Source organism: Palaemon carinicauda, chromosome 27 (assembly GCF_036898095.1).
Source record: "Palaemon carinicauda isolate YSFRI2023 chromosome 27, ASM3689809v2, whole genome shotgun sequence".
Classification (NCBI taxonomy): Eukaryota; Metazoa; Arthropoda; class Malacostraca; order Decapoda; family Palaemonidae; genus Palaemon; species Palaemon carinicauda.
Genome location: NC_090751.1, coordinates 46109534 through 46167964, shown reverse-complemented (window position 1 = coordinate 46167964; position 58431 = coordinate 46109534). Strand labels below are relative to the sequence as shown.

The 58431-nt window shown below is 43.6% G+C and overlaps 1 protein-coding gene across 2 annotated transcripts; it reads left to right on the top strand.

The window, feature by feature from the left end:
* Positions 1–30648: 30648 nt before the first annotated feature.
* On the top strand, positions 30649–46954 carry LOC137620714 (uridine diphosphate glucose pyrophosphatase NUDT14-like). 2 transcript variants are annotated; one of them, XM_068351073.1, is made up of 6 exons: positions 30649–30772; positions 32393–32495; positions 33366–33474; positions 33811–34021; positions 36422–36498; positions 37414–46954. In XM_068351073.1, exons 2-6 carry the CDS (start codon positions 32415–32417, stop codon positions 37566–37568), a joined length of 633 nt encoding a protein of 210 aa, XP_068207174.1. In that variant the 5' UTR covers positions 30649–30772; positions 32393–32414; the 3' UTR covers positions 37569–46954. The 2 variants fall into 2 exon arrangements, with proteins under 2 accessions (XP_068207174.1, XP_068207175.1); XM_068351074.1 differs by having other exon boundaries at positions 30663–30776.
* Positions 46955–58431: the final 11477 nt, after the last annotated feature.

The window sequence follows — 58431 nt, the reverse complement described above, 5'->3', positions numbered from 1 at the left end:
TACGAGTCTATTTGGCTCATGCCTAACGGACGCTTCCGCCAGAACATACTTCTTGCAGTTTATCCGGGATGTCCAAAAATCGTGCAGGTCGAACTGGAACATTTGGAGGTTGTTCTTAGCAAACACCCGGAATAGAGACTCATCCGGGTATAGGGAGGCTAACATCTCTGCCGAGATCATGGAGTGAAGCGACCTACCTAGTCTGTTTCTAGCGTCGAACTCTGACTTGAGAAGGTGATCCGGTAACTTGGGGAGCTTCTCAGAGAAGAGAGATGAGGCGCAGTCCGGGTCGAACTTTCCCACCGAAAAGGTAGCAGAGGCATCCTTCCAAAGGGCAGAGGAGCCCGGAAGAAGCATCGAGGTGGGGTCCGTCTCCTTGAGGCCAGGCACAGGGGAGCCCTCCTTGGCCGACTGGATGGTCAACTCTGCCCCTTTATCCGTCAGAGGAGACGGAACGGATTGAGGCGTGGTAAAAATTGTATACGAACTTTTATGGGGGGTCAGTTTGGAGTTGACGCAACCCCAGTCGGCAAGAGTCCTAGCCCAGACAGCTTGGGCATGCTCCTTAGGGAAGATGACAGTCTCTTTAAGGACTTTATCCATCCTAACAAGAGCATGTTCCTTCAGCCGGACGAAGCCATTGAAGGGGAACTGAAGCCCCGGAGGGTAAAATTCAAGATCATCTACAGGGTGGGTCCCTAATCCCTCTAGGGTTAATGCACCATCTATGTAGGGTGCATGGTGAGCGAACCTCCATGGGTTGTTCTTCTCAAAAGGAGGCAACTTAGAAGAGTCTGGGGCTAATGGAGGTGCCACCTGATTCCCCGCATGGAGTAGATTGGCCACCATAGCCTTCAGCTCCGTTATGGCCCCAGATTGTCGTTGCATCTGAGTCTTCACTATCTCTTATCATCTCTGTCAACAGGGGTTCCGAGGAACCGACCGCTGACGAAGCCTTGGCCTTAGCGGACTTACCTTTCTTGAAAGGTTGAGGTCTGGATCCCATAGGGATGTCGGGAGTAGTGGAGGGTCCTGGGACCGGAGATACAGAGACTGGCGAAGCTGAAGTACGAGACTTACGTTTGTAATTGCGTAGGGGCTTCACCTTGGGTCGTACAGAGAGAGAGGGATCCAAAGTAGAAGCCTGAGGCTTATCAAAGCCGAGGAAAGAAGAGGCAGGGGAAATAGAGGACGAGAGAAAAGGGTCTGCCAACTCCGCACCACTTGCCTGCTCGTCCATGGGCTCAACGTTAATATTCAGGTCGGCGACGTCTCCTGAGAGTTGATTCTCGTCCTGAGGGATAGTCGCCATGATGGATTCAATTATAGGCTCTGCTAAGATTGAGGGAACCGCAGCTGAGGAGGAGCCCGGAAAGAGACGCTAGGCCATGTCTTCGTCGAGGAGGTAGGGGGATCCGGAGGGAGCAATACGCCCAAAGCCCGAAACCCAGGATCGGAGGCTCGTTCTGGCGGTCCGGAGGACATCCTCGTCGGCCTGGAAGTGATGAGAATATTACAGACTGACGGAGAAAATACCCCGAAAGTACAAAATATCAGTATCACAGAAAGTAACAAATTAATTCAACACAAAATATGTTATAACCTTATCAATTAATATTGAAAAATACTCACCTTGTCATTCCACAGGATTGACGCAAGGTCATAACACAACGTGCATGCCTCTGGGAACCACACCATGTAAGGGGATTGGCCCGGCTCACGGACGAAGGGGATGGCACAATGAGCGTGAGACCGGCAGACATCGTGACCTACCGGATCACTAAAGGAGGCGGAGCAACCCTTGGCAGCACAGCGAACTTTCTGTAATAAAAGGAAGACATAAGTCTGGATGCTCTCGGAAACTCTGATATAACAAGTGAAGTTATAAAGAGTCTGAGAATAATTATGTGAGCTAAGGTTCGTACAAAAGAGAGCCGGAGCTCCGCTGTAAATACTACAATAAATAAAAGAGTGAACCCACTCCGTAGTGCGACGGAGTAATCTATATTAAGTGAGCCAGAGCTCGTAGTAATTACAGAAGAACAGTGACTAGTGATTGGAGGATCTCCGGGGATGCCGGAGATCCGATGAAAGGTCCTTGAAATAATAAATACCCCTATTATATTATATAAAAAGTAGAATGATCTACGCAAGAACTCTGAAGGAAACCTCCGGGGGGAGGGGAAGGTGAATAAGTTGTGTGGGGAGGGCCGAAGCCGGAGTCAAGTGCAAGGGACCACCGAGGGGCCGAAACCCTGCCAGAGGAGTGCACCAGAATAACAGAAAGGTACGTGTTCCCAGCTCATGGTATGGCGGAGTTGGATAGGCGTTCAGACCCAGCTCCCAAGGCCGTAGCGGGGAGAGGATGGAACTAGGGGAACTAATGATGGCTCTGGGCCATCCAAATAACCAATACAAAAGACTCACACACGACAGGACCTATTTAAAACACTAGCCCCAAAATAAACTAAAAGTAACCACAAGATGACCATGTAAATAAAAAATCAATGTGTAATTCCCGCAAGGGGGGGAGAGAGAGAGAGAGAGAGAGAGAGAGAGAGAGAGAGAGAGAGAGAGAGAGAGAGAGAGAGAGAGAGAGAGAGAGAGAACCTGTGATTGTATGAACAGAAAATGGGAACTCCAGCTCTCGTACTAGGTATAACTAATATAAATGAGAGAGAGAGAGAGAGGGAGACACGTGACCGTATGAACAGAAAACGGGAACTCCAGCCTCTCTCTCTCTCGTGGTTACTATAACGAAAACTAAAACGAATCAAATAAAATACACATAATAGTCCATGATCAACAAAAACTATAAATAGAGAAGAACGAAGAATAGCGAAACGAGAACGAACAAGAGTGAAAAATGGCGAAATTATGATAACGCCAAACGGAATAACTCGACTATAATAAAGCCCCGAACGCTATTCTTGGTTCGACTAGACTATGGACTCGTAAGCGATAAAATGTACCAAGACAAATATATATGGTTCAAAATATAACAATATAAATGGCACAAGGCCAAAAGAATATAAAAGATAATGAACCTAAGATGACAGAAGTACCAAACGGGCATAACAAGTTAAACGTAAAAGCGTAAACAATAACAATGGCCGCCAATGCCGTGGAAGGCAAAAGCCGTACGCACTAAAAACACTAAAATGAATTAAGATAACACTAGCCCGGTACTAAAAAGTCTGTCAAAAAATCTATGGTACTTAACATTGGTGCAGGAGCAAGGAGAGCCTCGGTCATGATGAAACTTCACAAAAACAGAAAAAACCAAGCGGCACAAAAGACCAAAACGACGCTTACGAAGTCCAACAGAAGGATGTAGTACAGATGTCGTTAGCGTCAGTAGAGTGGCTCAGGTAAAGTAGCTAGGGCCTCTGTTACGGCCCTTCCCTTTGATGAAGGAATTATCTAAATGGAAGACAGCCTGTGAATAGTGGTTTTCACACGCCCCTGCTTTATACACGACGCCCACTCGGTGCTCGCGCGAGGGTAGTAACCTCTGCATTCCATACTTTAACTTTCTCTGGTATATTTGGAAGTATTTATATCAGAAAAGTGTAAGGAAGGACCCTTTTCCACCGGGCGTCACAGGTCGACCCAGAAAAAATTCTTTGAATACTTATAAGAATAAATGTGTTGCTTGCATTTCCAGCATGTTGATATGCAGATACTTTTCTGCTAGCCATACACCTGACAACTAGACTGCCAAGTGTGCACAATGGCGGACCCCCTCCGAGACATCAGTGAATAGCTGCATGTCCAGAAATAGGCAAGGCTTTTTTCATCCAGCGACCAGTAACATAGTCCCGTACCTCCTGTCCCACTAAAACAGGATGGCTTGGGGGATCCCTAGAGAATGAAGACCGATTCAACCTTTCCTCTTATTTACACTTTCACATCCGTGATGAATCTATCAACTACTGTAATTCAACTGCCATTCCAGTTACGATGAAGGCATTGCCTATTTTAAATGACAAAGGCTTATATAAGCGTAGCAACAAATACTACCCTTAGGCAGTTATTGCACAATCAAGAGACCCAACAGAATTCTCATATCTGCTTGTTAAAACTGTCATAAAATATTCAGGTACTTTAAATAAAATTTAATGAGGCTTTATCAATTTATCCTAACAAAAATTAAGAGAGCTACGACAAACACTCCAGATTAACGCAGACACTGCAGAATTTATATTGGTATAATGTGCTTATGAAAATGTTAATAGCTATTCCTTTGCTCCATATACAATAAGCAAGAAAAAAAATGACTACACCACACCTAACTTTCATATGGCAAATTACAAATGGACAATAGATTACGTATGACATCGTAATATAACCCTTCTATAGTTTCATAATGAAAATACTTATAGTACTTATAGTACCTGAGAAAGTTTGGTTTTGATTTGGTACTTTCATTATTATTATATTATTATTATTATTATTATTACTTGCTAAGCTACAACCCTACTTGGAAAAGCAGGGTGTTATAAGCTCAAGGGCTCTTATAGGAAAAACATCCCCCAGTGAGGACAGGATATAAAGAAATACAGGATATAAAGAAATAAACTACAGTGATACCTCGGTAGTCAAACGACTAAATTCGAACAAATCGGAGTTCGACCAAAAAATTAGAGTAATTTTTGCTGCGGTGTTCGAACAAAAAATCGGAACTCGAACAGCCGAACGCGTGGCCGGGTGAGATGAGCGGCCATCTCGGCTACTCTCGCTTGGTCGGGTAGCATCATTTCAAGAGAGCATCAGTCCGACAACACGTGTTGAGAATTTATTGTGATTTAGTGCGTTTTATTGTCTTCTTTTGCCGATAATAATGAGCCCCAAGAAAGTTAGTGATAAGGGGAAGGATAAGAGGAAAACAGTGAGAACAACGATCGAGTTGAAGAAGGAAATTATTGCGAAATACGAGAATGGTGTACGAGTGTCTGATCTAGCCTTACAGTATGGCATGGCGAAATCCACCATTTCGACCTTTTTGAAAAATAAGGAAGTGATAAAGAAAGCTAATGTTGCACAGGGAGTAACAGCAATTAGTAAGCAAAGGCCACAAGTAATTGAAGAAATGGAAAAGTTGCTCCTTATATTTATTAAAGAAAAGCAGTTGGCCGGGGAAAGTATAAGTGAAGCTTTCATTTGCGAGAAAGCTCTTCATATTTATGAAGAATTGGTGAAGAAAAGTGCTAGTACTAGTGAAAGTGATTCGTCATTTACTTTTAAAGCAAGCAGGGGCTGGTTCGAGATATTCCGGAACAGAACTGGTATTCACCGTGTGACTAGGCATGGGGAGGCAGCCAGTTCGGATCAGGCGGCAGCTGAAAAATACGTTGGCGAATTCGACCGATACATTAAGGAACAAAATTTGATCCCGCAGCAAGTCTTCAATTGCGATGAGACCGGGTTATTTTGGAAGAAAATGCCGGCCAATACCTACATTACCAAGGACGAGACGAAGATGCCAGGTCACAAGCCAATGAAAGATAGACTGACGTTGCTGCTGTGCGCCAATGCTAGTGGCGATTGCAAGATTAAACCCTTGTTAGTGTACCACTCGGACAACCCCCGGGTCTTCAAAAGAAACAATATCTTGAAAAGTGCACTATCAGTTATGTGGCGCACTAACACTAAATCTTGGGTCACAAGACAATTCTTTAGTGAGTGGATCAACGAAGCGTTTGCCCCCCAGGTTAAGGCATACCTGACTGAAAAGAATTTGCCATTGAACTGTCTTCTGGTGATGGACAATGCTCCTGCACACCCTCCAGGTCTAGAGGAAGACTTAAAAGACGAGTACAGTTTTATCAAGATTAAATTCCTGCCCCCCAATACTAATCCCATACTCCAGCCCATGGACCAACTGGTCATTTCAAACTTCAAAAAACTGTATACCAAGGCCCTTTTCCGAAAGTGTTTTGAAGTGACTAGTGATACACAGTTGACCTTAAATGAATTCTGGAAGGATCACTTCAGCATCCTCAACTGTGTGAACATGATTGACCAAGCTTGGCGTGGTGTAACCTATAGGACATTGAACTCTGCCTGGCGAAAGCTGTGGCCATCATGTGTAACAGAGAGGGAATTTGAGGGTTTCCAATCAGAGGCGGTTCAAGCACTGATACTGTTATTTCTGAGGACACTGTTGTCGTTGATGAAATTGTTGGCATGGGCAGGAGTATGGGGCTTGAGGTCAACAGGGAAGACATTGATGAACTTGTTGATAGCCACTCTACCGAGTTGACCGTTGAAGAATTGTTGCACCTGCAACAACAACAGCAGCAGGATTTGATTGGGGAGCTGGAATCCTCAGAAGATGAGGATGTAAGAGAGGAGGTTCAGAGTTCAGTGATAAATGACATGTGTTCGAAGTGGGGAGAGTTGCAGGCTTTTGTGGAAAAATATCACCCAGAAACAGCAGTAGCAAACCGGGCAGTGAACATCTTTAATGATTATGTTATGTCTCACTTTAGAAGAATAGTGCAGAAGAGAAAGAAGCAGCTGACAATTGACATGTTTTTCACAAAAGAAAAGAGCTGCTACATCCCAGCCTGATTCCCCTCCAAAGAAGAGAAACAGAAGAGAAAAAACACCTGAAGGAGATTTGCCCTAACTTTTACTGCAGAGAGAAAAAACCCCTGAAGGAGAACTACCCAGCCACATCATGGAAGGGGACTCTCCTTCCAAGCAGTAACCTCCCCCTTCCATCCTCTCCACATCCATTCCTGTATGCCATCGAACCGCTGCTCAAAGGTATGTACTGTACAGTAAATGGTTTAAAATTGTTTTATATAGTTTTCCGACCAATTTCGTACACATTTAAATAATTATTGTTGTTTAGGTACACGTTTTATTAATATTTTGGACATTATGGAGTGCGTAGGAACGTATAAAAATAAATACCATTATTTCTTATGGGAAAAAAGGTTTCGGTACTCTAACAAATCGGAGGTCGAACACTGATTCCGAACGGATTATGGTCGAGTACCGAGGTATCACTGTACAAAAGTAATGAACTAAAAATATTTCATGAACAGTAACATTAAAATAGATATTTCATATATGAACCATAAAAACTTTAAAAAAAGAAGAGGAATAAGATAGAAAAGTGCCCAAGTGGTAGAGAGGCTATGGCATTATTTAAGTCTAGAGAATAATGGTTTGATTTTGTTGTGTTGTCGACCTAGAAGAGCTGCTTACCACAGCTAGTGTCTCTTCTACCCTCACCAAGAGGAAAATAGCCATTCAACAATCACCCCTTAAGAGAGTACAGAGGAGAATGTGTAAAGAATATGCCGGACTATTCGGTTTTTGTATAGGCAAAGAAAAATTAAGCTGTAACCAGAGAGGGGGATCCAAGGTAATACTGTGACCAGTCAAAGGACCCTATAACAATAATAGTATCGTAATACTGTCTGGCCAGTCAAAGGAGCAGTAGTATCTCAAAGGGTGGCTGGTGCCCTGGCAGTCTAACACCAATTGAATTAAACTTCCACCAGTATACCTATAAGAGGACCCAAAAATACAAATACAGTACATTTTTTGCAAACTTTAATAAATTAAACTGGTGGACACAACTGTACTAATAAATGCTGTAATAATTTAGACATGACTTTAATCAGAATGGATTCTGAAATAAAAGAATCTTATTAATATGGCAAATTCGTAGGTAATTTTGTATTTTTCCTAACTATACAAACCTTAGCTATTTTATATGGGTAATTACTTTCGGCGTAGCTGAAATGACGAGCCATTAGAATTTCAACGAGGGTTTACTACCGCACCGCTAGTTAGCAGGGGGTAGGGAGGGTAGCTTGCTAACCCCCCCCCACACACACCTGTGAGTTCACTTTGCTTAGAGGTAGGACTTCACGGGGGATAGGGCTGGCGGGCAAGTTGGATTGAATAGCTAAGGTTTGAATAGTTAGGAAAAATACAAATTACCTACGAATTTGTCATTTGTTCCGTTCCGTAACTGAAATACAAACCACGCTATTTCAGATGGGGGACTCACCCCTTAGGAAGGGTGGTAAGTCCCGGCCAGTACTGGCTTTTGGCTTTGCCGCGGACTCAGTATTTGAGTGTGTCAGCACTCAACAATAAGGAGTCCCTGCACCTCGCTAGAACCTTGCTGTGCCAGGGCTGCGGCCTACGTAACCTGTGTGTGAAGGTATGAAGTGTGACCCGTCCTAGGTAGTTGACCTGAAGTCCTTTAGATGGAAACTTTAGGCTAGGACTCTCCCAATACCACCTCGTCAGGGTATGGGGACGTGACAGTATTAACTTAATACTATGAGCACAAGGAAACAGGGTTTACCTGCAGTGGTTCGAGGTCAGCTGTGCAGAGAACCCAGGATGCTGCTTTCCCCAAGAAAGGGGAGGATGAAGAAAAGAATAAGGGCCAGACAAACCTTTTCATTCATGCAGACTAAGACTGGGTAACAATGCCCTCAACCTTCTGCTACTTGTCCATTAAGGAGCTTGAGGTTTTAAACCAGCTGTTGTGGAGCCATCACAGGGCCGATAGAGAACGTATCGAGCCCGTGTGTCCCATCTTGCAGGTAGTGGGTTGTGAAGGTCGTCTGACACTTTCACATTCCCGCTTGTAGAACCTGCGTCACTGAAAAAGTTCTTCTTGAAGGCCAGGGACGTAGCTACGCCCGACATCATGTGCTCTAAGGCGACATGACAGAGGAGGGTCAGGATTCAGGGACAGATGGATCACCCTACGAATCCATGCTGAGATGGTATTCTTGGTGACCCCCATCTTTGTTCTCCCAGTGCTCACAAACAAAGCTTGCACTTGGGAACGAACTGCAGCCGTTCTTCTGAGATATAACCTCAGACTCCTCACTGGACACAGTAGGGGATGGTCTGGGTCATCTGTTACAGAACGAAGACTCGAAATCCGGAAAGAGTCGAATCGAGGGTCCGGCACTGCCGGATTCTGTGTCTTAGCAACAAACTCAAGAGACTAATCTGAACGTTACCTTCCCCCATCCCCTTGCATGGGTGATGCATACGAGAGACCATGAAGTTAACCGACTCGCTTGGCCGAGGCCAAAGCTAGTAGGAACACCGCCTTCCAAGATAGGTGGCGATCTGAAGCCTGGCGTAATGGTTCGTAGGAAGGTCTCTTACGAGGCCTGAGAACTCGAACCACGTTCCATGGAGGAGATTTCACTTCCGACTGAGGGCAGGTAAGTTCATAACTTCGTATGAGTAGGGAAAGCTCTAGCGAGGAAGAAATGTCCACTCCTTTGAGCCTGAAGGCTAGACTTAAGGCTGAGCGATAGCCTTTCACCGCCGAGACTGAAAGGCGCATTTCTTCCCGCAATTACACGAGGAACTCTGCTATTGCTGGAATAGTGGCATCGAGTGGAGATATACCCCTTCCACGACACCAACCACAGAAGATTTGCCACTTTGCCTGGTAGACCCCTGCGGATGACCTTCGCAGGTGTCCAGATATCCCGTTCGCAACTTGTTGCGACAATCCTCTCTCAGTGAGGAGATGCTGGATAGTCGCCAGGCATGAAGTCGAAGCGAACCTACGGCTTTGTGAAAGATGTTGGCGTGTGGTTGTTTGAGTAGCTTGTGTCGCAGAGGGAGTTCTCTCGGAAGTTCCGTTAGGAGTTGCAGAAGGTCCGGAAACCATTCCGCGTGATGTCATAGCGTAGCTATAAAGGGTCATCGAGAGATTGACCGATATTCTGGTCTTGTTGAGCACCCTCCTCATCAGACAGAACGGGGGAAGAGTGTACACGTTGGTGCTGTCCCATCGTTGTTGGAAGGCATCTTGCCAGAGTGCCTTGGGATCTGGGACTGGAGGCAATACAGCGGGAACTTCAAGTTCAGCGCTGTAGCGAACAGATCCACAGTCGGGGAACCCAACAAAGTCAGAACTTTGTTGGCTACTGGATGAACCAAGGACCACTCGGTACTCACTACCTGAGACGCTCTGCTCAGATTGTCGGCGAACACATTCCCCTTGTCTGGAATGAAGCGAGCTGATAGTGGAATCGAGTGGACTTCGGTCTATCTCAGTATCTCTACTGAGAGATGGGATAGCTGCTTTGAAAAGGTACCTCCTTGCTTGTTGATATAAGACACTACTGCGGTGTTGTTGCTCATCACACCACAGAGTGATCCGCCAGGTATTGCTGAAACTGTTGAAGGGCCAGGAAGACGGCCTTGATCTCTAGCAGATTTATATGGAGGCACTTTTCCGATTCTGGCCACAGGCCTGAGGTCCTGTGGTACAGAACGTGGCCCCCCCCTCCCCCTTTCCTTTGAGGTGTCCGAAAACAGCATCAAATCCGGGGGAAGGACGAGAAGATCCACTCTTCTTCGTAGGTTCTCGTCTGTCACCCACCACTGCCGTCCATCCGTTCCGCAGGATCCACAGGGATCATGATGTCCGGGGAATCGCAGCCTTGATTCCACCAGGACCTGAGCCGCCACTGGAGAGATCTCATCCTGAGGCGACCGTTGAGAACTAGACGAGTCAAGGATAAAAGGTGACCGAGGAGACGTAACCACGATTGGGTTGGAAGCTCTTTCTGTCTGAGGAAAGGGCTTGAGACTCCTCTCAGCCTTGCTATCCTGTCGTCTGATGGAAAGGCTTTGTGGAGATTGGTGTCTATAATCCTGCCTAGGTGAACCAGTCTTTGATTGGGAAGCAGAGAGGACTTCTCAAGATTTACCATGATCCTCGGATCCTGGCAAATTCCTAGAAGCTTGTCTCTGTGTCGAAGAGGGAATGACTCCAAGTCTGCTAGGATCAGGCAGTCATCCAGATAACGGAGGAGACGGATGCCGATCCTGTGTGTCCACGATGATAATAGGGTGAACACTTTGGTGAAACCCTGTGGTGCTGTGGAGAGACCGAAACACAGCACCTTGAACTGGTACTCCTTGTTGTCTAGGCTGAATCCTAAGTACTTCCTAAGACGGATGGACTGGGATCTGGAAGTACGCGTCCTTCAGATCCAGTATACCCAAGAAGTTTTGCGGTTTTACTGCAAGACTGACCATGTCTGCGGTCTCCATGCTGACCGGAGTTTGCTTTAATCTGGGCCTCTGCCCGAAGGGCTCGCCCCCTTGCTGATCCCATGGCAAGGGGGCTAAATGACACCGGATTCGTCCTCAGGGGAGGTAGAGATGTTGTGAACGGGACGCGATATCCCTGACTGATTACGGAAATCGCCCAGGAATCGGCCCCAAGTTGCTGCAACCTGTCTGCACAACCTTGTAGGCATCCCCCCCACTGGCGGACATTCAGGGAGACTGCCAATCCTATCGTTTGCGGCCTCGGCTGCTCTCTCTAGGATTCTTCACTCCCCTGGGGGATTTCTTGCCTTTCTTGTCCTTGACCGGAAAGGGCTTAGACCCCACTGTCTTCGCTGCCGTTGTCTTGATGGGACGTGGCTGCTGAGCTGCTGGAGGTTTATAGGGCTCGAATGTCAAAGCCCTATGTAGGAGGGAGTCTTGGCGACTTCCTCCACCTCTCAATAGCCTGCTTCACATCCTTAGGCTCAAACAGGTTCGTTCCCATAACGGAAGAACGTCTGAGCTTGTAGATTTCGGTGCTAGGGGACTCCCGGTATTGTATTGGAGTCCTTTGACTCCCTCCCGGGAGGGATACAGGAGTCCAACAACGACGGAGGCAGGCTCCTCTCCACCCTTATTCGAGAAGACTTTACTGCACGAGGTGGGGTTTCCCTCAATGGTGTGATGGGGAAACTTCTCACCTCACGTGACTCTCCTGAGGACGGGAAATCTTCGTCCGAAGGGGAGGGAGAAAAAGTCTGAAGGGGGGGAGGGTGCCTGCTTCGAAGACTTACGAGGAGACAGCTTCGTCCTCTGAGAAGTTACCGCATCCGAAATTCCTCTTTCTTCTTCAGGGGAGTAGATGCAGCCAAGGTTTTGTGGCCCAACTCAAGAGAGAACAGGCTTGGAAGCCTGTGCTACCGCTCTGAATAGAGACCCAAACCAGGGCTGCCGGTTGACGGCTGCGCTGTCAGACACTCCCTCTGGAGGGGAAGTCGCCTATAAGAAGAAAGAAGATAAGGAAGAAATGTCCCTGGACCTTTCTGGAACCTTCCCCCCCTACTGGCAAGCGCTCTGTTCTGTGCTTGCCGGGGGAAGAGGGGGGGGGGGATGCGGTGATGGCACCCTTACTGCGCGTTGTCCGGCAGCCTCGCGCGTGAGAGGGTACTGGCGACTGCCGAAGCGCGCGGGCACGCGGCCGAGACTTCATAGTGTGCAGGAATCAGATTGACGTGCAGGCATCAGAATAAAGAGCCCGTGAGGGCCAGAATGTTGGCGAGCGCGCGCGCGGAAGAGATCGTCGGCGCTTGCGCGCGGAAGAGATCGTCGGCGCTTGCGCGCGGAAGAGATCGTCGGCGCTTGCGCGCGGAAGAGATCGTCGGCGCTTGCGCGCGGAAGAGATCGTCGGCGCTTGCGCGCGGAAGAGATCGTCGGCGCTTGCGCGCGGAAGAGATCGTCGGCGCTTGCGCGCGGAAGAGATCGTCGGCGCTTGCGCGCGGAAGAGATCGTCGGCGCTTGCGCGCGGAAGAGATCGTCGGCGCTTGCGCGCGGAAGAGATCGTCGGCGCTTGCGCGCGGAAGAGATCGTCGGCGCTTGCGCGCGGAAGAGATCGTCGGCGCTTGCGCGCGGAAGAGATCGTCGGCGCTTGCGCGCGGAAGAGATCGTCGGCGCTTGCGCGCGGAAGAGATCGTCGGCGCTTGCGCGCGGAAGAGAGCGTCGGCGCTTGCGCGCGGAAGAGAGCGTCGGCGCTTGCGCGCGGAAGAGAGCGTCGGCGCTTGCGCGCGGAAGAGAGCGTCGGCGCTTGCGCGCGGAAGAGAGCGTCGGCGCTTGCGCGCGGAAGAGAGCGTCGGCGCTTGCGCGCGGAAGAGAGCGTCGGCGCTTGCGCGCGGAAGAGATCGTCGGCGCTTGCGCGCGGAAGAGATCGTCGGCGCTTGCGCGCGGAAGAGAGCGTCGGCGCTTGCGCGCGGAAGAGATCGTCGGCGCTTGCGCGCGGAAGAGATCGTCGGCGCTTGCGCGCGGAAGAGAGCGTCGGCGCTTGCGCGCGGAAGAGATCGTCGGCGCTTGCGCGCGGAAGAGATCGTCGGCGCTTGCGCGCGGAAGAGATCGTCGGCGCTTGCGCGCGGAAGAGATCGTCGGCGCTTGCGCGCGGAAGAGATCGTCGGCGCTTGCGCGCGGAAGAGATCGTCGGCGCTTGCGCGCGGAAGAGATCGTCGGCGCTTGCGCGCGGAAGAGATCGTCGGCGCTTGCGCGCGGAAGAGATCGTCGGCGCTTGCGCGCGGAAGAGATCGTCGGCGCTTGCGCGCGGAAGAGATCGTCGGCGCTTGCGCGCGGAAGAGATCGTCGGCGCTTGCGCGCGGAAGAGATCGTCGGCGCTTGCGCGCGGAAGAGATCGTCGGCGCTTGCGCGCAGAAAAGATCGTCGGCGCTTGCGCGCGTAAGAAGATTGTCAGCCCTTGTGCGAGTAAGAAGATCGTCGGCGCTTGCGCGCGTTAGAAGATCTGCGAGCGCGAGCGTGCGCGTTAAGTGCATGCGTGCGAAACCATCCGTACCTGCGCGCAGAAGAAGATCGTCGGCGCTTGCGCGCGTAAGAAGATCGTCGGCGCTTGCGCACGTAAGAAGATCGGCGGACATCCCCCGATGAGGACCGTAAGCAGGTCTGCTTTAGAGTCCAGAACCGAAGTCCTTTGTTGCAGCGCAAGGTTGCGCTGGTAGATCGGTAGGTCAGCTGGTGAGTGATGGCACGCAGGAGAACGCTGGAGCACCGATGAGCGCATGTGCGCTATCTCGGGAAACTCCAACAATGTGCGCTAGTGCGCAGATGAGCGCTGGCGCGCTATAGCAGGAACATCCCTCCAGCACAGGTGAGTGCTGGCGCGCTAGCAGGAACATCCATCAATCTCCGCTGGTGCGCAGGTGAATGATGGCGCGCAGGAGATCGCTGGAGCACTGGTGAGCGCCTGTGCGCTATCTCAGGAAACTCCAACGATGTGCGCTGGTGTGCAGATGAGCGCTGGCGCGCTATAGCAGGAACATCCCTCCAGCGCAGGTGAACGCGGGCGCGCTTTGTCAGGAATCTCCAACGAAATGTGCTGGCGTGCAGGTGAGCGTTGGCGCACAGGTGAAACATGACAAATTTCGTAGATAATTTGTATTTTTCCTACCATACAAACCTTTGCTATTTCCATGGGGTAACATTTGGCGGAGCTGAATGACGAGCCATTAAAATTAAACGAGGGTTAACTACCCCCTTGCTAATTAGCAGGGGGTAGGGAAGGGGTAGCTAGCTACCCCTTCCCCCCTCACACACTGTGAATAGCTCAATTCACTTAAAGGTAGGACTTGACTTGGGGGTCAGGGCTGGCGGGTAACATTTGCGTAAATAGCAAAGGTTTGTATGGTAGGAAAAATACAAATTATCTACGAAATTTGTCATTTGTTCCGTAACCCAATACAAACCATTGCTATTTCCATGGGGTGACTTACCCTTAGGAAGGGCGGAAAGTCCCCAGCCTTCTGGCTTCGGCTTTACCCGGGGACTCCAATTCCGAGTTGTAGAACTCAAGGAACGGGAGTCCCTAACCCTCGCACGCTGTCATGTTTGACCATCGTGCGGCCTACTAGGATGTGTGTGAAGGAGAATAACGTGACTCGTCCTAGGCAGTTGACCTGGAGTTCTTTATTGTGGAACTCTAGGCTAGGACGTTCCCAATACCACCTCGTCAGGGTATGGGGGACGCGACAGTATTAAGGCTAATACTAGGAGCACAAGGAAGCATGGTTTACCTGCAGAGGTTGAGGTCAGCTGCGCAAAGACCTGGATGCTGCTATCCCAAAGAGAGGAGAGAATGAAGAAAGAAGTATGGGCCAGACATACTCTTTCATTCACGCAGACTAAAACCGGGTAACAATGCCCTCAACCTTCTGCTACTTGTCCAATAAGGAGCCTGAGGTTAGACCAGCTGTTGTGCAGCCACCACAGGACCGATAGAAAACGTATAGAGGTTCCTGTGGGTCACGTCCTGCAGGTAGTGGGCTGTGAACGTCGTCTGACGTTTCCAGACCCCGGCTTGTAGAACCTGCGTCACAGAGAAGTTTCTCTTGAAGGCCAGGGAAGTAGCATCACCCCTGACGTCGTGAGGTCTGGGACGACATGACGGAGGAGAGTCGGGATTCAAGGTGCTGCTTATCACCTTGCGAATCCATGAAGAGATGGAGTTCTTGGTGACCCTCCTCTTTGTCCTCCCTATGCTCACAAACAAAGCTTGCACATGAGGATGGGCTGCAGCTGTCCTTTTGAGGTAGCGCCTCAGACTCCTGACTGGGCACAGTAACAGATGGTCTGGGTCACTTGTTACAGAACGTAGACTCGTTACCTTGAAGGAGTGGAATCTTGGATCCGAAACCCCAGGGTTTTGAGTCTTAGCAATGAACTCAGGGACGAACTTGAACGTTACCTCCCCCCATCCCCTTGAATGGGCAACGTCGTAGGAGAGACCATGAAGTTCACTTACTCGTTTGGCCGCGGCCAACACGAGTAGGAACACCGTCTTCCACGTTAGGAGGCGATCAGACGCCTGGCGTAATGGTTCAAAGGGAGCTCTTTTCAGAGCCCTGAGCACTTGACCCACGTTCCAAGGAGGGGGTCTAACTTCCGACTGGGGCAAGTAAGCTCGTAGTTGCGTATGAGTAGAGAAAGTTCCAACGAAGAGGAAATATCTACTCCTTTCAGCCTGAAGGCTAAGCTTAAGGCTGAGCGATAGCCTTTCACCGCCGAGACCGAAAGGCGCATTTCCTCCCGAAGATATACAAGGAACTCCGCTATTGTTGGAATAGTGGCATCGAGCGGAGAGATACCCCTTCCACGACACCAACCACAAAAGACTTTCCACTTCGCCTGGTAGACGCTAGCAGAGGATTCTCGCAGGTGTCGAGACATCCTGTCTGCAACCTGTTGAGAAAATCCTCTCTCCGTGAGGAGTCGCTGGATAGTCTCCAGGCGTGAAGCCGAAGCGAAGCTACGGCCTTGTGGAAGATGTTGCAATGTGATTGTCTGAGTAGCTCGTGACGTGGAGCGAGTTCTCTTGGGGGTTCCGTTAGGAGTTGCAGAAGGTCCGGGAACCATTCCGCATGATGCCATAGCGGAGCTATGAGAGTCATGGAGAGGTTGACCGATAGGTTGGCCTTGTTGAGCAACCTTCTCATCAGACAAAAAGGTGGGAAGGCATAGACGTCCATATTGTCCCACCTGTGTTGAAATGCATCCTGCCAGAGAGCCTTGGGGTCCGGGACTGGAGAGCAGTAAAGGGGCAGCCTGAAAGTCAAGGCTGTCGCAAACAGGTCTACAGTCGGGGAACCCCACAAAGTCAGGACTTTGTTGGCTATCTGAGGATCCAAAGACCACTCGGTACTCACTATCTGCGTCGCCCTGCTGAGGCTGTCGGCGAGGACATTCCTCTTGCCAGGAATGAAGCAAGTTGACAGTGAGATCGAGCGGGTTTCAGACCATCTCAGAATCTCTACTGCAAGATGGGATAGCTGCTGCGAGAAGGTACCTCCCTGCTTGTTGATATAAGCCACTACTGTGGTGTTGTCGCTCATCACCACCACGGAGTGGCCCGCCAGGATTTGTTGGAACTGTTGAAGAGCCAGAAAAACGGCCTTCAATTCTAGCAGGTTGATGTGGAGGCACCTTTCCAATTCTGACCAAAGGACTGAGGCTCTTTGGTTCGGAATGAGGGCCCCCCACCCTTGATTTGACGCGTCCGTAAACAGAGTCAAATCTGGGGGGAGGACGAGAAGATCTGCTCCTTTCCGTAGGTTCTCATCGTCCAGCCAACATCGAAGATCCGCCCGTTCCGAAGGTCCTATGGGAACTAGGAAGTCCAGGGAATCGTTTCCCTGATTCCATCGTGACTTCAGCCGCCACTGGATGGATCTCATCCTGAGGAGGCCGTTTGGAACAAGACGAACCAAAGACGATAGATGGCCTAAGAGACGTAACCACAGTTGGGCTGGAAGCTCTTCTCGTCTGAGGAAAGGTTCTGCTACCTTCCTCAGCCTTGCTATCCTTCCGTCTGATGGAAAGGCTTTGTGGAGAATCGTGTCTAGTTTCATGCCTAGGTATACCAGTTTCTTCGTAGGGCACAGAGAGGATTTCTCGAGATTTACCAAGATCCCTAGATCTTGGCAAACTTCCAGAAGCCTGTCTCGGTGTCGCAGAAGGGTCGACTCCGAGTCTGCCAGGATTAGCCAGTCGTCCAGATAACGAGGGAGACGGATGCCGTTCCTGTGAGCCCACAACGAGATCAGAGTGAACACCTTGGTGAACACCTGGGGTGCCGTGGAGAGACCGAAACACAGCACTTTGAACTGGTAGGCCTTACCGTCTAGGCTGAATCTTAAGTACTTCCTGGAAGACGGATGGATGGGGATCTGGAAGTACGCGTCCTTCAGATTCAGAGTGCCCATAAAGTCTTGTGGTCTCACTGCAAGTCTGACCGTGTCCGTTGTCTCCATACTGAAACGAGTTTGTATGACAAACTTGTTTAGTGCTGAGAGATCGATGACCGGTCTCCAGCCTCCAGACACCTTCTTTACAAGAAAGAATCGACTGAGGAAGCCTGGGGAGCCGTCGTCGACCTCCTGGAGAGCATCCTTCTTGAGCATGGTCTCGACTTCTGCCGGGAGGGCCAACCCCTTTGGTGGTCCCAAGGCATAGGAGTTCAACGACACTGGATTCGCTGTCAGGGGAGGTAGAGATGTTGTGAACGGGATGCGATACCCTTGACCGATCACAGAGACCGTCCAAGGGTCGGCCCCGAGTTGCTGCCACCTCTGCACGCAACTTTTTTAGGCATCCCCCCACAGGTGGACACGCGGGGGGACTGCCACTCCCAGTGTTTGCGACCTTTGCCGCTTCCTCTAGGAGTTCTACCCCTAGAGGACTTGCCACGTCTTGTCTTTCGGCTGAAAGGACTGCGGCTTAGACACGCTTGTCTTAGCTGCCGGAACCTGCTTAGGTGTCTTGCGAGCCTGCTGTTGACGTTGTTGTTGAGGGGCTGGAGGTTATAGGGCCGAGATGTCAGGGCCCTTTGGAGGAGAGAGTCCTGGTTCGATCTCCTCCACCTCTCAGCCGTCTGCTCAATGTCACGAGGCTCCAGTAACTCCCCTTCAAAATTAGAGGAGTGTCTGAGCCTGCTGACGTCTGCAGTGGGGATCTTCGGATGGCACCTCTCGGACACTGAATCGCGTCTTTTGAGGATCATGTTGGCCCACAGGTTAGTGACCTGGTGGGCTAGAAACTCAATAGAGCGAGAGCCCGAGAAGAGGAAGGTCTCCAAAGCTTTCCTATTGCTCTCCTTGGACAGATCCTCGGATCGCAATAGGATGCCCAGAGACCCAAGCCAGAGATCAAGCCACGAAGTTGCCTGCATGGCACTCTTCGCGACTTTTCCCAGGTTTTGGGTCTCTGACGCTGCAAACGTCACCTGCCGGGTAGAGAGCTTCTCGAAAGAAGTTCCCTTTGCTAGTTCTTCCATGGAATGATGGAGTGGGAGAGACATGCAAGACTCCCCGTCGATCTCGAAATACCTCCTCTGTTGGACTAGAGGAGGTGGGAGAAGTTTGAACCCGGCAGAAGAACGTCCTGAGGAGGCCAGACCGGAGAGTTGAGCTTTGACCTTGTCTCTGGCGCATTTCCCCCCTTTAGACCAGGGCAAAGCCACACTAGTCTTGGGGGGCTTCTGGACACCAAAGACCTCGTCAAGCACAGTGTCTTTCCCCTCGCGAGGGGCTGTCTCCGGGTCCTTGATTTTGTTGAGCTCCCTCATCAATCCAAGGACCTGCCAGAACGCATGTTCTGACTCGCTGTGCTCTCCTCTTGGTGGAATGGCAGCTAAGTTTCCCATCCCCAGGAGGTCTTCTTGGGGACATCTGGCGCGCAGGTGTGCGGGCGTTGGCTGGACAGGAACAGGAGATTCCTTGGGGAGCGTGGGCGCGTAGGAGCACGGACTCAAGAAAGAACATGTGCGCGCATGTGTGAATGCGCGTAGGCACGCAGGAGCACTGGTGCGCGGGCGCTCAGACTCTTGACTAAGTCCAGAAGCGCAGGAGAACGTCGGCCAGAAGAGCGCGTTTAGCGAGCGCCCTTCTTAGGGTCTGCAGGAACCAAGGCATGCGGACGTGAAGGGCGAGCTGCAGAAGATCGTGGGCGCGGTTGCGCCAAAATAAGAAGGCGCTCAGCAATAGAAGGGCACGCAGGCATCAATGGGCGATCAGGAGAGCGCAAGCAAGGCAAAGGAGAACCCTTGCGTTCATCAGGACCAGGCGAGCGTGGGCGCACAGGGCGCGCATCAGGCACAAGCACAAATGAGTGCTTGCGCGCGGGCGAGTGCTTGAGCGCAGGAGAATGATGGTGCGCAGTGCGCGCATCAGGAAGGCGCTGCAACTTCTCTGGAGGATGAGAGCGCCCAGGAGAGAGCTGGCGAGCAGGAGATTACTGGGGCGTTGGAGAGTGCTGCAACTTCTCAAGAAGATGAGAGCGCTGGCAAGCAGGAGATCGCTGGCGCGTTGGAGAGCGCTGGCGAGCAGGAGATCGCTGGCGCGTTGGAGAGCGCTGGCGAGCAGGAGATCGCTGGCGCATTGGAGCGCGCTGCAACTTCTCTGGAAGGTGAGAGTGCCCAGGTGAGCGCTGGCGAGCAGGAGAGCTCCCAGGTGAGCGCTGGCGAGCAGGATGGCGCCCAGGTGAGCGCTGGCGAGCAGGAGAGCGCTGGCGAGAAGGAGAGCACTCAGGTGAGTCCTGGCGAGCAGGAGAGTGCCCAGGTGAGCGTTGGTGAGCAGAAGAGCGCCCAGGTGAGCGCTGGCGAGCAGGAGAGCGCCCAGGTGAGCGCTGGCGAGCAGGAGAGCGCCCAGGTGAGCGCTGGCGAGCAGGAGGGCGCCCAGGTGAGCGCTGGCGAGCAGGAGAGCGCCCAGGTGAGCGCTGGCGAGCAGGAGGGCGCCCAGGTGAGCGCTGGCGGGCAGGAGAGCGCCCAGGTGAGCGCTGGCGAGCAGGAGAGCGCCCAGGTGAGCGCTGGCGAGCAGGAGGGCGCCCAGGTGAGCGCTGGCGAGCAGGAGGGCGCCCAGGTGAGCACTGGCGAGCAGGCGAGCGCCCAGGTGAGCACTGGCGAGCAGGAGAGCGCCCCGGTGAGCGCTGGCGAGCAGGAGAGCGCCCCGGTGAGCGCTGGCGAGCAGGAGAGCGCCCAGGTGAGCGCTGGCGAGCAGGAGATCGCTGGAGCGTTGGAGAGCGCTGTAACTTCTCTGGAAGATAAGAGCGCCCAGGTGAGCGCTGGCGAGCATTGGCGAGCAGGAGAGCTAGAGCTCCATTGCACGCAAGCGAGCAGGTGGCGCGCAGGGGAACCCTGCGTAGGCGCCCAAAGCACGTCAGCAGCCAGGAACGGCGAAGGGAGGTCTGGTAGGTGTAGGGGATCGCGAACGATCCGCAGGAAGTTGCAGTGACGATCCTCTCCAGACGAGACGGATCCTCCACAGGGGAGGAGACGAAGATCCAAAGAGGCGCCTCCTAACTCCCTTGTAGGGAGAAGGAAGACCTCTCTCGCGCAGAGGGCGAAGCGAAGGCGCCCTCTGGGTAGGAAGACGGGTCATCAGTCCTCTGAAGAGGAGTCTCTGTGGTGAAACTTCCCTCACGGGGAAGAAACACTTGCAGGAGAGACCGTAGGACTCCACTGCCCCCCCGAAGGAGACCGAGCCTTCCGCAACAACAGCAACAACAGCAGGAGAAGGCCTCCGAAGAGGAGTCTCTGTGGTGAACTTTCCTCACGGGGAAGAAACACTCGCAGGAGAGACCGGAGGACTCAACTGCCCCCCGAAGGAGACTGAGCCTTCAGCAACAACAGCAACAAGAGGCCTCCGAAGAGGGATCTCTGTGGAGAGCTTCCCCCACGGGGAAGAAACACTCCTGCAGCTGCTCAGCCCCTTGAACGTAGCCGCAGATGCAACCGCTCAGCCCCAAGAGCATAGTTGCACAATATAAATTAAGGTAAGAGAAGTTTCCCCCGAAAGAGAAACAACTCAAAACCTGGGAAAGGAACCTCCCTCGGAAGGGAAGTGTCCCCACCCAAGGAGGCGAGCCTCCTGCGAGTTCTAAGATGAACTGAGGAGCTGTCGATATCACGGGAGGACTTCCAGGAGGAGAGACACGCCCCTGACGAAGATCCAACCCACAAGACAGCTCTGCTTCGTAGACCCATAGGCAAACGAACAGCAAATCATTAACTGTGAAAAAAAATGAACAGTAATTAGTTAACATTCATTCCCCCGGGAAGACTCCGAAGAGGAACCCGAGGGAAAAAACCCAAGAATTACATAACGGGCAAGCGCCCTCCACCTCACCTATACTCATGGGAAGGTGGGGGGTAGGGCGCTGGCGAAAGCTGTAACAAAACAGAATTAAACAGTTACGCTATGCCATTAAAAAAAAAAAGTTCACTAAAAGTAAGAACGAACAACCCCAAAGGGAAACGTTCTACAAACTGAAGTTAACAAAAAACAATTAGATTTATAACAAGTAATAAAAAAATAATTGTAAAGCACAGCGTTGCAACTCCACCCGCATAGAGGAGTTATGTAATAATTATAGTAAATGTAGTGAAGGTGAACGAGCTCCAGGAGATCGAGAACCATGAACTACTACTTAGAGGCCTGACTGCCGGCGGCCACACTGAGATATCGTACATACACACACAAGCGTGAACACTGAAAAGGAAACTTACTGATTTCCATACTAAGATATATACGTAAACATAAAATATGTTACATATATATATGAGTACAAGAAATGTAAGTAGTTAAGTAAAGACAAAACAACAATAATGGCTGGCCAAGCGAGGACAGGAACGGAGACGTCCGATCACTGTCCGAGCCAAAAGTGAATTGGGGTATTCACAGTGTGTGAGGGGGGAAGGGGTAGCTAGCTACCCCTTCCCTACCCCCTGCTAATTAGCAAGGGGGTAGTTAACCCTCGTTTAATTTTAATGGCTCGTCATTCAGCTCCGCCAAATGTTACCCCATGGAAATAGCAATGGTTTGTATTGGGTTACGGAACAACTGCCGCTTAAGAGAAGTATGTGCAGTATTTTGCTCATACACCCTTTTTTGCCCCGAAGGGATCGATGCCTGATTAACAACAGGATGCGTTGGTGCCCACACAGCAGTCAGGAACGGCGACGGCAGGTCTAGGAGATCGCGAACGATCTGCGGAGAGGTTCTGATCAGCAAGCTGACCTTAACAGGAACGATCCTCCAAAGAGGACAATCCTCCGAAGAGGAGTCTCTATGAGTGGCCTCTCTCGCGAAGGAGAGAGGTGAACACTTTGTAGAAGAGACTTGAAGACACTCGTGATGGTGCCCCTCAGGGCCTTGGATCAGCAAGCTGATCTCATCAGGAGCAATCCTTCGAAGAGGAGTCCCTATGAGTGGCCTCTCTCGTGAACGAGAGAGGTGACACTTCGTAGAAAAGACCTGAAGACACTCGTGGTGAAGCCCCGACCTTATCAGGAGCGATCCTCCAAAGAGGAGTCTCTATAAGTGGCCTCTCCCACGAATGAGAGAGGTGAACACTTCGTAGAAGAGACTTGCCAAGACTGTGCTCCACCCCTGAAGGAAGAGAAACTCAGCAAGGGGGGAGAAAAGTCTGGCTGAAGGGCAGCAACAGTAGTCGGGCGATGAATTTATCAAGGTATGGGAAGTTCTCTCTCTGCATGGAGCAGATCTCACACCTGGGGAGGAAACCCCCTCGGAAGGGAAGTTATCCAACCCCTGAAGGCAAACCTCCTTTAGCGTTCTAAGATGATCTGATGTGCTGGCATGTTGTCACGGGAGTACTTCTAAGAGAAGGGATAACGCCCATGACGACGTCCTCTGAGGGACGGCAGCGACAGCAGATTCCCCAAGCATGAACAGGACACTCTGCTTCGTTGGCACTCTCTAGTCGAACGAAGAAAAACTGCATAGTTAACTGGGAAAATAAATTAAATAATTATTTTAACAGAAATTCCTTAGGGAGGAACTCCGAAGAGTAACCCCGAGGGAATAGCATAAAATAAGAATTAAGTATGCGCCCTCCTCCCCCAGCTGACATTTACGGGAGAAGGGGGGGCCAGAGTAACTGTAATAAAAACAGAATTATAACAGAATTATAATTATCTAAATCATCTAAGAATGTTCACTAATAGTGAGAACCACTGACCCCCCGAAGGGGAGTGTTCCCCACGGAGAAAGCTGAAAAGTTAAAATACAATTAGATTTCACTAAAAAAAATAGACAAACAAACGGAATAGCAACTTAACCCGCAACGGGAAAGGAGCTTCCGTAATAGTACGTAGTTGTTGTAAGGGGTGAATGACCTCGAGTAGAGAGAGACCGTAGTCAATCTAAAAACGCCCACATTCCCTTCGCTGAGAAGCGAAGATAATAGATGAATGAAGATAGTCCAGCGAAGACGATTCCCTGCGGCGGCTGACGGATACGCCAAAGGGAAGACCGATGGACCAAGAGGGAGAGGTCGTTCCCCACGAAGTGAAACTGTGGTGGCCTTGCACTACACAAGTGTCGTTGTCGTACATCACACACACAGCACAAACATGAAAAGAAAACTTACTAATTTCTATACACAAATATATACATAAACATAAAGAATGTTTATATATATATTACAAGTATAAGAAAAAGTAAGTAAAAAGACAAAAAGCAATAATGGCTGTCAAAGAGGCGAGGGTGAGAGCGGATACGTCCGACTACCACCCGAGCCGAGAGCAAAGTGGACTTAATCACAGGTGTGTGTGAAGGGGGGATAGCAAGCTACCCTCCCTAACCCCCGCTAACTAGCGGTGGGGTAGTAAACCCTCGTTAAAATTCTAATGGCTAGTCATTTCAGCTACGCCGAAAGTAATTACCCATATTAAAAAGCGTGGTTTGTATTTCAGTTACGGAACAATTAGGAGTAATGGAATTTTGCCAATTGAAAACAATGAAATTTACTATTAACCTTTCCCTAACAAAAGAAAAAATAAAGATCGAAGCCTTTGGATAAGTCTCAACATTTCGTCTTCTCTTCTCTTCTCGTACATCTCATAACCTTACTCTTACCCACATTAACTCAACTTCCTTCTCTCACACACCCTTCCAAATTCTGTCACTAATCGGCCAAGCTTCTCTTCCGCGTCTGCGACCAGTACAGTATCATCCGCAAACAACAACTGATTTACCTCCCATTCATGGTCATTCTCATAAATGCTCTTTTATAACTGTCAGAAAATATTCAGGTAATGTACTTCAAGTACAATTTCATGAGGGTTTATCAATTTAACCTTAAAGATTTCAAAGACGAATGACAAGCTTCGCCCTGGATTAAAAAATCTTGTTGCTCCTATGTTCTGGCAAACAGAACCTGCTTCGCTATGTGCGTTAACCCCATTGGCTAGTATTACAGTGTTAATCATCAATCATACAAATGTATATACCAAGGCACTTCCCCCACTTTTAGGGGGTAGCCGATATCAAACAAATTAAACAAAAAAGGGAACGTCTCCTCTCTATGTTCCTCCCAGCCTGACAAGGGACTCAATCGAGTTTGGCTGGTACTGCTAGGGTGCCACAGCCCACCCTCCCACATTATCCACCACAGATGAAGCTTCGTAATGCTGAATCCCCTACTGCTGCTACTTCAGCGGTCATCCAAGGCACCCGAGGAAGCAGCAGGGCCTACCGGAACTGCGTCACAATTGCTCGCCATTCATTCCTATTTCTAGCACGCTCTCTTGCCTATCTCACATCTATCCTCCTATCACCCAGAGCTTCCTTCACTCCATCCATCCACCCAAACCTTGGCCTTCCTCTTGTACTTCTCCCATCAACTCTTGCATTCATCACCTTCTTTAGCCATTGTCCATTCTCTCAACATGGCCAAACCACCTCAACACATTCATATCCACTCTAGCTGCTAACATTTCTTACACCCGTTCTCACTCTCACCACTTTGTTCCTGACCCTATCTACTCGAGATACACCAGCCATACTCCTTAGACACTTCATCTCAAACACATTCAATTTCTGTCTCTCCATCACTTTCATTCCCCACATCTCCAATCCATACATCACAGTTGGTACAATCACTTTCTCGTACTATCACTTTCTTAAACAGAACTCCCTTTACATGCATGTCCAACCCTCTATTTTTTACTACTCCCTTAACTGCCTCCAACACTTTGCATCCTTCGTTCACTCTCTGACATACATCTGCTTCCACTCCACCATTTGTTGCAACAACAGACCCCAAGTACTTAAAACTGATCCACCTCCTCAAGTAGCTCTCCATTCAACATGACATTCAACCTCGCACCACCTTCTCTTCTCGTACATCTCATAACCTTACTCTTACCCACATTAACTCAACTTCCTTCTCTCACACCCCCTTCCAAATTCTGTCACTAATCGTCCAAGCTTCTCTTCCGCGTCTGCAACCAGTACAGTATCATCCGCAAACAACAACTGATTTACCTCCCATTCATGGTCATTCTCGTCTACCAGTTTCAATTCTCGTCCAAGCACTCAAACATTCACCTCTCTCACCACTCCATCAACATACAAGTTAAACAACCACAGTGACATCACACATCCCTGTCTCAGTCCCACTCTCACCGGAAACCAATCGCTCATTTCATTTCCTATCCTAACACATGCTTTACTACCTTTGTAGAAACTTTTCACTGCTTGCAACAACCTTCCACCAACTCCATATAACCTCATCACATTCCACATTACTTCCCTATCAACTCTACCATACGCTTTCTCCAGATCTATAAAAACAACATACACATCCTTACCTTTTGCTAAATATTTCTCGCATATCTGCCTAACTGTAAAAATCTGATTCATACAACCCCTACCTCTTCTAAAACCAACCTGCACTTCTAAGACTGCATTCTCTGTTTTATCCTTAATCCTATTAATCAGAACTCTACCATACACTTTTCCAACTACACTCACACTAATACCCCTTGAATTACAACACTCATGCACATCTCCCTTACCCTTGTATAGTAGTACTATACACGCACAAACCCAATCTACTGCTACCATTGACAACACAAAACACATATTAAACAATCTCACCAACCATTCAAGCACAGTCACACCCCCTTCCTTCAACATCACTGCTCCCACACCATCCATACCAGATGCTTTTCCTAGTCACATTTCATCTAGTGCTCTCCTCACTTCCTCTCTCGTAATCTCTCTCTCATTCTCATCTCCCATCACTGGCACCTCAACACCTGCAACAGCAATTATATCTGCCTCCCAATTATCCTCAACATTCAGTAAACTTTCAAAATACTCCGCCCACCTTTTCCTTGCCTCCTCTCCTTTTAACAACTTTCCATTTCCATCTTTCACTGTCTCTTCAATTCTTGAACCAAGGAGTAAATAAAAGGGAGAGTGGTAGATTCACGCTCCAGCCTCTGTTCAAACATGAACTTTACTCGTTTCCCATTATCAGACAAAATACAAAACTTTTCAACAATCTTTCATTTATACATAAAAGAGCTATAATTATATTGTATACTATAATAAAAAATTGAAGAAGTTTTAGAATATACAATGTTAGGCCGTTTATTCTGTTCAAACAAGTAACTTACGACAGCAGTACCACCTATCAGCTTTTTTGAACTACCGGATGGAAGGAGCTTCCTATGGTATGTACCAAGATGATAAAAGCGAAACAGGAACTTATTAAAGCCTGTAACTTTGTTAGAAGTTTCCACTAGTCATATATGGGATTCGAAATAGTATTTGCAAAGATCTATTCAATTATTCAAGTTCCAATGTCTTCAATATTGTGCAGTTCTATAGTGGACTCAAGTTCCGATCTATGTTATTAACTACTGCCGACTTTTAGTTTATGGGGTTAAGAGGTGTTACTGAATAGCATAAAGGATCAAAATGGAGCATAGAAAGCATAAAGGAACGTAAAGGAGGACAATATTGCAAGTTTCCCCAACTTTTCCAGACAGTAGCCATATAGCTATTGTTGTTCTTGTGCCTGTAAAAAAGTCTCCGAAATAATGACCCACGAGGTTTGCGAGAGCAGCTCAACATGCACTGCTTGCCAGAACATAACGATTTTTTTTTTTCCTTTTTTGGCAAGCAAAAAGTGCCACAGTGAAGCAAAAACATTAGTAGTTTTAAAATACACCAAAATAATGATCCACAGGCTTTTGCGAGCGCAACCCTACACCTACCACTTGCCAGAACATTGCAGCGATGTAATAATTTTGCGACCGCAGCGAACCGCAGTGCAGCAAAAACCATTTAAGCTGAAGCCGAACTTGAAGCCCAATAATGTTCCTTTTTATACACTCACATTATCACCCACGCTGTAATTTGCCAATAGCCATTGTAGGTGTACTACCAATCCCTTCCTAAGGAGTATAACCTAGTAATAGACATTCTATATCCCTTTACAGTATTTACTTTATATTCCTTTACACTTTTCAGGCACACCCTCAAAATAATGGGGTTGATAAGATCCGATTGTCATTTCTAATGAACTAGCATTATACAGTATTGCACTGTACGCTAATAAAACACATAGCTAGGGACCGAAGGCATGATAACTAACCAATAAAAAACGGTAACTACAATAAACGGATTTTGAGCGAAGCGAAAAATCTATTTTTGGGTGAGGTAGCCATGTCGTAAAATTTTGAAGGATATTCGCTCCAGGAGTTAGAATTCTGGATACCTTTGGTAAATTGTCTGGGATATATCACTGTAGGTCAAATAAACCTAGGAAGCTACCTTCGAAGGAACTTCATCACGACGACATGGCCTAAGCCCAAAAATGCCAAGTGAAGGTACTAAGGGATGGAGGAGCAGTCACAGGTAATGTCAAAAAAGCACCTATGAAGGTATTAAGACTACCATACCCCATCCTAAAGTAAGAACTCCTACTATTTCAATCGCTAATAAACCCAAAATTAACTTACGGTGACCTCACAAGAGTTATTAGCCGAGCCAGAGCGAAAACGTGTTAACCAACTACGAAAAGATCCTCAACTCTAAATGTTTACATCAGATGGTGGCCCAAGTAAATCTCCTAACTTCCAATTATAAAACCTAAAAATCAAAATTTCAAACGAAATTGAAATTATTACATACCAGTGCTTCCAAACAACATCAAAGACATCTTCCAAGGGCGTATAACAAAGGGTTAAATTCGCCAAATACTGCATAATGCCTAAAATGATTAACAGCTTACCGGTAACAGACAGAATTCAAGGATCACAAAATGGAAAAGCTGTGACGTAGATATGACGTAAGAGACTTACGTCATATTACGTCATTTACGATTTCATGTACTGCATATAATTTTGTACCTATAGCCAAAATAATTAATTTATAGATAGTTAAAACTCATGTAGTAGTTTTTTAGACCTTTCTTCTATTTGTTGTTCAAACAATTTCAAATCAAGCAGTTATTTTTTATTCATGAAAAGGAGAAGCGAATGAATAATCTATCATAATTGTAAAAGTAAGCATTTGGTTAAGTATCGTTGGTCATTGCAAATTAATAATTATTAAAAGAGAATACCTTGGTTCCCTTCATCTAAGGCTAGGAACAAGGGAAGGAGAAAATATATATATATATATATATATATATATATATATATATATATATATATATATATATATATATATATATATATGTCAAACTAGAGGAACAGAGAGCAGGATTTGGGACAACTGGGACTTATCAAGGATGCAGATGAATATATATTGCATAGGGAGGAAGACATTAAGAGGAAATTGAGAGTATATTTTGAATAATTGTTGAATAATGAAGATGAGTGGGCATTGATTAAAATAAAAAAAAAATGATAAAACACCAGGTTCATCATAGTTTCAAATTGAAATGGTCAAAATACTATGTTTGTAAACTTTGCTAACTTACTAGCTTTACTTATTCTACGAAGAGACCCAATTATTATCTCACCATCAACAGTTACATCCACTCTAAATTATAAGCTTTCATTCTTACAACATCCATTATTATCAACTGTTTAATCCATTTACAAGCATAAACAATCTCTCTCTCTCTCTCTCTCTCTCTCTCTCTCTCTCTCTCTCTCTCTCTCTCTCTCTCTCTCTCTCTCTCTCTCTCTCTCTCTCTCTCTCAATAGTATCTGTAGTTTCTTTTTATATTCTCCGATAAAAAAATGTGGTATTTTACTTTGAGTTCCCACATCCTTCCATTTACAATTATATTAAATAACCATGGGCATAAAACACATACTGGTTTCTGACCAACTTTAACAACAAACAAGTACAAATACCATAGAAATGCTAACACATGGGTTACTTTTATCATGAAAACCTTTGAGCAATAAGTAAAAAAAAAAATCCTAAATTGCTACACATCTCTCATGGTTTCTGAATTTATTTCCAACTACAATCACACAATTTAAAATTGGAGATCCTAAACTGATTGTCATATATTTATAATTTTTCTATTTTTAATTTCAATGTGATTACACACACACACACACACAGATTACCCGGACCTTATTTCCTTACGGGGGCAAATACAGTCAGTCATAGTCCTCAAAATTGATTAGAAATCACACTATTACTTTCTTCGTAATTTCAGGGAAATACGAAAAAATAAACTTCTGTTACATTTACAACAATTGACTGTTAAAATTGTTTGCAATTGTTGTAATGTTGATTATGGTTAACTGGAATACTGAATTTGCAAACACCAGCTCTCATTCCGAAATTTACTCATAAAAATAATAGCTCTAAGGTCGTATATATCTATTGATCCTGTCCGGGGTGTTTTTGGAAAAAATCTGATTTCTTCTTAATTCTATATCTTTGATTTGATTTTACCCTTTTTCATATTTTTTTCTATTATTTTCTTGCTTTCATCGTGGACCGTGTGGTTTTCTTTCGACCTTGCATAAAACATTAGCACGAAACGTAACCTTAAGGGTAATGAAATGAGTAGATATTAAACCATTACTTTCATACAACATATAAAATTATACTTAATTAAAAAAAAAAAAATTTTACGATAAACGAATGAACTATAATATTAAAACCTGACAAAATGTTGTACTAAACGCAACTGTTTATCAAATCAGCTCGGTAGTAATTGCCTCACAGACGTACTTCACCCAAACGTAATTATTACTTTTATAAAGTTGATGAAACTAGAAACTAATAAATTATTAATTTTATACTGCAAAAAAATATACCCAATCTCAAAATTAGTATTAAGCAAAAGAGTATGGAGCTAAAATAATGAAACGTAATCATAATTTTATACTAAACGCAACTGTTTATCAAACAATAACACGTCTCCGTTACCATGAATCTGGAATATAATAAATAAACAATTTTATGCATTAAATACAATTATATTTAATCTCAAAATTAGCAATAAGCAAAAAAGTATGGAGCTAAAAATAATATTACCTAATCAAATTGTTGTACTAAACGCAACTGTTTATCAAATCAGCTGATTCAATCTTCTTCTTCCGGTGCCGCGTTCCCGTTGTCATGGTAACGGAGACGTGTTATTATTCATTACGGTGAATCCGATTACACATTTTCTCTTGTATCACAAGAACCAAGCTACCTCTGACGTAAGTGAGTTATGAATTTGTTATTCATAACCCTTTATGATGAATTATACCGATAGTTTTTATAAGGGGTTCATAGAGGTAACTCACTCAGACTCAAGGTATAGTTTAAGCCTAACCTAACGTAGGTGGGCTTAAGGGTTGCTATACTTACTCTACTTTAGCCCATATACTGCTTTTGGAGGGTAAATCTAGTTCGTTGGGACAGGCATAAACTTTCTTTTTATTTCTCAAATCGATTTTGTTTGAGTAGATATTGTTTATCTGGTTTAAAATACTGAACCAAAATATCTAAAAGAATGCCTGAACAAACTAGAACTAGAAACTAATGTTAACATAAGACACATGAGTGACAAACATAGGCTATCTGAACCAAGAACAAATAGTAAATTTGGTGAAAGGGCTTTTAGCTACTGTGCGCCTAGACATTATAATAAACTGCCAACTGAAATGAAGGACCTAAAGGTAGCAATTGAATTTAAGAAGAAACTAAATACATTACTTTTCACAAGATCATATGATTTGGAAGATGCTACAATCAGAGAATTATATAAGTTATAATGAAAATGTCTCTTTAGATGATTAAAATGGACCCGCCCGAGAAGTAGTTCACTCGACTGGAGGGTTGGATTTAAACCCAAAACAAGTAACAAGTAAATACGATATGAAGTTAATCGTACGATTTGAGAAATATGAGTTAAAGTTACCTTGGAGTGAAGCTGTTTCGGACGCCAATACGGGGTTGAGACTTTGTTTTAGGGTAAGCTAAGGATATGGTAGCCCAAGGGGGTCGCACGGGGCCCTAGGCCTACCACGGTAGGTAAGGATAATGCTTGTAGGTTAGGCTATGTGGGGAACCTTAGGTTAGATGGTAGTGTTTCCCTTTAAAAGTGTGGTTTTACAGTCAAAACTGTTGCAGAGCATGTTGTCATACACTATACACTATTTATAAATGTTAGTTGTTTTTCATTTTTACCCTCGGTGAAATGTAAAAACAAAACTAAGCTCAGTCCACATACTGTAATAACAATGTCGTAGATCCAGTTGTGTACAAAAACCTATTGACAAAATTAGAAACAAGTATGAGAGGAATTGGCTGGTAATCATTGAAATTTTATCCCTTTTAACAGATTATTTTTAACCTAATATCTTGCTTTAATTCTGAGATGACAATCGAACATATTTGATGTTTATTTCCTCTCTAGCAGGTTCACATATTTTTATGAATATTAATGAGCTTTATGTCCTGCTGAGGTTGACTGCCTAAATTACTAACAGCTATGTGTGACATGGCATCAAGCTAAATATTATGCTTACAATTGTTCATTCAAGAGTTTTAAGTACAGTAGCTTACAGTATAGTATATGGTGTGTCTGTGGGTATCTTAAGTTGTGTAGTATACATTTTCTTATTCAATTCTGTATGAAATTTTACAATACTTTCCTTTCCTGTCCTTGTTTCTTTTTGTTTTAAAATTATAGAAATGTATGAACTGGGAATTTTGCGTAAAACATGTGTCCTCTACATTTATAACTATTAATGACAGCTATTCCTCAATCTTATAGTACTTTACTACCTGTTTTATTTAATAAGGCATAATTATATTTTTTCAATCTTTTCCAGAAAAAAAGATTCAAGAGCAGTCATGGATAAGATTGAAGATGTATCTGTAGAACCTCTTACGGAGTCAAAATTTGTTGTTCCATACCGAATGCATTATAAACAGGTTTGGAATAAGTGTTCACTGTATCTTATGTTCTATACAGGTTTAAATAGTTTCTTTTGATTGGTGACTAAAGATATATGAAAAAATCTGTGTTATATATACCAAGGAAATATTCAGACCTAAATATACAATTCTTGCAATTTGCTGACCAAAACTCTTAGAATATAATATTGTTTTTTAAAATACACACTGACCATGGCACATCCTAGACTTATGAACATCACATTTTCAAGAAGTATGCATACAAAAATTATAAATTTGACTTTGCATATAGAATATTTAAGTTTTTGCTGAAGGAAATAATACTCTTTATTGTTTATTTCAAATTGAATAAAACAAAAAATTAAAATTTTTATACAAAGACAACTTAAAAAACGTAATCCAAAATGTGTATATTATAGTTTTTGCAGTTCTTTGACTTATATAGTTTTTGCAGTTCTTTGACTTGTATAGTTTTTGCAGTTCTTTGACTTGTATAGTTTTTGCAGTTCTTTGACTTATCCCTAGATTCACTAACTCTGGGATTTCTTTGGTCATTACTTCTTACACAAGCTTTGATGATTGGGGTGAAATTACTTGACTGATGTCTCCATAAATGATGGCAAGTGTTTTATTTGCTGATAGCATCTGACATTTATTGCTGGTTTTCCATTAACTTACAGATCAAACCCAAGTTTATCATATACTGAACACAGTACTGTACCTCATTCATTTCTTTTTACTATGCAGTACTGTATGCTCATTCCAATTTGTATTCTGATTGTGTTTTTGTATTAAGGATAATTCATTGTGTCACTTTCATATGTACAATACTGTATTAATAATACGTATAACGTCCAATTACACTAGTTAATCTTATGTTCTTTCCAGGATGGTAAAAAGAAGATATGGGACCTGGTGACACAACATGAAAGTGTTTCAATAATCATCTATAATACTGATAAGAAAGCGCTTGTGTTCGTGCGACAATTTCGCCCTGGTATAGTAGTGTAGTTTACTATTCTGTTATTATTTATAATTTACTAACTTGTATTTTTGATAAAATTTTTCAAAGGAATTTCTCATTTATAATTTTTGTGTTGAATTTATTATTTACTTTTTTATTAGGTGTTTTAATTCTACATTGATATATTTTCCCAGAGTATTTTTACCAATGTCTAATTCATGCTTAAGTAATGTTATCTTATTTAAAATTATCATGGTCTATTCTGTGGTTCCTTGCTGTAATATGTAAAAATTTTAGGGTAATTACATAACAGCTGACCATCTCTATTAACAGTTATGAAAATGTTAAACAATGCATTTTTATTTGCAGCTGTGTACTACAGTATAGTTAGGCAAAAGGAGCCAGACTGCAAGGTTGTCGATACCTCAAAGTTTCGCGGAGAGGATGGAATCACCCTAGAACTCTGTGCAGGAATTCACGACAAAGATCAGTCACTCGTTCAGGATGCAAAAGATGAAGTTCTGGAGGAGTGTGGTTATGATGTGCCACTGGAGAGATTTCAAAAAATCCTAACCTTCAGGTGAGAAATGAAGAATGTTTTATACTTGCTAAAGCTATTAGTTTAGAACATTGTTTTCAACAGCATGATAATTATATTGTCCATCGTAGTAATGGGGGATGTTGAAGAAGGAGAAGACTAATTGGTAAGGGACCTCTGATAGTGGTTTTAACACTCCCCAGTTACTATACCGACACCCTATAAGGGTGAGCGAGCTGGGTATATTCCTGGCATTCCATGCAACTTTTTTCTCTGGTATATTTAGCAGTATTTATACCTTAGAAATGGTGCTATAAGGAGCATTTCACTAGACGACACAGGTCCCTCGCCCAGAAATAGCAACACAATATGAGCCTAATTGTCATTCTTACTTTCAGTCCACTTGTATTGGTGCAAGGAAATAGAGTACAGTAATATTATTGTAGCACACAGTATTTCCCAACCATTTGTACACCCATATAGGTGCAAAGCAAGGCTGGCAATGCACCTGGTCACTTATGAAGCCAGACCTTATGTACAGAACAATCACTCTCTGTGCTCTAAAGCAGTGGTTCTCAAACTTTTCAATAATTTGTAGGCTCTGATCCTTAAGTATTTTGTTGATGATCTGCAATTCCATATAAAATTATTTAATTTAAATAATATTTGGTAAACAATTATTTATTCCAAAGACAATAAATCTTGATTATCAAATTTATAATAGTTCCATGGGATAGGTGCACCTGCTTGGCTTTCAATAATGCTTCTATGTTGGTATATGTTTTAGACAATGCAACTCTCATGTCATAAGTAATATCTAGTCTGTTTTGGGCTTTTGTTTTGATGGCAAGTAAAGTAGAAGATGAAGTCTCATACTCATCAGTAGTTGCAACTGGGAATCGGTACTTTTAGAACCCTCTTTACTACGTCGGGTTAGGATCAGTTCAAAAGTCACTGCAGTACAGTCTATGGAAAACATGATTTCATCATCATCGCCACAAGGATATCGATGTGACATTTGTTTCCTTCAAGTAAAGTGTTTATCTGTAGAAAAGGCCTTGCTATCTAATTCTGAATGTCATAGCGCAAGCTTCATTTTGATGGCAATCACTTTTTCATGAGCATTGAGCACAATGATTTCTTAGTATGAAAATTTTCTTCTATACATTCCCTTTTGAAAGCCATGCGTGTAAGTGCAACAGAAGTTTCAAACTCTGAATTGCATTTTCTTTGCATAACTCAGCAGGCACAGGCGATTTAACTGTGTTCACTTTAATGAAGTTCACAAAAGTTGTCAAGGTTTATATACTCTATCAACACTGTCAAAAATAATTTATTATAATTAGAAAGTGTAAATAAAGCCCAAGGTTGCCGGTTATACAACGTGTCCTAAATACCCAAGAACCACAACTAAAATTTAAAACTGAGAAACTCCTTCACGATCCCCTAGACCACCACTGACCGCAGTTTAAGAGGAACTTCAGTCTAAAGAGTAAAGCCAAAATTGCAGGCCCAAAATTTGGCAACTTTGTAAAAAGGCTCGGGAAACATCCATGTTGTTTTTTGGAGAGGTTTCACAAATGCTTTATTTTTAGTAAAGAAATAACCCATGATAAAATGGGGCTAATATTCAAGGTTCTCAGTGGACAAGGACTCTGGCCATCCACAACCCAATGCCACTGCCTTTATGAGGACCCTGACTGTCTCACCATGGATGTATGGAAGTTTTACATACATAATTGTCCTCAGTGGAGAGGCTGCAGATGTCCTACAGTTAAGACTGAATATTTGTTGGATGTCACTATGTTCTAGGTAGTCCATAACTAAAGCATTCCCCACTAGTAATGCATTAGTCAATAACATCTTGAATGTTAAAAGAGAAGTGGTTAGAAAGTCTTCGTTAACACGATCCTTTAAAACAGCAAGGGGCATAGAGAACACAAAGAAACAGTAGCCAATGACAATTTCAAAGATCTGGATTCCTCTACAGAGGAAGATGAAGTAGCAGGCAGGGCCATCACCTTGGAAACTAAAAACACTTGAAAGTTTTTCAGTAGGCTTAAGTCTGAAAAGGGCTCATCCTTGATTATGATCCCTCAACCTCAAAGGCCATAAAGACTATGAGCCTCACCTTATTTGGTGTCTATTCTCTTAAAAAGAAAGACATCTTGGGGTTACTTTTCATTAGCTACCAGGGAAAGACAAGATTATTAAACTGCTTCTGTTATTAGTTGTCAGTGGTATCTTTTCTGTATCTCGAGTATCTAGTTTGACTGTTCCAATATCTAAGTCTGTTATTCGACCAGAACAAATATTTCCTGGCCATTATTTTGGAACTAACCCATCATTACGGACTTGGTATACAAAGGAGTATAATGTATCACGATAAGCATATTGAAATTTGTGAGAATAGTACTAACATATTCCTTCTTGTGTTAACAGATCTGGCGTTGGAGTTACAGGAGACCTTCAGACAATGTTCTACGTTGAAGTCACCAATGAGATGAAGAAATCTCAAGGTATGAGTTTATCTTTTAGTAAATTTCAAGATATGAAATTCAGTTAATGAACTGACAACTTGTTATAATGCCTAAATTGTATCCAAAATTGTGTGTTTTTGTAGTGCTGTACCACACTACTGTAGCTTAATTTACGTTGCATTAAATTTTACTATACTTTATAACATTCTTTTACCTAAGGAAATGTTGGGCTCTGATAGGAGCACAGTCTTTAATAGGAAATTTTGTATTTTGTATACTTTAACTATTACTGCAATTGGGTCCTCTGTTCCTTCCCTGAATGAGCGTTCAGTAGATACATCTATTCAATAACAAAGCTTATTTGTTTTAGTAGGTGAAAGATTTTGGAGTTTTATATTAAAGGATATCTTTTGATTGAGTAGGGTACCACTACCACCCATTTCTTTTTTTGCGTATACGGCAGTCCATTTCAATTTGTTATTACAGTACTACTACAAAGAACTGTAGTTTCCTTAGACCACGAAATCATATATTTTGCTCCCAGATCTGGTTGCAGGATCTATTTTTAAATGAGGAAGTGAAAACGGAACAAGATAAAATTGACGTTGGTCAGTTGGATGGGAAAAAGCCAAAAGGACAAAGAACCTCTTGTACTACTTATAACATAATGCACAAAGCAAACTGTAGTGACATGCAAACAATGATTTGTGTGAACAGAGCAAAGTAAAATATGTTAAAAACTTAATTTTAGCAATTTTATGATTCTGGTTTATATTATGACTTCTACAATACACAGTAAGAGATCTTTCAGTAATAGAACAGTAAACTACTTGAGATGAAGTACTGTATTCTCGTTTTAAGTTATTCTACAGTACTATTCATAGTCACTGTATGTGAAATTTTATACAATACTATAGTTTTATTTACATTCTGTAAGAATTCTTTCTTTTCTAGGTGGAGGCTTAGAAGCTGAAGGCGAATTAATCGAGGTGGTTGAAATGTCAGTTCCCGAAGTTCGAGCGCTGGTAAGTCAAGATACAGTGAATTCTCCCGGAGGGTTCCTGTTTGCAGTTATGTGGTTCTTGCAAAACAAAGCCCCAAAGGATTGATGCAAACAACCTCTTAAGGAAAACTTGAGCACCATTAAGAACTTCGGGTGCGTATCAACTAAGAATCAAAATTTTTGTGATTAGTTTAATGAACTTTCCACATATAAAAATGACAATGAAATAGAAAGCTTTGATAGAAAATGAAATTAACTCTTGGTACGTCATTTTGCATTGTAATAGTGAGATCAAATATTATGCTATTACTGTATTTATAAGATAGAAAACTCTATTTATGTTCACCAATCTCTAAGCAGCATTTATTCATACACCAAAATTGATGAGGGACTATCAGAAAATGTTTAGCTATAATTACTTTAGAGCTTAAATTTGAGTAGTTAAAGCTTTGTTTGCAGAGGGGGCAGGAGGCTTTAATACAACTACTGTATGACCTTAAAATACAGTAAGTGCTGAAATATTTCATAGGTAAATGATTAAGAGATTATTATTGTGTTTGAACTATTTCCGAGATTAGTATACTAAATTGATATGTCTATACCATATGTGAAGTATTCGTCATCCATTTTTTACATACAATATTTTGTCCCTTGTTATTACAAAGTGACTGATTCTCTCAATGCACTGACACTAGGGTAGTTTCAAAGTTAATGTTTTTTTCTTATCAGGAAGTTGTTATAAAGTTCTGTTGCAAGCGGTAAGGAAAAGAAAATGAAATTAATGTATGTTTTATCGACTGTAATGCCATAAAATTAAAAAAATATTATTACAGTGCTGTTATTAGGGATATCATTGTTGTTGTTGTGGTTGTATTGGTTATAATGCTGATAGTTTAATCCACTGAGTAAGTACTGTACTGCATTTTATTTTCTTCGTGGTGGAAATTTGTCTCTGGTTATTATTTGTAGTGACATATCCATTACCATCATTTTTATCTGGTAACTGACCATTGTATCCTACTGTTTCATAATACCGTGTAAAGTACTGTAATATTATTTACTCAAATATTATTCTTCTCGATGTTGTATGTAGTAAAGAATCTTTTATTTTGTAAGTACTGTACTCCATTCTTTCTTACTCTTGTCAATTGCCTCCATTTCCAGCTAATGACCTTTATTCTTTAGAAGGTAGCAGTCTTATTTTTATTCTTAAATTTCAATAACAAATAAGACTTTTGTTATATGACTTATGGGGATTATTGGAGCTTGCTGATAATGATTGTTGCATTATATTACAAAAAAATTATACAGGAATAGGATTCTATATTCAGTAAAGGAAAACTTAAGAGAAGTGTGAAGATGTATATGCAGAATATGTGTATATCAGGATATGAGACCGTTTAAGTGACAGCCAATCGGAGAGGAAATGGAATATTGATATTTTTCTAAATACGTTCAAAACCCCGTCTACTACAGCTCGCTTCCTTGATTCCAGAACGAAATTCGTGTTGCTTTCCTGCCCAATCTTATTACATATGGCTTTCAAAGAGATGAGCACTCGTAAAAATGTGTGTGATGCTTCTTGTATACAGTACTATACTGCCCTGTTGTTTACATAAAGACAATTGAGTTATATTCTAAGACTTTTATAATGGTTATCTAGAAGATTTACTATTAAGAACTAAATAACTGGAGAAGGGTAAAACAGAACAATCTGGGCTTCTTATTGTCGGAGATCGAAGTTGATGCGTGAAAAGTAAAAGGAAAAATACAGCGTAGCCGTAAGTGGAAGGATTTCCATAAATACCCTCTGGTTATGTCTATAGCATGTTGTGAAAGACACTGAAAGCTGTAATGCCCCCATAGGGATTTGTACCAAAATAAATTGAAGCATTTTGACATTAAATTTTACTGACTATTGCTATGAATTTATATTCCCTCATGGAAGACAGTTTAAAGAGCATCACTTTACCCTATTCTTGACTAGGCATTGATCAAACATCCAATTACCCATTCTTTATAATTCCCTTCTAAGAATAAGTACTTTATACAATATTCTTTCCGTGATATTCAACTAGTAAGCGGCAAAGAGACTTCCAGCAATATAACATTTTCCTGTTTTCCTGTATTTTATTTATGTGAACATCCTGCTTCCTCTCTGTGTACTGTAATCATATTTATGACCTATATCAAATCCTGTTTTAAACTTGCGGGTCCTTTCATTTGTATACAATGCCGGGTACAGTATTTTAATCAGGCAACTAGAAGGATTTTGTCTGAATGCTTAACACTGCCAAAACACAAATGGTACAATGTTCACTGGATGCTAAATTCAACATGGAGATGTATTCTGTGCATCTATAAAGGCTACCTAAACTATTAACCCTTAGGTTTCACCTGTTTGCTAGTTCTTGGATGCCTGTATGTTGAAACTATAGTATAAGCTTGTGCTAATTTTTTAGGGACATACTTTTACTTTACAATGATGTAACACGAAAGCCTAAAATATGAAAACAACACATTGAAGGGAGTTGAAATAGAGAAATAACAGTACAGTATATTGTAATAAAAACAATGTACGGTAGGTGAATGATTATATGTGTACAGTGTCTGTAAAACCTAGAGGGTTATAGGATAACATTGATGTAACTGTACAGTATACTATACAGTATTAGAGCTTAGATTTATTAACATTTCAAAAGGAAGATTAAAGCAGTACTTGTGCTAATGTAGCTGAATACAGTCCTTTTTGGGGTTAATGTGCTGTGTGGTCTTCAAGAGCTTTCCTGTTAAGGCTGGAACAGGGAATCCAATACAACATAAAAATTACCATAAATATCGTCTAACCTGCTCTGGGGCTAGTATATCAATGTGGAAAGTACAGAATCGGTGTGTATAAAGGAGACATACAGGTTTAGGGTGTGTTAAACCTACTACAGCACCTCCACTACTGAATATAATCTGGTAACTGATGACAAGTCATCATCGAGAACTAATGCTAATACTTGAGACAGTGTACTTGTGCACTAACATGTGTCAAGCCGCCATCTTCCATTGTGTCGCCTTGTCGTCAAGATGTTTCCCACTTAGATCTAGGACGTGGAAAGTCTTTATATACTGTTAAGAATAGGCAATAGTGATTCCTATTAAGTAACAGGAACCAAGGTATGATTTAGCTATTCGTTATTCTTAGTGATATTGGTATTGCAATTGAGGGGTTCACTTACTATTCAAGATTGCTTCCAAACTTTGTTTTGTTTGTTTGTGTGATCTACTTCGTACTATCTATGAAGACATTCACTTGCATCTTTCTTAACAGGACGGAGGTGTTTAAGTTATTGTAGCTTATCACCTATTCCATTTTTATGATATTTTACTCCCCTTTTATTTTAATCATTAGTTTTTTTTGTAAGTTTGATCCTTTTGTTATATAATTTTTGGCTAACATAGCCTGCTATATTTCAAGCTCGCCACCATATAACGACTTTCAGCTTTGGCTTTCACGTCAGATTGTGAGAGCGTACAGTACATACAGTAATTGTCATGATTTTATGTTTTTAGTCTAGCTTATGTTGCTGATTCCTTTTAAATAATGTTTATGCCAGCATAGCCTTAAGTTTTAGCATATGCTAGCCAGATATAAGAATGTTTACTCTATTGGTAAATCACTCTCCACAGCTGTTACATTGGTAGCTTTTAGTAGCTCGTTGTCAAAATACATGCCAGTCAACGGGCATTACATCTGAATAGGCTACATTTGAATGTTTTATATATGTATATAGGAATAAATTTTTTTTAGATGAATTGTCTAATCTTAGGTTCAGCAGGGATGTGGAACTATCAGAATCCTATAGCATTTATATGATAATTTTATATCTTGTGAATTTTATCAATATGAGAGATAATGAAAACTTGATATACCATATTTTTATAAGCCTGTTTTTTAAGTATTTTTACTTAGAAGGCATTGTTGGTGAATATAAAAACAGATTTGGAGCGGTAATGTGCACTCTTTTTCCCCCTCAAGGCTTGTTAGAGAAAGGTGGAGGTGCTTGCATGTAGCTAGCCCGAGACTGAATCCTCTTCCTTACCATATTTATTTGATATAGGCATTGGAGGGATATGCATGCTTTTCCTACCCATTGGCCTTTTAAGCCGTAGGCTCGACTAATACGTTATGTAGTTAGGGAAGAGAATATGGGCTAGTTAAGGCCCCCTTTCCTTACCCTTCAAATCATCGAATGGGGGACTTGATAGTTACAGGAAAGGGTTAGTCTCCCGAGTCTTTTAGTTTTTCAATAGAATTAGCCTTATCCAAGTCTCATTTTTTTCCTACTTGAAGAGGTAGCTCACATAAGATATGCTCTTACCTTTTTTTACATATCAGCTTTGTAAGCCATGAGTTTCAACTATTTTGTAGTTAGGGAAAAGAGTATATCTTAGTTATGGCCCCCTTATCATACTCTTTGATTTGTTAAAGAGGCCTTTGTGTTCTTGATATTTAGGTGAAGGGGATTAGCCTTAGCTAAGCCTCAAACCTTAATAAAGTACTGTACTAGTACAGTAAGGTCCTGGGGGTGTTAAGAGTCCTCTCCTTTGAGATACTAATAAATAAGTTTTTTAATAGTGATGGCTGGATTAATCTTGGATCAGTCCGCCGTCTCCAGAGAGAAAAATTCTACAATGAAACTTCTCTCAACCTTCCATACCCCTACTGGAGTAGGATGTACGTATTGATGAAGAAAGGTTTGGGACAAGGAGATACAAGGAAATCAGAATTAGGGACACCAATACTGATGCCGAAATACCTGGTTGGAAGTATAAATTCACGGAGCGACACAGGTTGAGCCCAGAAAATGAGATTTTTAATAGTGAATTCTATTACATACGAATGAAATCAAGACTAAATGTTGCCAAAGTGGACGTAATAATCCAGCTAACTATAAATGGTGTCGTGAGGGTGTTGCTATCATAACAACTGTTGCGCATTTTGGGGCACGGCTTAGGACCCTGTAAACTGCCCTTTCTTCTTGCAGTGAATTCATTCTGCCCAGGATAAGGACCCACAAACAGCAGGTTTGAAAGTGCCATATTTTGCCTTTTATGTGGGTGAAAGGATTTCATAAGATTGTAGGTTACACTATGTATTAACCCAGTAACTTGGAGATCTCATCTGCACAATAACATTGGATTCTGCAGTAAGGGGATTTGGTAAAGGAGTCATAGTGGACCAAGGTCCCCTTCAAGCAAAGTCAGTGATCAACTCTTCAGTTGCAGGGAGTTCAGGTCATTGCTTATTTGCATGACTGGCTAGATGGGGCTGTTACAAAAGAATTTGGCCTCTGGTACACAAACCAAGTCTTGCAAGTTCTTCAGGACCTAAGTTTCCTGATCAACTTTGCAAAATCAAGACTAGTTCCAAGGAGGATATTCCAGTGGTTAATATGCCAAAAGCCAATCTATGCCTTCCAAAAGCATCTCGACAAAGAATTCTACACAACGTCAATTTCTTTCTACGGAGTCACTTCTCTTTCAGATGGTAATTGGAGAAGGTTTTGGGCCTTATTCAGTTTGGTTCAATAGTCAATCTAGTTTTGAAAAACAGGTTAAAGGACCTCAATTAGATGTGGAGCAGAGCAACTCAGAAAGAGTTTTAAGACAACCAGGCCAAGTTATCAATTATTGCAAAAGAATTCTCTGGATGTGGACCCAAAAGCCCTATACTGTACGGTACTTGTTGGTCCCATTGATCTCTCACCACGATATCTATGATCATTCATTCAGACGCAGCCAGGTTGGGTTGGGGAGGTCATTCAGAGGAGACCTATGGGTTCAGGAAATGGTCTTCTCCATTTTCAACATTTCGCATAAATGTTTTGGAACTGATGGCAGCCTTCCTGACACCAAAGAGCCTTAATCCAAAAAAAAATGTTCATAATAAGATTTTCATAGTCAGCCATGAGGCAGTTTGTTGCCTCAGGATAGAAGTATCCTGCTTGAATATTCTAACTGCAGCTATTCTTCCTATTATGAAGTTCCTTCAGGAGAGGGGTCTTTTCCTCTCCCCTTTCATCTTTTATGTCTTCTCAATGTACTAGCGGAAGCCCTGTGTAGACAGATAACTCCGGACATACAATGGACCTTGGATCAGAACTCTTTCCAAGAGTTTCTAAAGACTGTCCTGAATCTCTATATAGACCTGTTTGCAACGAAAGAGGACCACAAGTTTCCGTACGTAGCTTTAAATGTAGATTCTTAGTCAGTGGCAAATGACTCGTTGAACCTGGACCAGAACAGATGGCCCTTGATTTATATTTCCTTTGAGTTTGGGTAGGCCCTGCTGCTTCCTCCGATGCCTTAGATGACCGCGGAGGTAGCAGCAGTAAGGGATTCAGCATTATGAAGCTTCATCTGTGGTGGATAATGTGGGAGGGTGGGCTGTGGCACCCTAGCAGTACCAGCTGAACTCTGTTGAGTCCCTTGTTAGGCTGGAGGAACGTAGAGAGTAGAGGTCCCCTTTTTTGTTTTGTTTCATTTGTTGATGTCGGCTACCCCCTAAAATTGGGGGAAGTGCCTTGGTATATGTATGTATGTGATGTGAGTTTGATTTAAAAGTCTTCAAATATTTAAGGACTTCTCAGGGGCAGCTTTGCTGGTAGCTTCATATTTGCAAAACAGGCAGTGGTAGCCACTGCTCCATCTTGTGAGGCTGAGGTTACATCCTCTTTGATCATAACAGCTGCATCAGCGAGTAGGGAGTCAAAATATCTTTGCTTCTTCCTTTCTGATCCAGAACCTTCCTGCTTGGAATTTGCAGGCTGCCAACGCAAGAGCCCGGGTCTTGCTCTTAAAGTAAGGCATTCTAAAATGAATGAATGATGCTTGAATTTCTCTTCCACATAAATAGTAGGGAATTTTCAGCTCACATGACAAATTTTATAGGATGTAAAAGGTCTTCTTCCACCAGACAATACCAGTCTCTAGAGAAGGCATGGATGGTCTATGGAGGGATAGGTCTCCATGCAAGATAATTGTGCCTTGTGGCTTCCTTTCCAGCCTACCTCTGAGATAGGAAGTTTAAGCTATTAACATTTTGTCATTTAATCTACATAGACAGAACCCCTCAAGCAGGGTCTTTACGTGGATTTAGACTCGGAAATTTTTCACAAAATTGCTCAGTCTTTTGCTTTACAATGACCATCTCCAACAACCCCTTCAGTGTTTTGGCAAAATTGCATAATTCCTCTATTTCCCTTAAAGTTACTCCAAAAAACAATTTTTCTATAGCATTAGCTTTGGGATTAAGAGTCAGTGAGCTTGCAGCATTACAGAGACACGAGTTTATCATCATCATTCCTGACCATTTCCTAATTCTGATTCTGGGTCCTCTGTTTGGCCAAAAACAAAAAGCCTCTTCAGAGAGGGAACCTCTTTATATTAGTCTTAAGAGCAAGGGTTGGTAACCTCTGTCCGTAGTCTAGCCATCAATTATACCTGCAGATATCCACAATATTGGAAGGTAGTCTATTTAAAAATACCCAGATCAACAAGTCCCTTTTAACAAGGGTTATCTGTATTCTACTGACCTTCCTTATCAGAGAAAGCTGATCGGCTCTCTATTCCTAAAAACTCCCAATGTGAGAAATTGCTTCCTCATTGGAAAGTTTTTTTAATATGCAATTTCAGGACAGCTAGAAACTTATGGGTTGGTCTGGGTACAGGGTGTTTATAAGAGACTACCTGAAATAAATCAAAGCATGTGTGTATGGTACCCGACTTATTCATGGCACCCATAAGGGGAAATTGTGTAGAAGAGGGTGCACACCAACCAGGTCCCTCAGCAGAAGCATATTGAGAGGCATCTAGCTTCTCCAAAGTTTTTTTCGTTATGAGGCGACTGTCTGACTTGTTAGTTTTTTCTCACCATTACACAGTGTTATTTAGTAGTTTGCTTGGTTGCAGTCATTTGTCCTGTATGGCACACGAGTTCTACTCAGTTATTGCAATGGTATTAGTCCTAGGAGACCACACAGTACATTGACCCACAGAAACAGAATTTGATGAAGGAAGAAATTTACTTTTAAGAGCTGCAGTGTGTGATCTCCAGGATTTGATTCTCATTCTGAGTATAGAAGATGGTGGCTTGGCGCAAATTAGTGCTCATAAAGCATAGTCCCCAGTATTAGTATTGGTTCTCGAGGACTCGTCATTGGTTACCTGATGATTTACAGCATTGGAGGTACTGTGTCAGTTTTAATAGAGCCTAAACAGTAAGTCTCCTTTATACATGCTGAGTCCTTGCTTTGCACATTGAAACACTGATCATAAAGCAAGAGAGACAATATTTCTTTGGTATTTTTATGTTGCATTGGATTCCCTGTTTTAGCCTTTCACAGGAAAGGCCTTGGAAACCACACAGCATCTGCCCAAAAATGGGTTTTTCCTTTGTCAAAACCCATTTTGTAGTTTACCCTATATACAATTGTGTATCATGCCTGATTGGTTAGCTTAATTTTATGACAAAACTAGATGAAACACATCACCAGTTTTGACTTAACGATACCCGTGTTGCTTCTCTGTTTCTTTATTGGTATTGAACAACTATCTATGATTCCTAGTGCTTTCTTTCTATGTAATTTAGTTATAGTTACAGTATATTGATTTTTTTATCACCTATCTCATAAGTGATGTATACTGATTTTTTAGGTCTTGTTTGTCCGTTCATTAAAACGAACAGGACATGCTATCGAAATGCATAGAAGATGGGTTTTACAATTTACCATACTGTACATAATTTCAGATTAGTGTTCCATTTCATATGAAGCATGATCAGTAGCTTAAATTTAAAGTATTTGATAATGTAGAAACATTACTTGAATTCATCTAAAATTTCTTCTACTGTACTGCAGCATTTTTGAAGAAATAAAATATAGTGTATTACGAGACTGTAGTGATTAACACCACAGATGTACTTTGCTTAGCAAACATTTCTTTTTCCTCTTAGGGTAAAAGAAGTTTATAAATTTCACTTTGTACATGCATTTGATCAATTTATTCTCTTATAGGAATCCTGCATTTATTTCATTTGTGTTTACAAACCATTTGTCTGCTAGAGTATTATAAACGAATTACGATCCTGTGACGACTCAAATTCAGTCGTAGACCGAGTCTGGTGCTATGGTAATGATAGAACATTTTATAAACCTTGTGTTTTTTGTAAATAAGGATTCTGAAATGCCCATAAATAAACATATGAATTCAGTTTATGTAAAAAGCTTTACTTGTCTCACACTTGAATTTGTCATGATTGCATAGTTATTGCCATAAATTTATGTCCATGCTCAAGGAATACTTTTGAAATATGTTTTGGTTATTTGTAAATGGCTGTTATCCTAAATTTATAGTACAATATTAGTTGGAAAAAATTAGCCAATATGCTTTTCAATTCCACCCTGGTGTAAGATTTTAAACAACTTTGATTCTGTGCTAAGAAATACAACTATTATCATAAATTAATTTATCTGTTATTTTCCACAAGTTATCAAGAGGTTCTTTTAGCACTTGTTGGAGAATTGGTAATGATGTTATTTTTATTAATAAAATAAATTTTTGAATATACTTACCCGATAATCATGTAGCTGTCAACTCCGTTGCCCGACAGAACTCTATGGAGGGATACGCCAGCTATCACAATACTAGAAGGGGGTGTACTTACCAGCGCCACCTGTGGCCAGGTACTCAATCATTTGTTGTTGACACCTCCTCAATTATTCCTCGGTCCACTGGTTCTCTCTGGGGAGGAAAGGGAGGGTCGATTAAATCATGATTATCGGGTAAGTATATTCAAAAATTTATTTTATTAATAAAAATAACATTTTTCAATATTAAACTTACCCGATAATCATGTAGCTGATTCACACCCAGGGAGGTGGGTGAAAACCAGTGTACATGATTAAAGGATAGCTAAGTATCCCAAAATTTCATATAACAGTTATCTCAAATAACAATGAAATAATAAGTACCTGGTAAGGAAGTCGAATAGAACCGTTACTCTGCCTTTTATTTAAAGTTCGTCTTCCTTACTGAGCGCAGCGTTCCTCTTGGAGGCTGAATCAACCCAAAGGTGCCAAAGTACAAGGGGTTGCAACCCTACTAAAGGACCTCTACCAAACCTTTAACCCAGGCGCTTCTCAAGAATGAATAGACCACCCGCCAAATCCAAGGATGCGGAAGGCTTCTTAGCCTACCGTAACAACCATAAAAACAACAATAAAAGTATTCAAGAGAAAGGTTAAAAAGGTTATGGGATTATGGGAATGTAGTGGCTGAGCCCTCACCTACTACTGCACTCGCTGCTACGAATGGTCCCAGGGTGTAGCAGTTCTCGTAAAGAGACTGGACATCTTTCAGATAAAATGATGCAAACACTGACTTGCTCCTCCAATATGTTGCATCCATAATGCTCTGCAGAGAACGGTTTTTATTAAAGGCCAACGAAGTAGCTACAGCCCTTACTTCGTGGGTCCTTACCTTCAGCAATGCAAGGTCTTCCTCCTTTAAGTGAGAATGTGCTTCTCTGATCAGAAGCCTTATATAGTACGAAAGCCCATTCTTGGACATGGGCCTCGAGGGTTTCTTGATGGCACACCATAAGGCTTCTGACTGTCCTCGAATAGGTTTAGACCTCTTCAGATAATATTTGAGAGCTCTGACAGGGCAAAGAACTCTCTCTAGTTCGTTACCTACCATGTTGGAGAGGCTAGGTATTTCGAACGATCTAGGCCAAGGACGTGAAGGAAGCTCGTTCTTTGCTAGGAATCCAAGCTGAAGAGAACATGTAGCTGATTCGGTTGTGAAACCAATGTTCTTGCTGAAGGCATGAACCTCACTGACTCTCTTAGCTGTTGCAAGGCAAACGAGAAAAGCAGTCTTGAGGGTAAGATCCTTGAAGGAAGCTGACTGGAGAGGTTCGAACCTAGATGTCATAAGGAACCTTAAGACTACGTCCAGATTCCAGCCTGGAGTGGAAAGACGACGTTCTTTAGACGTCTCAAAAGACTTGAGGATGTCTTGAAGGTCCTTGTTGGAAGACAGGTCCAAACCCCTGTGGCGGAGGACTGAGGCCAACATGCTCCTATACCCTTTAATCGTAGATGTTGAAAGGGATCTCTCATTCCTAAGATGAATAAGGAAGTCAGCTATTTGGGTCACAGAGGTATTGGTAGAGGATATTGAATTGGCTCTACACCAGCTTCGGAAGACCTCCCACTTAGACTGGTAGACTCTACGAGTGGAAATTCTTCTAGCTCTGGCAATCGCACTGGCTGCCTCCTTCGAAAAGCCTCTAGCTCTAGCGAATCTTTCGACAGTCTGAAGGCAGTCAGTCGAAGAGCGTGGAGGTTTGGATGTAACCTGTCTACGTGTGGTTGACGTAGAAGGTCCACTCTTAGAGGTAGAGTCCTGGGGAAGTCGACTAGCCATTGACGTACCTCTGTGTACCATTCTCTTGCAGGCCAAAGGGGAGCAACCAGCGTCAGCCGTGTCCCTTCGTGCGAGACGAATTTCTGCAGAACCTTTTTTATAATCTTGAACGGAGGGAATGCGTACAGGTCGAGATGGGACCAGTTCAGAAGAAAAGCATCTACATGAACCGCTGCAGGGTCTGGAACAGGGGAACAATAAAGCGGAAGTCTCTTGGTGACGGAGGTGGCAAACAGGTCTATGGTAGGTTGACCCCACAACTTCCAAAGTCTGTTGCACACACTCCTGTGGAGGGTCCATTCCGTAGGAATGACCTGATTCCTTCTGCTGAGGCGATCCGCTGTAACATTCATATCGCCCTGGATGAACCTCGTGACCAGTGTGAGGTTTAGACCTTTTGACCAAATGAGGAGGTCCCTTGCGATCTCGTAAAGGCTCCTCGAATGGGTCCCTCCTTGCTTGGAGATGTAAGCCAAGGCTGTGGTGTTGTCTGAATTCACCTCCACCACCTTGCCTAGCAGGAGGGACTTGAAGTTCAACAGGGCAAGATGGACTGCTAACAGTTCCTTGCAGTTGATGTGGAGTAAATTTTGTTCCTTGTTCCATACTCCTGAGCATTCCCGTCCGTCCAAGGTTGCACCCCAGCCCGAGTCCGATGCATCCGAGAAGAGATGAAGATGGGGGGTCTGGATGGCCAATGATAGACCCTCCTTGAGAAGAAGATTGTGCTTCCACCACCGGAGAGTGGTCTTCATCTCTTGGTTGATAGGGATAGAGACTGCTTCTAGAGTCGAGCCCTTGTCCCAATGAGCTGCAAGATGGAATTGGAGAGGGCGGAGGTGGAGTCTCCCTAGCTCGACAAACAGGGCCAGAGATGAGAGGGTCCCTGTGAGACTCATCCACTGTCTCACTGAGCAATTGCTCCTCTTCAGCATGCTCATGATGCACTGCAGGGCTTGGTTTATCCTGGGGGCCGATGGAAAAGCCCGAAAATCCCGACTCTGAATCTCCATTCCCAGGTACACAATGGATTGGGATGGAATGAGTTGAGATTTCTCTAAATTGACTAATAGACCTAGGTCTCTGATTAGATCTAAAGTCCAAGAGAGGTTCTCCAGACAACGACGACTCGTGGAGGCTCTCAACAGCCAGTCGTCTAGGTAGAGGGAAGCTCTGATGTTCGATAAGTGCAGGAATTTCGCTACATTCCTCATCAGATGAGTAAAGACCATAGGAGCTGTGCTTAGGCCAAAACACAGGGCTTGGAACTGATAGACAACCTTTCCAAAAACGAATCTCAGGAAAGGTTGGGAGTCTGGATGAATGGGAACGTGAAAGTATGCATCTTTCAAGTCCAACGAGACCATCCAGTCCTCCTGTCTGACCGCTGCTAAGACCGACTTGGTCGTCTCCATTGTGAACGTCCGCTTGGTGACATATTCGTTGAGAGAGCTGACGTCCAGCACCGGTCTCCAACCTCCTGTCTTTTTGGCCACAAGAAAGAGACGGTTGTAGAAGCCCGGGGATTGATGGTCCCGGACTATAACCACTGCCTTCTTCTGCACAAGTAGCGACACCTCCTGCTGCAATGCTAGCCTCTTGTCCTCTTCTTTGTAGTTGGGAGAGAGGTTGATGGGCGATGTGGTCAGAGGCGGTTTGAGGCAGAATGGAATCCTGTAACCGTACCTCAGCCAACTGACAGACTGTGCGTCTGCACCTCTCTTCTCCCAGGCTTGCCAGAAGATCTTGAGCCTGGCACCTACTGTTGTCTGGAGAATCTGAGAGTCAGTGCTTTCCCTTAGATGTCCTTGGTCCTTTCTTAGGCTTGCCCCTGTGAGAGACTGGACGGGAACTTCCTCGGCTGGGGGCTCTACCACGAAAGGGCGGTATGAACCTAGTGGCCGGGGTATCAGCCACTGGAGAGCGATAAGTCTTGGGGACAGAGGTGGTAACCTTAGACTTACGAGCCGATGAAGCTACAAGATCGTGCGTGTCCTTCTGTATCAGGGCAGCCGACAAGTCCTTAACTAGCTCCTCGGGAAAGAGGAACTTTGAGAGTGGAGCAAAAAGGAGCTGTGACCGCTGGCACGGTGTAATGCTGGCTGAGAGGAAGGAACACAGTTGTTCTCTTTTCTTCAGCACCCCTGATACAAATAACGACGCTAGCTCACCCGATCCATCCCTGATAGCCTTATCCATGCAGGACATAATCAACATGGCAGAGTCTTTGTCCGCAGGAGATGTTTTCTTGCTGAGGGCTCCCAGGCACCAGTCGAGAAAATTGAACATTTCGAAGGCTCTGAACAACCCTTTCAGAAGATGATCCAGGTCTGAGAAGGTCCAACAAACCTTCGAGCGTCTCATCGCAGTCCTCCTAGGCGAGTCCACCAGACTTGAGAAGTCAGCCTGGGCAGAGGCAGGAACTCCCAAGCCTGGTGCTTCCCCTGTGGCATACCAAACGCAACCTTTCGATGCGAGCTTCGTTGGAGGGAACATGAAGGAAGTCTTGCCCAGGTGTTGTTTAGACTGAAGCCATTCCCCTAAGGTCCTTAAGGCCCTCTTGGAGGATCTAGCTAGGACAAGCTTAGTATAGCTCGACTTAGCTTGTTGCACGCCTAGCGAAAACTCAGATGGAGGAGAGCGGGGAACAGCAGAGACGAAGTGGTCAGGGTAAAGCTCCCTGAGTAGAGCCAAGACCTTTCTAAAATCAACAGACAATGGAGAAAGCTTAGACTCCTCCACGTCTGATGAGGGATCAAGATGTGCCTCTTCATCATCCGAAACTTCATCAGCAGAATGTAGCGAAGCAAAAGGACCAGAATGCTGAACCGCAGAGTCAGAACGGGTAGGAACAACAGAGGTTTCCTCAACTTGAGGGAGAACCTGAGGTTCAGACTGCATAGGTTGAACAACAGTCGGAGCAGAAGGCAGGTGCAAGGGTGCAGGAGGATGACTCCTAGCAAGAGTTGCACCCAAGGATTGCACCAGCTGAGCGGAGGACGGAGGCGGAGTAGTCCGTTCCTGTTCCTGAGAGATGAGTGGAGCATGAGAAGGTTGAGGCTGCGCAGAACAAGGTAAAGTTCTAGCAAGCTGAGGCTCCTGAGGCGCAAGTGCATGGTGTAGATGAGCTTGCCTAGATGAGGGTTGAACTCGGTGCAGCGCTGGTGCAGCAGACAGACTCACGGAGGGGAGAGGTTGTTGTACCCCATCCGAGAGTTGCACCACTGGTGGAGTAACAAGGGGAGGAGGAGGAAGAGTGTAACTCTCCTGATCCCCAAGCAGAGGTTGCCTTAAAGAAGGCTGAGGCTGAACAACACTGTGAACAGCAAACTCCGAAAGTGGTTGAACATCGTACGCCTGGCAGATGGTGCTGCGACCAGGCGGAGCAGGTGCAGGCTGGGCGAGCACAGGCGGAGCAGGTGCAGGCTGGGCGAGCACAGGTGCAGCGAGAACAGGCGGAGGGAGTGCAGGCGGAGCAGGTGCAGGCTGGGAGAGCACAGGCGGAGCAGGTGCAGACTGGGAGAGCACAGGTGCAGCGAGAACAGGTGGAGGGAGTGCAGGAGGTGCAACACTCTCAGCCCGACATTCACGCATTAAGTCCGAAAGCTGAACTTGCATGGACTGAAGCAGGGTCCACTTGGGGTCGGCAGAGGCGATAAAAGACTGAGGTAAAGTCACAGTCGGGGTCTGTAAAGGCAGAACCTTACTCCTCTTGGGCGGAGTACTGTCGATCGATGACAGAGGTGAGTCGGAGCTGAGCCAATGACTGCAACCTGGCTGAGCACTCGCTGACTGAACTCTACGTTTCAGCGGTCTCGAGACCTGAGACCAACGTTTCTTCCCTGCATGAAGATCAGCGGACGAGAAGACGGGCTCAATCGTCTGCAGGTGGGAGTGACGGTCTACAGAAGACACGCCCGCAACCACCGAGGATAAATCTGTGCGCCTAACAAGGCCTGCCGAACCCTTATGCCCTTCGACATTGCTTCTCCCCTGGGCATGGGAGCTTGCAAGAGGTCCCGGACTGGGAGGACGACTGGCTCGAACAGAAAAATCCTCACGCACCACACTGGCACCACTAGCACTTGGCACTGCACAGACACTAGCACTCGTCACAGCACTGGCACTATTCCCACCCACTGCACTCTTGACCTTCAGTTCTTTAACCTCGGCCATCAAAGACTTATGGTCACTTACCACTGATTCTACTTTATCTCCTAAAGCCTGAATAGCACGCAAAACAGTTGACATATCAGGCGGAGGGCACACAGTAGGTTCGGGGGTAGCCACTACAGGGGTAGGAAAAGGTAGGGGATCATGAGAAGAGGAAAACATAGAAGAGTGAGAAGAACTTCTCCTAGCTCTAGTTCTCTCTAACTTGGATGAATATTTTAAAAGACGTACAAAATCCAATTCCGAAAGTCCGGCGCACTCCTCACACCGATTTTCTAATAGACAGGGCCTGTCCCTACAGTCAGAACAAGCGGTGTGAGGATCTACCGAGACCTTCGGAATACGCCTATTGCAAGACCTACATCGTCTATGGGAGGGAGCTTGCGAAACGTCAGACATCTTGTTTCAAAGAGTAAGTCAAAGGGTGATCCAAAAACAAGCAAAAATTCATTAACCGTTAATCAGAGTTTATATAAAAGCTAACTAGCTAATATAAAAAGGATTCCAGTATGCGATAGCCGTTAATCTAAGAGAATACTTCACCAAATATCCATGAAAAGACTCGAAGACCATGAGCGTATCCCAGAATGTCTAGCCGGAAGCACGACAGAGGAATAATTGAGGAGGTGTCAACAACAAATGATTGAGTACCTGGCCACAGGTGGCGCTGGTAAGTACACCCCCTTCTAGTATTGTGATAGCTGGCGTATCCCTCCATAGAGTTCTGTCGGGCAACGGAGTTGACAGCTACATGATTATCGGGTAAGTTTAATATTGAAAATTACTCCATTATGTGAATATGTTTGTGGTAGCTTAAGTACAGTTGCTTACTATTCAATTTCTATAACACCCATATTATCTAAAGTTTTTTAACATCATTTGGCAAAACGTCTAAACTGGTTTGCCGAGGATAATCATCTGTTCCCTAGTTTGCAATTTGGCTTATGTAAAGGCCTTAGAGCATGTGATGCCCTTCTTACAACCTCCAATGCTATACAGAAATCCCTTGATAGATGTCAAGAATTTGTATGACTGGCCTTGATTTTAGTGCTGCCTTTGACCATGTTAATCACGAGGCCCTTGTTTTCAAACTCAAACAGTTGGGAGTGGGTTGGTTGTTCCTTAGCATTATTATTGAATTTTTAATTAATAGATCGCAAAGAGTTGTTGATGGGCACCATAGTGAATAAAGGAATGTAATATCAGGTGTTCCTCAGGGTAGCGCTCTTGGCCCGTTACTTTTCATACTAAATACACATGACATATGGTTTGACCTAGAAAAAAAGCTTGTTGCATACGCAGATGATGCTACTCTCTTTGCATCAATTCCATCTCCTGAATGTAGATCAGGGGTTGGTGAATCCCTTAATAGAAATCTAGGTAAAATTAGTGCATGGTGCAAATTATGGAGCATGAAGCTGAATTCTAAAAAAACTCAGTATGATTGCAAGTAGGTTGCGGACAGTGAGTCCTCAACATTTGGATCTTTGCATTGATAATGTTTCTTCAACTTTTTATGACTTAAAATTTTAGATGTTATTCTTGATAGCAAATTTACTTTTGAGAAACACATTCGGTCCATCTCTTCTTCAATTGCACAAAAAAATAGTCTTATTGAGAAAGTCTTAAGGTTTTCAGTGATCAATCTATTCTGAAGAAGTATTTTAATTCTTTCATTCTGCCTTGTTTGGAGTAATGTTCTCCTGTCTGGTCTTCAGCTGCTGATTCTCATCATAATTTATTGGCCAAGAACTTACGGACTATCAAATTTCTTATTCCTGATCTAGGTATTAATCTCTAGCATCTGTCATTCAGTTAGTTTGCTATGCATGTTGTATACGATTTTTCATAATTCTGACCATCCTTTGCATTCAGATCTACCCATCATGTATGTAGTGCTAGGCAGACAGTTAGTTCTAACAGTCATGCCCTCTCCATCACAAGACTTAATACTTCACAGAATTCTAGAAGTTTTATTCCAGCTGGGAATAAATTGTGGAGTGATCTTCCTAATCACGTAGTTGAAACGGAGGAACTTCAAAAGTTCAAACTTGCAGGGAAAGTTTTTATGCTGAACAGGCTGACATAAGTCTCATTTTATAGTTTATTTATCAAAGAGCTATTTTAAATTGGTGTCCTCTTCCTCATGTAGTTTTGTGTTTACTTGTAAGTCAATTTGATGCCATATTTCATGATAGAGTGATTATTCATATGGTTTGTATCATGCAATAAGAAATTAAGGGAAATTAAGGTCAAAGCACATATCGATACAAGTACAGTACATCAACAAAGATAAAAATAGAATAAAAATAAAAAAGTAAAATTTGGAAATCAAATCACCTGAAATTACATATAAAAATCAGACTATATATAATTTTAGTGAGACCAGTGTTACTCTATGGACATGACTCATGGTATGACAATGAAACAATCTCCAATAGATTTAATGGATTTGAGAACAAAGCCCTCAGAAAGATATTGGGAGTTGAATGGCAAGATATTACTAGAAATTAAACTATGAGAGAGATTACTCGAGTGCCATATGAGGATGAGATCATGATGAGGGGTAGATGGAGATGGTTTGGGTATGCTCTTCGCACTCCCAAAGAGAGGTTAGTTCACCAAACGTTCAGCTGGGCTCCACAAGACACTAGAAGAGTTGGAAAACCCAAGCCTACATTGCTGAGGACTATGAAGCACGAAGTATGAGATGATGAATGGAGAACTATTGAATTAAAAGCTCAAGATAGAGATGACTGGCGAAATCTAATCAAGGCTCTTTGCGTCAATAGGCATAGGAGGAGATGATTATATATATATATATATATATATATATATATATATATATATATATATATATATATATATATATATATATATATATATATATATATATATATATTATATATATATATCTATTATATATATATATATCTTTCCGGTAACACTTGGTGGCATTGCCAGACCTATAACTACTGTCTCTCCCAGTGTCTCGATAGGAGGGAGAGAGAATAGTCATATCCTGGTGAGATTGGTTGTAGTTAGGAAAGGAGCAGGGGGTGGAAAGGGTTGCATTTGTGTGTCCATATCTATCTAAATTGTTAGCCGTCATTTTTGTGTGGTCAAATACACTAGTAATAGCCTAACAATAATGAGTAGAAAAAATAAGTTTGATAATATGAATCAAAGGGATAACACTGCATTGTGTGTGTGCAAAATTACTTTATTTATTTTTTTGTTTTCTGGAATACTGTCGTAAAACGAATATAGTGATTGTCCCTGCACACATACCTCAGATGTGAGTTAGTGGGAGAGAGGTACAAATTAATAGTCCAATATACAATACAATAATTGCATATTACACAAGGAAGGCTTTCTTTCAAGCAACTGATGGATGTTAAGGTTGGAGAAAGTCTAAATTACTCCTGATATAATGCTAGAGAGAGTGAGAGAGAGAGAGAGAGAGAGAGAGAGAGAGAGAGAGAGAGAGAGAGAGAGAGAGAGAGAGAGAGAGAGAGAGAGAGAGAGTAAAATTTCCAATTAAAGAATAATCAAACCACAAACCTTGGCTAATGCTAGCTAGTACAGTGGTAACGTGTCCGTCTAGCATTCGCATGGCAGCAGATCGATCCCCGCTGGGACTGTGAGTTTAAGCTGTTTACTGGTGAGGCCACTGCTGTGGTTGGGCACCACACCGGGGGATTGGGCTTGCCCGGCTGACGTTCTGGAGAGCATCTATTCAGATGGAATTGGAACTGAAACCAGACATCTTTAACCTTTAAGTACTTAATCCCTAGCTAATATTATCATTATCGGTATTTTTGTAGTGAATTACATGACAATGTAACCTAGGAAAAAAAACTAGTTTCTTATAGAAAAAATTACGCTCTCTTCAAAAATGACACTCGTTTCCGTCGCAAATGAATAGTTTCAGAAATATATATACATCTTTATCCTGTAGTGAATTACATGACAATGTAACCTAGGAAAAAAACTAGTTTCTTAGGGAAAAAATTACGCTCTCTTCAAAAATGACACTCGTTTCCGTCGCAAATGAATAGTTTCAGAAATATATATACATCTTTATCCTGTAGTGAATTACATGACAATGTAACCTAGGAAAAAAACTAGTTTCTTAGGGAAAAAATTACGCTCTCTTCAAAAATGACACTCGTTTCCGTCGCAAATGAATAGTTTCAGAAATATATATACATCTATATCCTACGATAATGGGGGACCCCCAGCGGGAACTCGGGGTTTTGGGTGGGGAAAACATACTGGGGAAACGATATATAATTGTTTTCCTACGGTAAATAACGTGAATTAACCGAATTTGATGTTCATTTCAATCGGAAACAAACAGATCAACCAATTCGGATAACTTTGAGTTGCACGGTGTCACTTCTCTTACGAACGAACGATAACATTAGCAACGTTACCAATAACACACAGTGTTACCAACGTTGACGTATGGTACACAGAGTTACCAACGGCACGCTGACATTACTAAAGATAGTAATAATAGATATTTCCATATGTATTTTAAATTTCTCCATATAAGTTTTACTCAATATATAAAAAGTACAAAAAGGCCACAGAACCTAACAAACCCACCTAACCTAGCCTAGTAGTATGACCGGTCACAAAATAACATTTGATCTACATCGGACGTTGGCAGCACTGGTTACTGTATTTTTTCATAACACAATCCTTGTAACGGCGCCTCCAACGTTTATCCAGATATACTGTTTTGTATTTTCCTCCGGTTATTATAATTTCAAGAAGATAATGTATAGAGAAGAAAAGGCTTGTTTTACGTTTATATATCGATTCCCCAGTATGATTTCCCCACCCAAAACCCCGAGTTCCCACTGGGGGTCCCCCATTATCGGCGGATATAGATATATATATATTTCTGTAACTATTCATTTGCGACGGGAACGAGTGTTATTTTCGAAGGGAGCGTAATTTTTCCTATAAGAAAAAGTAGTTGGAATACTAGGATACATTGAGATGTAATAATATACAATGAAACCGATTTTTGCCAATTTTTTTTTCTTTGCTAAAAGTCTTCCTTTTGCCTATCAGAAGGCCGTTATACGTGTAGAATTCATCTCCAGCCTCTATAATGCCCCCCATGGTCGTCAACGCCCCCCTTATGTTCATAGTAAAAATAAGAAATATCATTAGTAATTGTGTAATTTTTATAGTTTACCTCTCAAAAATTGGTCGAAGTCGTTTTCTAATATCAGTTTCATCAAAGAAAATTAGTTCAGGGGTGACTATGAGATTATCTCCCATCTCCCTGTCATCAG

Bases quoted from the DNA above. Each gene is read 5' to 3' on its own strand.
- LOC137620714 (XM_068351073.1), top strand. From the start codon at position 32,415: ATGGATAAGATTGAAGATGTATCTGTAGAACCTCTTACGGAGTCAAAA. The intron at 32,496-33,365 runs GTTTGGAATAAG...TGTTCTTTCCAG, and splicing joins ACCGAATGCATTATAAACAG to GATGGTAAAAAGAAGATATG. The intron at 36,499-37,413 runs GTATGAGTTTAT...TTTCTTTTCTAG, and splicing joins TGAGATGAAGAAATCTCAAG to GTGGAGGCTTAGAAGCTGAA.